Source organism: Carassius carassius, chromosome 9 (genome assembly GCF_963082965.1).
Source record: "Carassius carassius chromosome 9, fCarCar2.1, whole genome shotgun sequence".
NCBI classification, from domain to species: Eukaryota; Metazoa; Chordata; class Actinopteri; order Cypriniformes; family Cyprinidae; genus Carassius; species Carassius carassius.
The window spans coordinates 31138987-31211075 of NC_081763.1; the positions used below are offsets into that span (position 1 = coordinate 31138987).

Consider the following 72089-nt stretch of genomic DNA (forward strand, 5'->3'; position numbering starts at 1 on the left):
CACCAAGATATCACGAGTGTTGCTCTTGTCTGGTTCAAGAGAAAGAAAATCCATACAGACAAGCTGTAAGGGTCTTGTGGCTTGGATGTTTACCAAAGGTGCACTTTTTTGTGGCAAAGTTTTCCTGCGGACACAACGATTGCAGGTCTTAACTTTTTGCTCTACTTCAGCTCCCATCCTTGGCCAATAGAATCTGGAGCGGACCAGATCCAGCGTCCTTTCCATTCCCATATGACCCATTTGATCATGCAAACTGCTCATAGCAAAACTTCTGAGATCTTCTGGCAAAACCAATTGATGACTGACAGAGTCCCCATCTCGTCGCCGCCTATACAGAACTCCGTCCATCAACTCAAGACGGTCCCATTCTCGTAAGTAAAAGGGAAAATCTGGATATTCCTTTCTTAATGCAGGTGGAGGTTTTTCACCTGATTCCAGACACATTATCACCTCATGAATGATTGGATCAGATCTCTGCTTTTCTATTAATTCTCCCTTCGTCAAATCAGGTAAAGCAGGTAACCCACTTAAGTTATTTTCTTGCTCAAAACACTCAGGCACTGCTTCAGGATGAAACGCAAGGGACTCAACCAAGGTAACACCAGAATCATCAGCCTGTTGGATAAAATGTTTATCGCAGATGGCTCTGATTGCATCATTATCAGTACTCTGTAAGGTTTCAGCACCCGTTGTATGGTACTGCACAAACTTCTGGATCCTCTCATACTCTTTTGACGACAATTGATCCTCTGACTGCTCTTTGTGTGGTCGCCTTGACAAGCTGTCTGCATCAATGTTTTGTTTACCAGCCCGGTACTGCAGCTTAAATGAGAATGTGGAAAGTGCAGCGAGCCACCGGTAGCTAGTAGCATCAAGCTTAGCGGTTGTCAGAAGATAAGTCAATGGGTTACTATCTGTTACGGCAGTAAATGTGCTGCCATAAAGATAGTCATGAAACTTCTCCGTTACAGCCCATTTAAGGGCAAGAAACTCAAGTTTATGAGCTGGGTAACGGGACTCGCTTCGCGATAAACCTCTGCTGGCAAATGAAATCACACGTTGTTTCCCATCCTGCTCTTGGTACAGTGCAGCCCCCAGTCCTGTGGTGCTGGCATCTGTATGAACAACATAAGGAAGTTTGGGGTCCGCAAAACCCAAGACAGGAGCGGTGGAAAGCTTTTCAATGAGGGTCTTGAATGCTTCTTGGCAAGCAGTCGTCCAACGACCACCAAAAGGCTCTTTGGGATCGTAATACTGACGTTCTTTATCAGCCTTCTTACAACTTTTCCTCAGTGGTGGATAACCAGAAGTCAGGTCATTCAGGGGTTTTACTATTTGTGAGTAGGCTTTAATAAACCTACGATAGTAGCCTGAAAAACCAAGAAACGACCTTAACTCCTTAAGGTTTCTTGGACATGGCCAGGTTTTTATAGCCTCAATCTTTTCAGGATCCGTTTCCACCCCACGCTCGGATACCACATGCCCTAAGTATCTGACAGAAGTCTGGAAAAAACGGCACTTCTCTGGCGAAAGTTTGAGCCCGTATTCCTTCAGGCGAGCTAAGACTTGCAGCAGCCGCCTCTCTTGTTCCTCTAGGGTTTTGGAGAACACAATCAAGTCATCCAAAAACACAAGCACTTCTTTTAGATTGATGTCTCCCATACACTTTTCCATCAGCCTTTGGAAAGTGCTTGGTGCATTGGTTACCCCCTGTGGCATCCGATTAAATTCCCAAAACCCCAACGGACACACAAAAGCAGTTTTGGGCTTGTCCACTTCTGCAACTTCAATCTGGTAATACCCAGATTTCAAGTCTAAAACAGTAAACCACTTCGAACCATTTAAAGCTGAAAATGTTTCTTCAAGGTTCGGTAAGGCATAAGCGTCCTTGACTGTTTGAAGATTTAACTTCCGATAATCTATACAGAGTCGTACATCGCCATTTTTCTTCCTGACCACCACTATTGGCGATGAGAAAGGGGATTCTGACTCACGTATGACTCCGCTTGACAAAAGCTCCTGAAGGTGTTTTCTTACTGCTCCAAGGTCTCGTGGATGGATTGGTCTAGCGCGATGTTTAAACGGGGTCTCATCATGTAATTTGATGGAATGTTTCACTTTCTGTGTATGTCCAAAGTCCAGATTGTGTTGAGCAAAGACTTCTGGCATCTCACATAGCTTTTTGGTGATTCGGTCCTTCCACTCCTGTAATAGTGGAGAATCACCAAAATTCAAAGTGAACATTTCCTCTTTGACCGCCGTGTGCTCATTACTTTGAGAAGCTAACTTAGACACAGCACTGTCAGAAGAAAGTACCGACTCCAACGCATGGATTTCTGCAATAACACACCTCTGCGGGATAGTGATGTCATGATCGGTTTCATTTGTAAGAACTACAGGAAGATGGCAGGATTTCTTAGAAGGAAGGGTAAGTAAGCAGTTTTTTACAACAACTCCTCCAGGTAGGGAAGATATGGAGGGGTGTTCCACTACAACCCACTTATCAGTTGAAACTCCACTCACATGGGCAATCCCTTCTAAAACGACAGTTTGGCCAGCAGCCATGACTTCAGGCACCCTACCCCTCAACCCAACATGACCGAGAACACCAGTTGTGCCATATTCATGCCGCAATCTGAGGGTATTCAGAACAGACCTGTAGCCAAACAATGAAGGTTGGAATGTGGTAGAACTCACTTTCAAGTGTTCCTCATAAAGGGTGTCCAAAGTATTTGTCCCAATCAGGACTAAAGGCATGGTGTGGGACTTTGGATCTGGAACCACCAAAGCAACGGTGGGTACATCAACACTTGTACCAATGAAGTCTGCCGGGAAGGTCACAATCAATTCTATGTACCCAATGTAGGGTACAGAAAGACCATTCGCACCTTCAACCTCCAACAAATCAGAGAGGGAATTGATAGGATATTCTGAAAGACATTGCTCATAAAAAGACAAAGGAATAGTGGTAACTTGTGAGCCAGTGTCTATCAAACAATTGCATTCCTGCCCTGAAATAGTAACTTGTGCTATACATTTTTCGCCAATCAAACCCTTGGGCAATCTGGAAATGTTCATCTTGGAGCAATGGTTTTGTGTGGAGACTTTGGTTTGAAGGGGACAGTTCAATATTTCAGTCCCTGGTTGTCCCACAACAGGAACTGATTCTAGTTTAAAGTGCCTTTTGTGATGTTGTTTTGAATTTCCCACTGGGATTGTTTCTCCCTCAAAAGTTTCCGCTTTTCAGCCACCAGGGTTGGGTTGGACTCTGACTCACAGGAGGAGGCAATGTGGCCATCCTCCCCACATTTAAAGCAATACCACGGCCTGGGTTTGTCAGTTTGTTTATGATTCACAGGTATTGTGGCTACAGCACTCTGTTTGCTTGATCTTTTCTCTGTGGAAAAAGTTTTCCGATCCACTGCTTGCGATGAAGATTTCTTTGGGGCATCAGCTTTAGAGGTAAGTTTTGCTAGTTGGCTCTGGAGAGTCGCTATCTGTTTTCTTAGCTCTTTAGCTTCTGTAGCCAACGACAGCACATTGGTGGATGAAGTTGGGTCAGTTTCATCAGACACCCAGGTTCTTTGGGTATGCATCAGTGCGCGCTGCTTAGTACCACCTAGATGTTGTTTCATACGCATGGTTTTTGCAGCATGTTTATCTTCCTCAGTCCGTAGCATCAACAACAACTGTGCAAAGGGTGGAGGATCATCACGTTTTTGTGCCAGTCGCAGATCAGTAATCAAGCCATCATCCCAGCAGCCCCGGCAGAACTGCTTCAAGAGATGCCGGTCTGCTTCACTGGGTGAAACACCACCACGCTTAATTGTTACACCCAAGGCTGCCTGAAGCCTAGACAGGTAAGCTGAAGGTCTCTCCCCTGCATCCTGCAAGGTATTCATAAATCTAGCAAAGAGCTCGTCACCGTCTTCTACTGTGCCGAAAGCAGAATCCAGTAACTGCAGGTAAGCTGCTGGAGAAGAATCAGGGCTCAAGTGTTTAATAACATCAGCAGCTGGAGACAAAAGACTGTCCAGGATCTTTCTTGACGTATGAAGATCAGATATTGCAGGATCTTTCAGAACAAGATCAACACTAGAACGCCATGAGTCATAATCCGTTTCATTGGCAGGTCTAGGTTTTCTCCCAGAAAATAATCTGAGTCGCATAGGCGCGTGCACCTGAGTAATAGCTTCTCCATTCCTCACCACGTGTTCAACAACCAACCTCTGGACTTCAGGTGGGTTAAGTATTGTGGGAGAGGTAAGAACTGAGGTGTCAGCCACGTAAGAAGCAGCAGGTTGGGTCTGCTGGGTTCCTCCTTTGTAAGGCTGAGCGGTGAATGGAGTTGCTTTGCCTTCAAGCGGTTCTTGACCAGATAGTCTAATCGGGTCTTTGTCAGCAGCTTCAGATGTAGTGCTTGCTGGGAGAACCACAGAACTCATTTCTGTCAGCATTTCACTTAGCATCACTTCAAAATTTGCCCCACTGAGTTTTGCAATTTCTTTTAACCCTTTGAGGTAAGATCTAGTAGCACTACCCCCCAATTGTCGGGTGTAAACACTAGATAATGATCTGACTATGTAAGTGACATTTGGATCACTGGTTAGCTGGTAAGTAAATGGCAGCATGGGCTCTAACGACTGTAAAGCACTGCCACTGTCAAACTCAATAATTAAGTCATGATAAAACTCAGATTCAGGGTCCTGAATTTTCACTGACCTATCAATAGAACCATGTTCTTGCAGAAGTTTTATCAGTTCGTCATCCTCTGTTGTTCCAGTTACCCCACTAACTATTACAGCATTTGGGATTTTGATACCTTCTTGATCAATTACATCCATTTTGACAGTGAACTGGTTGATTTGTCTGAGCACTAAAATGGGTTTAAATTTCAGCTGCCTGTCCTCAGCAACACATGGCCATCTCCTGGCTGGCTCGCCAATGTTATGTAACGGGTTATTACTTATAAATTTGGACTTCACTTTATGAACCAATTAGGAGATCAGAAGATTGTTATGTTCGACTACGGAGATGGAGAGTTATTGCTGAGGGATGACAGGACACCACTGTTAAGGTAAGTATATAACTTTTATAAATGTTTGTTTGAACACACAGGCCTTTCCCCTTTTAAAGTAAACACAATAAAATAAAATAAATAAACAATTAGAAGTGAATCACTTAAATTCAATGAAAAGAAATAGAAGAATAGAAGAAGTCACTGAACAAATCACTGTCAGTTTTACACTAGAAATACATTAATAATGTACCCAACAGCAAATTGACAAAACCTGTTCAGACTCAACCACAATTTTGTAATATCACACTCACGTCGACGATAGGTTCAATTTCCAAATACTCAATCACTGATATCAGTCTTTTCTATTAGATATCTCAGTTCTCAGTCCCGTATGGAGAAGGAAAAAACAGTCTCTGTGCAGGAAAAGTTTTACCTTGAGCAGGGAAAAACAAAATATGAAATCAAGATACTCTCTTGGTCCTTTAAGATGAATTTTCTTCTTTTTTCGTCCAGTATCCGATTAGGTTGGCTCGCCATCCATGAGAATCAACTCCACTCAGAAAAAAAACCTGACCTGTTCAAAAGGCCAGAAATGCACCACCGCATTTAGTCAACAATGGCATCACATAAGGTAAGTATCTCATCATCAGAGTAAATTAACATTTAACCATACAAATAAAAGTAATCAGTGTTTTACAATATTGTACCTTTTACAATATTACATTGCTAATAAACATTTCTCTTTTCAGGCAAGCGCACGAGACATGCACGTGAAGCAATTTGACTCCAAGTGAAAATGACTGAACTCACTCAGCACAATGAAATTGTACAATAAATAAAAATACTCCAAAAATACAACATAAATCTTATGAACATAACAAATGAAATAAACTTCTGTTTTTCTCACAAAAGTAGTGTTGTGTTTCTTATTTAAACATTAAATTCAGCATACACACATAAATGAACTCACCACATCCAGATATTCACTTTCCAGCAATACGACGATGTAATTAACCCATCGATCGTCACAGGAGTAAAACAACTACAGAATCCACTCAATATCGTCCTCTTTTAACAATCCTGAAGAGATGTAAAGACTATTTTTATAGTTTTACTCAATTATTTCTCAATTTTCTTTATGACTAAACTAGACGAATTTCTCTCAGACTTCTCCACTCTCCGGTCTCGCGCATCTGCTCTGTGGGCGGATCACATCAACAGTATTCTGATTGGCTGAACCAATAACCCTAAATATTACAAATTATTTTTCCCACATAATTTATTCAACGAAAAAGGTTTGTTGACATCACCAATCTTTAATTATTTACGTTTTTGTGAACCCATTCATTTACAAAAATATATTTTATAATACTGAATTAGTCTGGGTTACAATAACTTGCAGCAGATTCATTCAGTCACACTGACAAACAAACAGAAATACAGAGAGGGAACTTTCACATGGTATTCACTTCACTTTCTGTTAACAGAAGCGATACAGATTCTAAGTCAAACACAAACAAGATGCTATGTAACTTACCTGAGTTGTGCATTGTTTAACCCTCTGGAGTCTAAGGGTCTTTTTGGGGCCTGGAGAAGTTTTGTCATGCCCTGACATTTGTGCTTTTTTCAGTTTCTTATAAATTTCTAAATGGGTAAAGTCTAATCTCACTGTAATCAGCACAAACTGGGCTATAATAATATGTGAAATGCATGTATGTACATGATTGTATTTTTGAGAAAAAAATATTAGATAGACAGGCAGAACCGTATATATATATATATATATATATATATATATATATATATATATATATATATATATATATATATATATATATATACAGTACAGACCAAAAGTTTGGAAACCTTACTATTTTTAATGTTTTTGAAAGAAGTTTCTTCTGCTCATCAAGCCTGCATTTATTTGATCAAAAATACAGAAAAAACTGTAATATTGTGAAATATTATTACAACTTAAAATAATAGTTTTCTTTTGGAATATACTTAAAAAAAAATAATTTATTCCTGTGATGCAAGCTGAATTTTCAGCATCATTACTCCAGCCTTCAGTATCACATGTAACATCCGGTCGATCACATGATCATTTAGAAATCATTCTAATATTCTGATTTATTATGAGTGTTGGATACAGTTCTGCTGTCTAATATATTTGATGAATAAAAGGTTAAAAAGAACTGCATTTATTTAAAATAAAAAACTATTTCTAATAATATATATTCTAATAATATATTTTCTTTACTATCACTTTTTATCAATTTAACACATCCTTGCTGAATAAAAGTATTGATTTTATTTAAAGAAAATAAAGAAAAAAATTACTAACCTCAAATTACTGACCAGTAGTGTATATTGTTATTACAAAATATTTATATTTTAAAAACATAGCTTCTTTTTTTTTTTTTTTTACTTTTTATTCATCAAAGTATCCTAAAAAAGTATCACATGTTCTCAAAAAATATTAAGCAGCAAAACTGTTTCCAACTTTGATAATGAATCATCATATTAGAATAATTTCTAAAGGATCATGTGATAATGATCCTAAAAATTCAGCTTTGCATCACAGAAATAAATGATAATTTAAAGTATAATAAATTAAAAACAATTATTTTAAATTGTAATAATATATCACAATATTATTATTTTTTCTTTATTTTTGATCAAATAAATGCAGGCTTGATGAGCAGAAGAAACTTCTTTCCAAACTTTCGGTCTGTACTGTATATATTTCATAGACATATATATGTATATAGATGTAGCTGGTAGGGTGGTTGAGACGGGAAGTGTACCTTTAAGGCCTGCTTATTGGCACTGATCATTTGAATCAGGTGGCGTAAGTGACGAGTGTCGTGACTCGTGAGACATGAACAGAAAAACATTAATGCGGTGTGAGTTGAAGAGTGAGCCTCTTGGTGTACCGTCTGTGTAAACAGGATAATGTGAGTTTTCTTTGAAGGTTAGTCGATTTAATATTGAACTTATTGAGAACCGCTTAACACGGCTCGCTTGTTTGTTTGCTTGTAGTTCGGCTTGGTGTCTGCGTGTATGGTAACCAGTAAATGGTGCCAGCAGTCACGAGTCTACAGACACTTGCTCGCATAATAGCGAGTAGTGATTCTACATGGGTTTGCAGTAACGAGTAACATCGAGGAGAGTGCACAGCTATTAGTCATTCATGCCGTTTAACTTTACTGTTATGGGGTATATAGCTTTTACTCATTTAGGCTGGTGTCAAAAGAAAAAAAATTAAGTTTCCTTTTTTTTTTGTTCTAATCCTTTCTTAGACTTAATGTTTTAAAATGTTACAATGTGATCATAAAATTTGTTTGTGATTTATAGGAGGATTGCCTTCGTCGGTCACTAGCCACTGTTTTTCCTAGGTTTTATCATCTTGTCTTACTTTGTATTTGTTGATGTGTGTGTCTTGGGGATCTGCTACCACTGTTCTTTGATGACCTGGACCTAGGTGGGCCTAGGAGGGAGTCCGGCTAGTGGTAGCTTGTTAATTTAGATGGGGTTTTTTTTTTTTTTTTTTTATGTTTGGCAATCGTCATTCAACCTTTGGCCTATGGGCATTGTGCAATATTTCCTTTAGAGATCGTGTCTATTTTGTGAAGTGTGAAATGCTATGTTAATGTACGCATGGCCAATTTGGTTTGAAGTGTTTCTTGCAGTGTTGGAGTGTGTGTGTATGTGAACCGTACCTATATATCTGACTTTATTCACTGTAGTCTAGGCATTGTTAGATTTTTATATCCTGTAAGTAATTTATTTTTTATTTTATTTTTTTTCTCTCACTGTGATTTTTAATTTATTGTAGAATTGTTCACTGTTACCTACGGGAAATATCTGTATTATCTGATTGCCAATCAGTGTATTGTCTAGTGTTTAATAAAATTGAGCACATCAGTCCCATTTTCATCCCTTCATTGGAGATAACCGGTCTAAATAGTTTAAAGGGGAGTGCTGTTTGGGGTTTTCTAGTTTAGATATACAAATTGTAAGACTGAGCGCGCCCCTAGGGGTCACATATATACATATTTTAATACAATTTTGCTCAATTATATGACTGGCACGGAAAAAAAGACCAAATTTGTTGTCACTCTATAGCACCACCAAAGGTAAAAAGAACACTTCAGTGTTTGAAATGTATGGAATAAATGGTCTAGAAAACACAAGTGTTGTTGAAAACATACTTGTTCAGACTTGTCCTAGAGCTTTCATCAGATCAACTCAAATTCAGGTGAAATGTTTTTCAGACAAAAGTCAAACATCTTTTGTGATAGTCAACCATTCCCATGTGACGCAATGAATAAATGGTGTGCGGACCTCAAAAGAAGTAACGTCAGATTTTTGATGTATTGACATGAAGCCCTAAAGTCCATAGTGATTTCAACCGACATTAAAAAATGTGTGTACTGGTGGAATGGTACTGTTTTTTTTTTGTTTTTTTTTATCTCTTTTCTCCTTTTTTTTTTTTTTTTTTTTACCAGAAGTGACACTGATTCAAAAGAAAACACAAAATAAATGCTATTTCACAAATTCATAGGGGTTTACAATCGTGCTACAATCAATCTTTTTGCAAGGCAAGTTTGATTAATTTAATTTGCATTAAATTAAATTAAAGACAGTGCTCCCCAAATTCCACCAGCATGTTTCCTGCCACACTAGAGGAGAAAAAACTTTGGATCATGTTTACACAAACATTGATGGAGCTTACAACGTGACCCCCTCCCCCACATCGGCCAGTCTGATCACCTTTTTTTGTTTCTCACCCCTAAGTATTCACCCCTCATCAACCGTGTGAAACCATCAGTGAGGACCATCAAAGTGTGGCCAACTGGAGCAGACTCTTTACTTCAGGACAGGTTTCAACACACTGACTGGAGTATGTTTGCTTCTCAGGCTGCCTGTGGCTCTCACACGGACATTGATATCTACACCACCTCTGTACTGGATCACATCAACACCACTATTGACAGTGTTAGAACAGAAAAACAGATAACAACATACCCTAATCAGAAGCCATGGATGAACAAGGAGGTGTGACTTCTGCTGAAAGCCAGCAACACTGCCTTCAGGTCAGATGACGCTCAGGCCTACAGTAAATCCAGGGCAAACCTGAAAAGGGGCATCAAAAAGGCCAAATACTGCTACAAGCTGAAGGTAGAGGAACATTTTTCTAACTCTGACCCCCAACGCATGTGGCAGGGCATCCAGGTCATCAATGACTACAAGTCAAGCAACTTGGCATTGAGCCGGATCAACGCACGCAAGGCTGCTGGCCCGGATGGCATTCCTGGACGTGTGCTTAGGGCATGTGCTGAGCAGCTTGCAGGGGTCTTCACAGACATTTTTTTTCATTCATTCATTGTTTGTTGACTTCAGTTCAGCATTTAACACCGTCATTCCCTCCAAGCTGACCACAAAACTTGGAGACCTGGACATTAACACCTCCTTCTGCAACTGGATTATGGACTCTGACCAACAGACCTCAGCATGTTAGGTCAGGCCACAACCACTCCACCACCATCACACTCAACATCGGCATACCACAGGGCTGTGTGCTGAGCCCATTCCTTTACTCCCTCTACACCCACGACTGCAAGCCTGTGCATGGCTCCAACTCCATCATTAAGTTTGCAGACGACACCACGGTGATTGGCCTCATCAGTAACAACGATGAAACTGCCTACAGGGAGGAGGTACAGCACCTGGCCACATGGTGCGCTGACAATAACCTGCTCCTTAACACCACTAAGACAAAGAAACTCATTGTGGACTTCAGGAAGAAAAAAGGTGGCACGCATGACCCCATCCACATTAACGGTATGGTTGTTGAACGTGTCTCCAGCTTCAAGTTCCTGGGAACCACTATCTCGGAGGAACTGTCCTGGACTACACACACCTCCAGCCTGGTCAAGAAGGCTCACCAGCGCCTCTTCTTCCTCAGGACACTGAAGAAGAACCAGCTGTCTTCAGCCATCCTGGTGAACTTCTACCGGTGTGCGATCGAGAGCATCCTGACCAGTTGCATCACAGTCTGGTATGGAAACTGCTCAGTGGCTGACCGCAAAGCACTGCAGAGGGTAGTGAAAACTGCCCAGCGCATCACAGGGACACCACTTCCTGCTATTGAGGACATCCAGAGGAAACGCTGTCTACGTCAAGCTCGCAGCATTCTTAAGGACTCCTCTCACCCTGACCATGGACTGTTTAACCACCTGCCCTCCGGGAGGCGCTTCAGGAGCCTCCGGATAAGGACCACAAGATTCAGGAACAGCTTTTTCCCTACAGCTGTCTCCTTGCTGAACTCTGCCCTCTGACACCACCCCCACACCACACACACAGACTCCTCCCCCACTTCACCACTGCATCTGACTGATTTATTTATTTACAACAAGCAAAAAAAAACAGTAAACTTGTTATTACTTGCACTATTGTCTGTTCATCCAGAAACACTGAGTAATCCATTTGCACACTGAAATATTTTCTATGCACTGTACTGTCCATTGCACTAGTGTAAATTGTTCATATGTACATAGTTCTGCCTATAGTGTACATACACTTTACATAATCCATCTGTATAGTATGTTCATAGTACACCTACCTGTATATCATGCTGATAGTATTTAAAATCTGTAAATTATGTCCATAATACTTATCTGTATAGTTATTGTACATATTATAGACCTTGTATATTCTGTACTTACTGCTTATTGCACTTCTGGTTAGATGCTAACTGCATTTCGTTGCCTTGTACCTTACATGTGCAGTGACAATAAAGTTGAATCTAATCTAATCTAATCTAATTAAATTGGTTTTATTTTCAGTTTACACGTCCTTAAGTTGAAACTGGAAAATATCAAATTTGCAAAACGTTCTCCTGACTGATGTTAAGAATTTGCCTGAACCGTTTTTGTTGTAGAAGGAAATTTTGCCAACAAAGACCATTTTGTTGAAATACCTGTTCAAATGTTGTTCCAACTGAATCCTACACAGAGCCATCTGGATGAACAATGACCTGTGATGCATCATTTATCTCACTCACAGACCCACACAGAACACATGGACACGGATGATCTGCAATATATAAAAGCCACTTTCCTCATCTCCTGGTTTGAAGAGTCGTTGTTGTCTCAACGTTGTTGTCTTACAATCTGACTACTAGAGAGAACAGTATTATTATTATACTTTTTTTTAGGTGCGTTTGGGTTTAGATTAAAAGTCTATGTAAATATCTCTTTCAATTTATGGTATATAGATATAGCATTTGTTAAACCCTGTTTTGTTTGACTTTCAGAATCTGTGCTTCACTAAATCTAGAGATTTGACTGAATCAAGATGCTGCTGATCATTGAAGCTCTTCTCATTTTAGCTGCTCTAGGACAGGTAAGCTTGTGTTCCAGTATGAATATTTCAGACATGAATACTGATGATTGATCATTATGATTCCTGTTGCTGCAGGATCACAGAGCAGCTGTTGAAGGACAGATATTTCCACTGGATATGGCACCGAATTCTGTTGATGACCAGTATGATGGCTGTACTATGGAAATGGAGAATCTGGTGGAGAAATTTCTAGAGAAGGAAAGATCTGGATCGGCTGAATTTAATAAGACTTGGCAAGAAGGTGAAGAGAATGCAAAGAAAGCAGAGGATAACTTGCAGCAGATTCATTCAGTCGCTATTCATGTTTACACTAACAAAGACTCTACAGTATATAGTAATTTCACTAGTTCCACTCGCGCTGGCAAACAGAAATACAGAGAGGGAACATTCACGTGGTATTCACTTCACTTTCTGTTAACAGAAGCGATAAAGATTCTGAAGAAAACACAAAAGATATGTTATGTCACTTATCGTGGTACAAATGTTAAATTTGATGTTAAGAGCAAAGAGGTTCGTTTGAGTTCATTTTCATCCTCCTCTCTTGATCGAACAGTAATACAGGGTTTTGGAAATAAATCTTGTTTTGAAATCTACACGTGTGAAGGTGCTAATTTGACAAAATACTCTAAGTATCCCAATGAGAAAGAGGTGCTGATTCCTCCATATGAGAAGTTTGTTGTCACTGCTGTCAAAAACAGGACAGATCAGCCTGATCTCTGGTGTGAAACTGTGTTTGTGTTAAACAGCACTGGAAAAAGTGACTTGAGTTGTATATTGTTTAACAGTGGCAACCATGCTGCCTTATTTAATTTTCTACTAATTTTGCTAATGTTATTTTGCAAAGTGTTTACCTGCTAACCGGTATATTTTACATTTCACATGGTTACTAAACTTTTAATTTCTTGTCATACTTAATCACATTTGATATTCCAGGAATAGTATAATACTATTTAGTACTGATTGGAGTAAAGAAGTTTTTTTTTCTAAAATTAAAATTTATTAAATATTTTTGATTTGTACAAATAAACTTTGGTTTAAAAGAGTTTTTTAAAAAATAAAATAATTTAGCATTACATTTCGACACTTGGTACGATAATGTGGTCTTGCTTCATGAACTCATTATATCCTCTAGGCGAACATACAGAGTATAAAGCTTATGGCATGTTATAACAAGTTTGTGTGAATGTTTAAATCTTAATCTGAATTTATAATAAAGCAAGATAAACAAAAATATTGTTTCAAAATGTTATTTTTTTTTATTCACTTAAGTAGTAATAAAACTCACATGAGAATAAAGTAAAAAAAAAAACAATGCAGGACAACATACATAACAATTGCTGCTGCTGCACAAATAATATATGCAATAACCATCATTTATAACACGATTGGTTCAAGGCGCTGTCAATGCTTTGTTAAGCCTTTTTACCATGCCAGTAAAGCTACTGGAATCTCGTTGCTTATTACAATGCAGTTCTTTAAAAGTAGGATACACATCTCAACCACAGAACGTCTCTTATCATGGCTTTATGTCTTTAGTTTAACACTTTGCAGCGAACGGTTTATATATCAGTAAAATCCCTTTAAAATAATAAAAATATTAAAGAAAAAAAATTATTGAGCTAAAATCACAAAAGCACAAATATATATTCATTCTTACATAATGTTGTCTTCATTAGGTCTATGACTAAATACTGATACCTAGTGGTCAAAAGCAACAGCAAAAGTAATAGGTCGGTATTACTAAATTGCAAAGATTTTGGATAACTAGGTTGGCTTGTATGTTTGGTGCAGAATGTGTGCAGTAGAGGGCCTGACCTCATTTTCTTTCATAGGGCCCAAGATTGCTAGCAGCGGCCCTTTCTGACATGCGCTGTCTGCTCTGATTGAAAAGTGCATTGTGATTGCCTGAACAGTGCAAGCACTTGTCAGAAATGTAATCCCCCTTTCCTTAATCATGAGCTTCATCTTTCAAAATAAATGTAAAGACAGTTAATAATGTCCTTAGTTTTACTATTAGTTCAAACAAGAAAGAGGAACAGAGTGGAGTGGCAGACACAGTGATGAAGCTCATATGTGTTTGTAGTACACAAGCCACGGACGGTTAAGACAGCTGACTCTGTGATGTGTCCCTGTCTCTCTCTCACACAATATATATATATATATATATATATATATATATATTAACCATGCAGGAAAACCTTTTTAAATATTTTGATCATTTACTGAAAATAAATAAATGACTTTTTAAACCGTTTAACTGATTATTAATCGGTCAAATTCAGCTGATCTGAGTTTGCTGCACTCAGAAACCGGTGACTCAGCAGAGCTTGTAAGAGCTTTTGTCATCGTTAAATCTTTCTCAGATGCGCTAACCAATTTCGACATATGGAAACGTCTATCTGTGCATGATGATGTCCAATGACTCTGGCGAGCAGAGCTTCTCAAAGTTGGGAATAATCAAAGGAGAGCTGCGGTCCTCGGTTGGGCAGGAAAAGGCTAAGCATGCTGGCGCTTGAGTGTAGAGACCGCGCGGGATGGATTTTTCTGTCCCGCTCCCGCAAGATTTTCTCCCGCTCCCGCGCGCGAACCATCAAGTTTCGTCCCTCTACCGCCTGCAAAATCCTGCGGGTAAAGTATACGTTTTTTTTTTAAAAAATGCATTGCATATTCTGCCTGCTACTCTGTTATTTTTTCAATTGCTCCCCTGTTGAATATAAATTTAAAAGAGAAACAAATGTTTCATTTTATTTGCGTTTAATTAAATGGATGAAAGGAATGAACATGGAACTTAGAACATAGACAGGGCCGGCCCGCGGTATAGGCAAATGCTAAGATTGCCACTCATCCATAGGGGCGCCAGAACGAGTGAACGGGTGAATTTTTTTTTTTTTTTTTTACATATTTTTTTTTATAATAGGCTACTATTTAAAAACCATTAATTTGAAATACTACCAAATAAAGCAAAAAAAAAAAAATAATAAAGTCCGGCTCTTCAATCTTCCCCCACCCATCGAGTGCTTGAAGTGCGTCAGAAACAGAGGGCGCGCACGATCAGTTGTTGGTAATTTGTTGTGTAGCGTGCCCGACGCCGCATCCAATGTAGACAGCACTGCTTTTGTTAAAACACAGCTCGTAGAAACGGGCCTGGCAGCTCGCGCCAGTTCTAGACACGGTGAAAGTTTCCTGATTGTGACGGAAGGCTGAATTTACACGACACATTATAAATGAGCAGTGTTGGGGGTAATGCATTACAAGTAACGCGAGTTACGTAATCAGATTACTTTTTTCAAGTAACTAGTAAAGTAACGCATTACTTTTTAATTTACAAGAAAATATCTGAGTTACTTTTTCAAAAAAGTAACGCCAGTTACTTTGTATTGCCATTTTTTGACTGACAAGCCTCCTGTTCCCATATTGGGAGAAATCGGAAGTATGGAGGCGTTGTGTGCTGTGTGAACCATGATGTTACTGTAGTTCTAGACTAAATGTGAATGTGCATTAATTCATCCCACTCACAGAAAAACAAAAAAAACGATTTAGTATTCATCAAAATTAATCAAACCAGTGAAATGCAAACTCAGAATATGACGCAAACCTGCAATAACTAAATATATTAAATAACACAAATGTATCTATTCCCATTTTATTAACAGTGTCTTTGCTGCTGACCTTTAATGATCCAGTTCAACCATACTAATAATTAAAAAATGACTTTAGATAAACTAACAATTGTGCTTCATTGTTTTTTTTTATTGCTGAAGAGTGTTGAACCTTCTTCTCCTGTGTTCTACTGTACAGACGTAAATTTACTTTTCCTTCAGCCTGAGGTTTATTCATTACACTTTTTGGTGTGAAAGGGCTTTTACATTTGCTATAAGTAGAACTTCTTATTAAAAACAATCAAGCCCTGCTCATATTTAAAAAGTAAAGTGAAAGTAACGCAAAAGTAATGTAACACATTACTTTCCATAAAAAGTAACTAAGTAACGTATTTAGTAACTTTTTTAGGGAGTAACGCAAAATTGTAAGGCATTACTTTTAAAAGTAACTTTCCCCAACACTGTAAATGAGCATAGTCTGCAATAGATACAGTGCCAAAAAGAAGAGAAGAGGATAAAGACAGAGGAAAAGAGATGTAGTGAATTAACAATTTATTGCATAGGAGTAAGATACTATAATTTCATGGCAGTTATTTTTACCTTAAACTTAATGTTAGCAGTTGTTCTGAGTTCTGAGTCCCCAGACTGTGATGTACAATCATGTCAGTTTTAAGACGCATTTTTTATTATCACTTTTTTGTTAATGTTTTACTCTACAGTTGTGCAGTTTTGGGGGGATACAGTACAGGCCAAAAGTTTGGAAACATTACTATTTTTAATGTTTTTGAAAGAAGTTTCTTCTGCTCATCAAGCCTGCATTTATTTGATCAAAAATACAGAAAAAAATGTAATATTGTGATATATTATTACAATTTAAAATAATTTCTTTTCAATTTATTATACTTTAAATTATCATTTATTTCTGAGATGCAAAGCTGAATTTTCAGCATCATTACTCCATTCTTCAGTGTCACATGTGACATCCGGTCTATCACATGATCCTTTAGAAATCATTCTAATATGATGATTTATTATGAGTGTTGGAAACAGTTCTGCTGTAATGTGTGTGTGTGTGTGTGTGTATATATATATATATATATATATATATATATATATATATATATATATATATATGCTAAATCATGAACACAATGACAGGGTGAAATGGGCTGCGATGCATGGGGCGCCAGGTAAAATCTTGCCTAGGGCAGCAAATTGGTCAGGGCCGGCCCTGAACATAGAAATACAGTAAAAAAGTAAGAAATGTAAATAAAAAATATACCTATTAGGCTATAGTATAGCCTAATGAATTATATAATAATAATAAACCTGGATTTATTTCATGTTCAAAGGAAAATTAGCCTATAGCTACTGCTTAAAGGAGTCATGACCTGTAATTTTCACTTTTCCACGAGAATCAATGTATGTTATTATTGCCTAACGATTATACACTGGCCGGGATGCCGATATTTAAAAGTGAAGCGTTTGTTCACCCCTGGGTTCGTAAACCAGCCCACGTGCACGCGCACTCAAATACGAGATTTTAATTTCTGCCCCGACTTGACGTCAAGAAGGATATACCATATATGGACACCGCAGACCTATGCTGCAGGAAGCCCGCCCTGCCCCTCTCCCCCTCATATTCAGTCGTGAAAGATGCAGAAACGTAGTGCACACGTCAGTTGCTCTGTTGTTGACTGCCAGAATCAACATGTAACTTAAAAGTGTTTTCTCTCCCAAGAACGAAGCAAGCTGTCAGGGACCAGTGGATTAAATTCATTTTTAATGACGCGGTTCCTACAACCCTTCCCACTGGCTTAACGTTAGGTGTCTGTGCTAATCATTTTACGCCGGAATCGTTCACAAATTTGAATGTCTAAAAAACCACAACGTGAAACAAGGCAAAAACACCACATGATAGCAAACGTTGATCTCAATAACCACTGTAAGCTGATAAAAAAAAGTAGACTACATCTCCGTCAATGTAATCTACCTTAAATAAAAGGTATAATGTATGTCTCAGTCAAAAGGATTGTCTTTACCATTCAGAGACATCTTGATGTAGACGTCCTTCCATCGACTCTACATCTTCCCTTTCCAGCTCAGGTTCAGAGTCTGGCTCATGCATATACGGTTCAATTCCGTAGGTCTCGGCCAGGTCGGGTTCATTCACCATGCGCCATGATGTCATTTTGGAATGATATGCTGAAGTTACCTGCGGTGTCAACCCCCCTCCTTCCTACCACCAATCTACGCGCCCCTCATTTGCATTATTAAAATGACCATCCACGACAGCCAAAATATCGCATCAGATCTCGCGAGACAATAATGCCTTCAGAAATAAGGGTCAGAGGAGCTCTGTGTTTATTTTTTTTTCCACTTTTCTTTTTTAGAAGGGCCTGAAAGACTATAATAGAGCGTGGGTATCTAAAGTAATACTAGGTTATGACTCCTTTAAGAATGGCTTCTTTTCCTCAAACATTAAACAAACAAAAAAAATGTTTTCCTCAATAACAAAATAGACCAATTTTAAATATTTAGCAAAATAAATAAATAATTACAAATAAACGGAATTAAAAATTGTAGACTACGACTACTAATGTAGTCCGTGCGGGAATAGCATGTCGTTCATTGATGAGGGCTTCAGATTAAACCGTCTCTGCCCACTTATGCGACCGCTTTCTATTACTGAAAGCTCTCTCCAATGGTGCGCTGGGAGCTGGAATGAAAAGTAGCCTACATGGCGTGTTACTTTGCTTAATCTTGGAAACTCTTGATATCGCCTTTTCCACCACTGGATCTCTCGCTATTTCGGAATGGAATTACACATTGCTGTCCATGGTTTCATCAGCATCCTCCCATTCCGCAAAGTCTATTTTATTTAAGTCTATTAGAAATAAAGGTTTATCTGTTTTTAGTCATTTTATTTTGCTAGATATTTCCACTTTGCGGGAGTCCCGCAAATAACTTTATTTTCCCGCAACCCGCACACAATAATATCTTGGCGCCCGCGTCTGCATTCACCAATCAAATATTGTCCCGCGACGCACTCGGTTGCGCTGGGTCCCGCAGTACCCCCGCGGGAATGCAGGTCTCTACTTGAGTGTAGTATGCACATGCACCAACGCCTAGAAAAAATAGGCCCTTTTTGAGCTGCGTCATCAGGCCCACTTTGGTCTTAATCCGGCCCTGAAGGTGGTGCATTCCAATTGAGCCTTGACTGAGTTCACAGCTGAGCGGACATTTCACTCGCTGGCTTCAGAGTCACATTTGCGTATGTTGTAGGCTACTGCTGGAATTCTGATTGGTTGACAGCAAATTTCCAATATTAAACGGAACGATAAAATAACGTTATTAACCAGTTAATGTCCATTTCAAATTTTCGATTCTGTTCGGAACAAAAAAAATCATTTCGTTTCTGTTTCTGTTTTTGGTTCTGTTCCTGTCAAAATATCGTTCGTTTCGGGTTTTCGTTCCTTGAATCGGTTCAGAGCCCTGCCGGCAATACGGCTTCCCACTGCTCTGGGGTTTGTTCACTGCCGTGTGTGTACACTTGGATGGATTAAATGCAGAGCACAAATTCTGAGTATTGGTCAACATACTTGGCCTCATGTCACTTCACTTTCACTTACTGGTCAAAATGTGTGAATCATTTACCGAAATCGGTTAAAGTTTTAGAAACCTGTAGTCATCATTCATCCCTTGTATAAAATACCTTTCTGCAACTTCAGACTTCACATAACCTTTTTTTTTTCTTTTACATTTTTTCTCTGATGAAGCGTCAAACTGGTTTTCACAAACAGCCCACTGTAAGTGTACACCGTCACATTTCACTGAGGATATCACACTAGTTTCCACATAATACATAATGTTACATTACCAAAACCACTTGGAGGCGTTATTTCTTTTCTCCTTTTCATGTAACAATGATGGGTTAAATAGGGCACTATTTGAGGGGACAGACATTTTTTGTGGTGTCGGGAACCTCGGTGAAAGGTACCAGCCTGATCTCGCAATCAAAACGTACATATTTAGATGTAAATTAAAACTGTCCAATACGTATGTGCCTTTACGTATTTACAGTGTCGTTTACGTATTATCTGGACGTAATAACAGGTTCCATACGTATCTAAATTTACGTAAAAGTATTTGTACGTTTTACTGCTCTAAATACATGTACGTTTTTATGTGCTTGAAAACATAAGTAAATGTACGCGTGGTAGAACCACATTTAACGTAAAAATACACACGTATTCTCATGAGATCACGTTGAAGGTACCCATACCCATAATGCCCTGTGAAAGTCTTGCGCCTAATGAATTGCTACGTCTCACCAGAAGATGGCACCTGTCAAACCTGTTTTCTGGTAGGCTACTGACATGACAGGAATTGTCCTGTGTCAAACCGAATAGTGATGGAAAGTTCAGTTAATTTACTGACTCAGATCTTTGAATCTCATTCAGCAAAATGAAGGAATCCTTTTTCAAGGCATTTCGTTCATTTCAGCAGAATATAATTAAAATGTTAGGCTACATGTTAATATCCAAATTCCCCAACACATTTATTTACTCAAACATTGTAGATTATTATTATTTTTTTTTTTTTTTGCTTAGCTGGCTGTGGAGTCTGTTAGTTTTCGGGTCGTTATTTAAAAATAATAATAATAATAATTGCCACAGCACATCCTCGTAAGGTAAAGTTATGTAGTCTTTACAGGAAAGAGAAATTAGAGTCTTCAGGATCATGTTGCTCATTCTTCTAAGAATTGGCTCTGCTCTCGCTCAGATATTACATGTAGGCTACGCTCAAACATTGTCCTCACATCACTGACCAGGGTAGCTTTTTTTTCTAATTAAGGTGAAGAGGAGGCTTTTCTCACTAAATGGAAGCAAGCTGATTATAGTCAGCCTTCTTTAGTTATTTATTTTATTAGTACGTAGTTTAGTTAAGTGCTTAAATTGTAAATATGCATTTATTACATTATTTTTAGTGCATTTGTATTTAGTTGTTTTTGTATATAGTTATAATATAAAAGTGTATCAACCAGGTTCCAGAATAATCACTGAGGGTGATTCTGAAATTAATGAGGGTGCTCTAGTCTTAATGCACATTTTCACATATTTTGTTCCATCTATTGCTATGGTTATCACCATGTCAAACACTGCTACTTCGAGAGAGAATCCTGCCTAAATATGCAGATGTGATTCCTGAAACTTAGCAACGTGTGTGTGGCTGAAAATAAAGTTCTACATTTTAAATGGATTATTGCCTAGAAAACTCGTATAACAGCATTCACAACCACTAGAAAGCTGTCACTCTTTGTTCATCGTGATTTCACAAAGTTCTGTTACCATAAATCTCACACTGCAATAAATCATTAACATTATGTATACACTACAACAACCCATCGTGGCCTAATGGTTAGAGAGTCGGACTCCCAATCGAAAGGTTGTGAGTTCGAGTCCTGGGCCGGCAGGAATTGTGGGTGGGGGGAGTGCATGTACAGTTCTCTCTCCACCTTCAATACCACGTGGAGGTGCCCTTAAGCAAGGCATCGAAACTTTTGCCCGGGCGCCGCAGCATAAATGGCTGCCCACTGCCCCGGGTGTGTGCTCACAGTGTGTGTGTGTGTGTTCACTGCTCTGTGTGTGTGCATTTCGGATGGGTTAAATGCAGAGCACAAATTCTGAGTATGGGTCACCATACTTGGCTGAATGTCACTTCACTTTCACTTTCACTTTCTTTCCGTTCACATGATTTTAAATCTGTTTCACTGAGGTTCCAAATAATGGCTCAGTGGCTTACATATACAGGTGCATCTCAATAAAATAGAATGTTGTGGAAAAGTTAATTTATTTCGGTAATTCAACTCAAATTGTGAAACTTGTGTATTAAATAAATTAAATGCACACAGACTGAAGTAGTTTAAGTCTTTTGTTCTTTTAATTGTTGTGTTGCATGTGTGTGTGTGTGTGTGTGTGTGTGTGTGTGTGTGTGTATGTATCTGAATGTGAAAAATTTGCTTTGAGGTACCGAAGATCTGAAAATAAGAATCTGAACTCAGAAGTTCATTTTGGCTAATTTGCATAATCTTATCTTGATCGTAACAGAGTAAAATATTTTCGAACTACAACTTGTAATCTACACTTGTGATTCTGATGTGACAAATTTTCTAGGCTTCATTATGAGAAAGAGGTGCTGATTCCTCCATACGAGACGTTTAAAGTCACTGCTGTCAAGAAAAGAGGTCAGAAAGATCTCTGATGTGAAACTGTATTCGATTTGAAAAGCTCTGGTAAGAGAAGTGACCTGAACTCTGCTCTGTTCAAGAAACCACCCAAGACTATAACAACATACTAATACTGACAATGAAAGTACTGAACAAAGTGTGTTCAATCTAAGATAGAAAGTTCACCAATTCCAACATATGTTCCTCTTTAAAGGGGCCATGTGATGCGATTTAAATTTTTCCTTTTTCTCTTTGGATTGTTACAAGTTCTTGGTGCATGAAGAAGATCTGTAAAGTTGCAAAGACTAAAGTCTCAAATCCAAAGAGGTACTCTTTATAAAAATTAAGAGTCAACCACGGCCTCCTAAAATGGCTCATTCCAACTGTTACAGCCCCAGTCTAGGTCAGAACCGCAACATAAATGACACAACAATGATTAGCTGTTTAAGTACTCTTTTATTCTCTTAGTTGATTTTTGGATCAATCTGATGCAGTAGCAATTTATTAGAGTACAATCACAAAATAAATAAACAAAGAAGAAACTGAAGCAAATGATCAGGGGTGAGCAAATGCCAAAACAATAAACAAAACAGTTCTAACTTCCCATTAAGAAACTAACTTCCCTGTGCATACAAAATAAAGAAACCAAAATACAACAATCTCACCTCACTCTTTACCTATCCAAAAACAGGAGAAAAGGGTAATGGCCGAATGGCCTACAAAAACAAAGAAGGCACTCAACAAACAAACACTGAACTGTTGGGGTTCAAGTCATAAAGCTCTCCAAAAAAAGCATGTGATTAACAGCACTCTGTTAATTACTTAAGACCTAACAGCAATTTCACTACCACTAAACACACAGGAGTCAGCATGTCCAAACAAAGAGATACACACATCACATTGCTCATGGCTGACAACAACAAAGGTGAGAGCAAAAAGGGAGAGCGCCCTCCAGCGAGATCCAGGGGAATTTAAAGTACAGGTCCCGTCTCTGGTCCAACCAGTGGCAGTCCCTTATTAAGCCTTGGGCCAATCCTGTTAGAGAGGAGACAACAAGGAACACATCCACAGCATGAGATACGTCCTGGACATAACACGACACACCCACACAAATCTACATCACTAAGTGGGAAGATTTGCGTAACGCCGCCCAAATGTTAACGCAAAGAAAGAAGGCATAACATTAATTCTCGCTGTTGCTGCCGTCACCATGTTGTGGAGACGCTGTGTGTTTGGTTGTGAAAGCAAAACTACTTTGTTTGTTCTTCCAAAAGAGGACAAAACTATAAATCAGTGGTTAAGTAATATTTACAACACTGTTCCAGAACAGTTCAACAAAAATATTCAGATGTGTGTAACGCATTTTACAGAGGATGAGGAATGTTTCCTGTACCAGTAGCCTACAATACGTCTGTAGCACAAAGGCTGTTTCTATAATGTGAAATGATAAGTGACATTTTATTTCCACACTGTTTTGTTGATGTCATTTCACAGTTGAAAAATATAAATGAGCAATTACGTGAGGCATGAGATGTTCAGACAGGTTTATTCGCATTAAAAGTAGTAGTACAGAGGAAGTGAAATGATCACGACACTCACGACTCAGACAATAGAGCTGTTCGCGGCGCTGGAGTCAGTGCTTGCGTTGGGTTTATACACCAACACGTTTCTGAAGCGTCCAAGGCTTTTATGGAGCGATCTGTCCTGCCACATTTTTGTTGGATTAAGTGTTTTAATACTAACTTACTTAATACGTTTCATCTTAGTCATGTTGGAGATTGAGAAGAGATTCTGTGATGTTGGAGTTTTTGTGGTTTTCATTGTTCAAAAGGGTGTAGCTTGTGGTTTTGCTGTTGGTGGATTCATAAACACTTTAAATGAGCAATAACTGCTAAGATTGATGATGCAATGATGAGTCTCTTCTTAAATGTTTATCTCATTACACTCAGAAATAATGTTGCTAGCAAGCAGAAAAAAAAAAAAAAAAAAGATTATTCCCATTAGTAACTAATTGAGAAATTATTTTCGGACTTGTAACCCGAAGGTCATGGGCAGGGACGGACTGGGACTAAAAATCGGTCCTGGACTTTGACTAGGCCCGGCCCAAAGCAATTGGTGCGCGGAACTTGACAACAACAACAATAACGCCTGACATGAGTGTCACAAGACTTTAACTGTGGCTCATGATACTATACCATCCAAATTATAGCAATAGCACTGATGTTGACTAGATGTTGTGTTAAAATGAAAAAAAAACAAAAAACCCTAGGCTGTGACTATCTGACTTGGGGCGCTTAAAGTAATTTAAAGTTGAGCTGGTCTTCCTCTGCTCTTGGTCTAAGCTCAACCAGAATAAACAAATGATGAAATGGATTTAAAGAAAAAAAAAAAAACAGGTTTTATTCCAAGATAGCATGGAATAGATTATAAAATACGATGTTATAACAGCATATTATACAATCTATTCCATGCTGTCTTAAAATGAATTTATTACTTAATCTTAATTAATTTATACAGTAATTAATCTTAGTGCACAAATAATAATGTCACATCTAAATGAAAATACACCATTACAAATGTAACTTCTGTATTTAAATCTTAAAAGTTTGTAAGCATTAACTGTAACGTTACCAACATTTTTAAAAGTAAAAGCACAACATATTTCTTAATATTAGCTACTGCATGTGGCATTTTATAGCTAAAATGTTGAAGTTTATCTGTTTTAACTACTGTAATCATTAAAAATGTAGCAACCTGAATATCACTTCCTAACATCATCTCTAGCAAGTAACTCTTTCTCCTCTAATGTTCCATACTTGGATCTGGATCTGCCTGTGGAACCAGCTCATCTTTCTTTCCCTCATCATCATCACTGGTGGCATGTTGCTGCATAACTGTCTGGCTCACTTCTTCACTGCTGCTAACATTTAACTGCGATGTGCTGCTGCTGACTATGCTGCAATATTTCAGAATCCAAATTCCGCAGTTTTTTTTCTCTCGCGATCGCCTTCTCAGCCCCACCCTTTTCTCTCCGTTTTTTACCCGCGGCCGCGTTATGCATATTGTTTGTTTATTTCTATGCTCCTTCAATCTAACGTCTTTGCTGATGGTTTCTTCCTACTCTTCCACTTCTTCTTCTCCTTACTTGGCGGCCACGGCCTGTGCCGCCATAGACCGTAAAAGAAAGAGGGCAGCTGGCATCCAACAGTACTGGAGTGTGAAACAGATTAGTGGGGGAAAAAAACCAACAGCTGATGACTGCGTGCGTGGTGGGCCAGCCCGTCGGCCGCCCTGGAGTACCGGTCATTCTGTGATTCTCCAGATCACACAGATGGCCAGTCCGCCCCTGGTCATGGGTTCCATGGGCCGGCCCGCGGCATAGTTGGTATCATAGACATATAAATACCTAGACGCCTCATTGGCCGCTCGACCGCACGTCAACGTCGCCGCCATATTGGAGCGGGCAACTCTCATAACTCTCACATAAGGATAGAAGAAAACATACCTGACTCATCGACAGATTGGACACCTACAAACAGTCATACGATAATAAAAACAGATCTCGGGGTGTTATCTTTCACAGGTAAGACTCAGCTGTTCTTTCTCGATGTTTTTTGGTCATTTTTAACATTATGTTGACAGCTTAATTAACCACTAGTGTCAGACTATTAATAGCGATATCGCTAACATAGTTAGCAGTAAAAGCGGAGACTTTATAAAAATTTAAATTAATTCTTATTTACGTTTATATCATAAACTAAATGGTTTTATGAGCATAAAATGTACAGTGTGCAATTTGACTGTCTAGATTAGTGATGGAGCTAAAGCATCACTACTGTTACTTATTTACAAAGATTAAGTGGTAACACTTTAGAATCATGGTCCATTAATGTTAGTTAATCCATTAATTAACATGAACAAACAATGAACAATACATTTATTACTGTATTTATTCATCTTTGTTAATGTTAGTTAATGAAAATACAGTTATTCATTGTTAGTTCATGCTAATTCACAGTGCATTAACTAATGTTAACAAGCGCAACTTATGATTTAAATAATGCATTAGTAAATGTGGAAAACTAAGATTAATAAATGCTGTAGAAGTATTGTTCTTGCTTAGATCATGTTAACTAAAGTAGTTAACTAACATTAACTAATGGACCATTATTCTAAAGTTGTACCGATTAAGTTTATCATCACTTAATTTTAAGGATTTCATAGCTTTTCATAAAACTGTGAACTGATTCTACAACCCGAATTCCGGAAAAGTTGGGACGTTTTTTAAATTTTAATAAAATGAAAACTAAAGGAATTTCAAATCACATGAGCCAATATTTTATTCACAATAGAACATAGATAACATAGCAAATGTTTAAACTGAGAAATTTTACACTTTTATCCACTTAATTAGCTCATTTAAAATTTAATGCCTGCTACAGGTCTCAAAAAAGTTGACACGGGGGCAACAAATGGCTAAAAAAGCAAGCAGTTTTGAAAAGATTCAGCTGGGAGAACATCTAGTGATTAATTAAGTTAATTGATATCAGGTCTGTAACATGATTAGCTATAAAAGCTTTGTCTTAGAGAAGCAGAGTCTCTCAGAAGTAAAGATGGTCAGAGGCTCTCCAATCTGTGAAAGACTGCGTAAAAAAATTGTGGAAAACTTTAAAAACAATGTTCCTCAACGTCAAATTGCAAAGGCTTTGCAAATCTCATCATCTACAGTGCATAACATCATCAAAAGATTCAGAGAAACTGGAGAAATCTCTGTGCGTAAGGGACAAGGCCGGAGACCTTTATTGGATGCCCGTGGTCTTCGGGCTCTCAGACGACACTGCATCACTCATCGGCATGATTGTGTCAATGACATTACTAAATGGGCCCAGGAATACTTTCAGAAACCACTGTCGGTAAACACAATCCGCCGTGCCATCAGCAGATGCCAACTAAAGCTCTATCATGCAAAAAGGAAGCCATTTGTGAACATGGTCCAGAAGCGCCGTCGTGTCCTGTGGGCCAAGGCTCATTTAAAATGGACTATTTCAAAGTGGAATAGTGTTTTATGGTCAGACGAGTCCAAATTTGACATTCTTGTTGGAAATCACGGACGCCGTGTCCTCCGGGCTAAAGAGGAGGGAGACCTTCCAGCATGTTATCAGCGTTCAGTTCAAAAGCCAGCATCTCTGATGGTATGGGGGTGCATAAGTGCATACGGTATGGGCAGCTTGCATGTTTTGGAAGGCTCTGTGAATGCTGAAAGGTATATAAAGGTTTTAGAGCAACATATGCTTCCCTCCAAACAACGTCTATTTCAGGGAAGGCCTTGTTTATTTCAGCAGGACAATGCAAAACCACATACTGCAGCTATAACAACAGCATGGCTTCGTCGTAGAAGAGTCCGGGTGCTAACCTGGCCTGCCTGCAGTCCAGATCTTTCACCTATAGAGAACATTTGGCGCATCATTAAACGAAAAATACGTCAAAGACGACCTCGAACTCTTCAGCAGCTGGAAATCTATATAAGGCAAGAATGGGACCAAATTCCAACAGCAAAACTCCAGCAACTCATAGCCTCAATGCCCAGACGTCTTCAAACTGTTTTGAAAAGAAAAGGAGATGCTACACCATGGTAAACATGCCCCGTCCCAACTATTTTGAGACTTGTAGCAGAAATCAAAATTGAAATGAGCTCATTTTGTGCATAAAATTGTAAACTTTCTCAGTTTAAACATTTGCTATGTTATCTATGTTCTATTGTGAATAAAATATTGGCTCATGTGATTTGAAAGTCTTTTAGTTTTCATTTTATTAAAATTTAAAAAACGTCCCAACTTTTCCGGAATTCGGGTTGTATGTATTTTATTATTATTTTTTCTTCCCTTTTAGCCAGTTGCAAACAGGACAAGGTAATCTGAGGAAAGCTGTTCTCTGCATTTCCAAGAGACAAGACTATACCTCCACAGATTAGTGTTGTGTTTGTACTAAACCCAGAGCAGAATATCCCCCCCCCCTCTGTGCCTCTGTGTCTCTCTGTAAAGATTATTTTTACAACAATATAATTTAATATAAATAATATAATTACCTTATTAAATGTTTCTGTAGTTTTTGTCAAATATTTGGAGGTGGATGTGCACACTGGTGGTGTTTGAGGAGATTCATCCTTCTATGTAAAGTGCTTTGAGTGCCCAGAAAAGCGCTATATAAATGTAAAGAATTATTAGTTATTAATAATTAAATATAACCAGTTTCTTCAGTCGATCACAATACTATAGACTGCATTTAAAAAGCTTTGCACAGGCTGTTTAATGCTGATCATGCACTGCGTGTGTCTTTACACAAAAACTACATGATGTAAATAGCCTAGAAATGAAAAACACAGGAACTCTTAATGAGTCCAGCAGCAATATCATGATGAAATGATTGTGAGGTTGTTATAATGATTATTAATTAGGATTAATATAAAGTTTTTTGAGGGGAGCATCTCATATTCTGGTCTGTGATAAACATAACTATACTTTGAGATTTTGTTGTGCAAGGTAAACCTCACACACTCACACCCAAACATTCATATGTGTTAACATACATGGAAAAATAAACCACTGTTTCAAAATGTGTGTTTTCTGCATGAGTGTGTGTAATGTGCATTATAGAACAAAATGTCAAGCATCGTCAAGTCTTTTACATTATTTGACTTCTTGAGGGAAGCGGTGGAGAATTAATCTTTATTTGTCAGGTTTTGTCTTCACAACTAAACCACTCTATTCACAGAGAAAGATGGAACTGAAAACTGAAATAAAATGTGTTTCTTGAGGATTTCTCAGAGGATTTTTATTATATATATATATATATATATATATATATATATATATATATATATGTGTGTGTGTGTGTGTGTGTCTACATGTATATATTATACTTAAGGAGCTCATTAATTAAACACAGTTTGGAACTCGTGTCTACAATTTTTTTGTGTTCTGTCATTAGTTGTGTCTTAATTTGGTTAATAATTATTACACAAATAGTATTTTAAAATTACATTTCACAATTATTTATTTTACTCTATAATTAACTATTAATTTATTCTTCATTTTGTCTATTCTGTATTATCCCTTACGAAAAATAACCATGGTTTTATTATAGTAAAACTGTAGTAACCCATGGTTTTTTGGCGTGTTGACTACCATTTGTATAACCACAGATTTACTACAAATACCATGGTTAAACTATGGTTAATTTAGCAAAACCATGGTTAATTTGTGGTTACCATGGTTTAACTATAGTAACCATGTTTTTTTGGTTTTATTTGTAGTAAAACCATGGTTAATTTTCATAAGGGATTCCACCCTTGATATTACATATTCTTCTTGCTATTATTAATCTATTGTTGTTCTGTTATTTATTATGGTATTATTCATATTATACATATAATTTGTGCTATTATAAATCTATTATATAACGTATGTTATTGTTCTCGCTTTTCATATTATTCATTTTACTTCAAGTTGTACTACATATATTTTTTAATATAACATATCACTTTTACTATATTTTACTGTGCACTGTATCAATGCATAATATTTTAATTTTCACTTGATCCATGAAGGCTCATCAGTTAAGTGTGTTATTATTTGTTGTGGAGTTTATTTGTAGGCTATAGAGTGCTATCAAATGAAAAGCAGACTACAAGTGTAACACTCTTTGATTTGTATGTACATGTTTTATTCTATTTTCTCAGTAATAGCAAATTGTTCGTGTTTAAAGATGTATTATTTAGATTTTTCCCAGTATTTCAAAGGGAACGAGCTGTGTTTTGACCTGAGACACAAGAAAGAGAGAAACTGTTGGGATGGAACACAGAGAAAGCAATAAAACAAATACATTTCATTGAATGAACATTCAAGTTACATTACATGCATATGTCACAGTTATACTAAATTAACATTAGAACTGTAAACCGAAAATAATCAACGAAATCAACAAGTGAGACAAATGTGAGCTTTCACAATTCCTTACGAAAATTAATAATTTTCCAAGCCTAACTAAATAACTGGAGGCAAAGGTATTTTTTAACTACACGTAGATCACAAACCGGAAATCGGTTGATAAATGTGAACATTATCGTGTTTTTATTCAGAAAAAACCGCAGCTCCCCGTTTACTTCCATGTATGTTTAAGGCAGTCTTGCCCTCACTAACATGGCGGACGCGTTGACGTATCGCAGCAACGGCTCAGAGCGGCCAATGAGGCGTCTAGTTATTTATATGTCTATGGTTGGTATAGGCAAATGCTAAGGGCGCCACTCATCCATAGGGGCGCCAGAATGAGTTAACGAGTGAATTATTATTTTTCTTTTTTCTTTTTACATATTTTTTTAATAATAGGCTACTATTTAAAAACCATTAATTCGAAATACTACCAAATAAAGCAAAAAAAAAAAAAAGTCAGGCTCTTCAATCTTTTTTTTTTTTTTTTTGCAGCGCTTTTTTTTTATTGAATTGCTAAGAACATACAAAATCAATGCCAGTGGTAAATAAATTTGCGAGTACAGCTACAAATTATATATTTAGGAGAATATTATGCAAGTGACACAATGAGACAGTTTTAAGGGCTTTGGAATTGCTGGATGTACTGAGAGTGTCCAGGTAGGATTTAAGTTCCTTATAGAAAATAAAAAAGTAGGGCTTAGCATCCTGAAATTTACATTTGTGTAAAAAGAATTTTGCTAGAAAAATAAATAGGTTTCTCAAAAAATATTGGTCCTTTATATCTTTATCAAAGTTGTGCTGACCAAATAAAACATCTTTGTATAACAAAGAGAAGCTCTGTGATGAAAATGTGCGAACAAAGATACAAAAATCCTTCCAGAACAGACTTGTATATGTGCATTCCCAGAAAAGATGAGAAATGGATTCGTGTTCAGCACCACAAAAAGAACATAAAGTGTCAATATCAGGAACCATCTTTTTTAAGTAGCCTAAAGCTTCACAGGATAAAAAAGATGAAGTAATTTGTAAGACACATCCTTAACCTTATTGGTTATTAAATATTTAGATGACAAAGTCCACACTTTCTTCCATGGAATATTGACAAATTGGCCATTCCAGTACGACACAATGTATGGGAGAGAAACAATCTCATTTTGAAATAGCTGTCTAATTTTTTTGTTCCGGCTACAAGAGTTAGATAAAAAACAAATATTTCCAATCGTTGTATCAAAAGGATGAGCAACTGATATAGAAATCTGGGATCTAGCTGAATCTCTGAGAAGAGTTATTGCTCCATTAGGGATGGCATCCATTACAATAGCAAACTCTCGTGGAGTGACAGGTACATTGTACTTGTTCAGAAACTCTGAATATGAATACAGGTATCCATCAGAATTGATTAATTGAGAAACCAAAATAAAATAGTTTTTAACCCAGTTTGGGAAAAATAACGACTTATTTTTATAGATAATATCACAATTATTCCAAATAAAGTACCAATGAAGACTAAAATTGTGTTTATAAATTAGGTGCCAGGCCAAAAGCGCTTGTTTGTGAAAATTTGACAATTTTAGGGGCAATTTGGTGATATTGTAATTACATAACAATAGGAAAGGCGGACCACCCACCTTAGAGAAAACAAGATTAGGAAGAGTATTCCAGAATGAATCAGGGTTAGTTAAATACTGTTTTAACCAATTTATCTTGAAAGTATTATTTAAAGAAGTAAAATCTAGAAAGTTTAGACCACCACATTCATAATTATTAATAACCACAGACTTTTTAATATAATGCCTCTTATGCTTCCAAAGAAAATCAAATAGCATTCTATCAATATCTGCACATGCCGCTTTATCCACATTTAAGGAGAGAGCAGGGTAAGTCATTCTTGAGATACCCTCAGCTTTAGCAATAAGAGTTCGTCCCCTTAGAGATAAATCTCTCTGTAACCATGAATTGAATTTCCTTCTAGCTTTCTCAACAACTGGGTCAAAGTTCAGTCTGCATCTGACTTTGTCATCCTTACATATGGATACACCCAGAAAGGTCACCTGTGACTTAACTGGAATACCATAAAGAGAAAGAGAAGGACAGGTTTTAATAGCTAACAACTCAGCCTGATCTCACAATCAAAACGTACATATTTAGACGTAAATTAAAACTGTCCAATACGTATGTGCCTTTACGTATTTACAGTGTCATTTACGTATTATCTGGACGTAATTACAGGTTCGATACGTATCGAAATTTACGTAAAAACAACCTCAAATACGTACAGATAGAACGTGTTTTCTGACCAGTCAGTTATCCATAGAAATTTGCTCATGAAGCTGCTTTTCAATGCGTATCGGATTAATTTTTTTAATATTTATGTATATTTTCCCTTTTTACAATTTTTTTGTGATAAATGTAAGATTCCTATACCTCACCCGAACCTAAAACTACCCATTTTATACAGAATGTTAAAAGAATAAAACATAATAAAACACAAGTTTTGTAAAAATATAACATTAAAACGTTATTTTGAGCCACTTAATCTTACACCTAAACCTACCCATAACCATTTCTAAAAACTACATAACGTTACTGTTATAAATAAACAAATAACAGACAAACAAACATAATGTTAATCATTTATTTTTTGCAAAAAAATATCAAAAGTGGTACCAAAAGTAGTTCAAATGATAATGAGTTCCAGTCGCAGTCCTCTCTGGAGGTAATAGTTTTTATAGGGTACAGAGCAGAATTTAATTTAATTTATTAATCCGTGAAATTATGAATCTGTCTTCTCTCCGGCGCACTGGCGCAGTAGTGATGTGTCGTTCTTGAATGATTCGTTCATTTTGAACGAATCTTTAATGTGACTCGGGAAGAACGAGTCGTCTCGGGGAGTGACTCGTTCAGTCGCGCATGCGCATTATTCTATAGGTTCTGTTCTAGTAGTAGTGATTCACCTGTCAGTCAATGCAGTCTTGAGCCGGAAAGAGAATTGATTAGTTCATAGTTCGGGTCTATCGGGTTTTTGACTCGTTCCTTAATCACGTGACAGCCACATACGCTAAACCCAATTGCAGTCTGAGCCGGAAAGAGAATTGATTAGTTCATCTCATGAGTCTTCGGGTCGAGTCATTCCTTAATCACGTGACAGACCCATACGCTAAAACCATAGACAGTAAAGTAATGCAGTATTGAGCCGGAAAGAGAATTGATTAGTTCATCTTTCGGTTCTTCTGGTTGTTTGTTCTTTTGTCCCGTGATGTGACAACATTGGCTAGAGTAATTATTAAATCAGATTGTCTGTATAAACCATACTTTTGTAACATATGACACTTTATAAACATTAAAAAACACCGTGTACATACTTTTGAATTGTTGTTTATTGTTTATTTTTGTGCCAGAAAAGCTTTGTAACAAAGAGGACAACTATTCCAAAATAAATCAAAATAATAAAAAAGTAAATAATTAAAAATAAAATTAAAATGAAAAGATAATAAAGCCACAGGGTCTAATAACCTTAACAAATGAACTTTAAAAGTACAATATAAAAAAAGAAAAAAAAAAAAGAAAAACTAAATATTGCACAACAAGCTTTGCTTTTTTATATAATAATTTAAAATGAATACGTTTTAAAATAAATAACACTTTTGTGCCAAAATAAAAACTTTATATCAAAGAGGATAACTATTCCCCAAATAATTTTAAACCATTTAAATAAAAGTAAATGAAAATTAAGAGATACTAAAGCTACGGAGCCTTATAAAAATAACAAATTACCTTTAAAATCACAACAACAACAAAAATATTGCACAACAAGCTAGTCTTTTTCTAAATAAATAAAAATAAATAAGCTTTAAAATAAATAACACACTGTGGCTATATATTTAGGACTTGCTTTAAGGCATGTTTGCATTTAAAAAAAAAACAAGCTCCCTGACCTTGGATGGGCTGAGTCTGTTTCTTCTATCTGAAATAATCTGCCCAGTTTTAGAAAAAAATATTTCAGATGGCACAGATGTGGCCACAATGCAAAGTCTTGTCTTTGTGACTTCAGAAAGGCTTTTGTATACTGGTGAACATCTCCTCCACCAGGCCAGAGGGTCTGATGTGCGGGGTAAGAGTGGCTCTGCAAGGTAGGCCTGCACCTTTATAGCATCTGATGTCTTAGAAGAGGTAGCAGAAGGCCTCAAGCTTGCTACCCTCTCGTCAAAGTCTTCCCAAAACATGGCCCCTGCACTGGCAGTCGCACCGGGATCTGAACTATCCTCCTCACTCTTAGCACCCGGACTCTTCTACGACGAAGCCATGCTGTTGTTATAGCTGCAGTATGTGGTTTTGCATTGTCCTGCTGAAATAAACAAGGCCTTCCCTGAAATAGACGTTGTTTGGAGGGAAGCATATGTTGCTCTAAAACCTTTATATACCTTTCAGCATTCACAGAGCCTTCCAAAACATGCAAGCTGCCCATACCGTATGCACTTATGCACCCCCATACCATCAGAGATGCTGGCTTTTGAACTGAACGCTGATAACATGCTGGAAGGTCTCCCTCCTCTTTAGCCCGGAGGATACGGCGTCTGTGATTTCCAACAAGAATGTCAAATTTGGACTCGTCTGACCATAAAACACTATTCCACTTTGAAATAGTCCATTTTAAATGAGCCTTGGCCCACAGGACACGACAGCGCTTCTGGACCATGTTCACATATGGCTTCCTTTTTGCATGATAGAGCTTTAGTTGGCATCTGCTGATGGCACGGCGGATTGTGTTTACCGACAGTGGTTTCTGAAAGTATTCCTGGGCCCATTTAGTAATGTCATTGACACAATCATGCCGATGAGTGATGCAGTGTCGTCTGAGAGCCCGAAGACAACGGGCATCCAATAAAGGTCTCTGGCCTTGTCCCTTACGCACAGAGATTTCTCCAGTTTCTCTGAATCTTTTGATGATGTTATGCACTGTAGATGATGAGATTTGCAAAGCCTTTGCAATTTGACGTTGAGGAACATTGTTTTTAAAGTTTTCCACAATTTTTTTACGCAGTCTTTCACAGATTGGAGAGCCTCTGCCCATCTTTACTTCTGAGAGACTCTGATTCTCTAAGACAAAGCTTTTATAGCTAATCATGTTACAGACCTGATATCAATTAACTTAATTAATCACTAGATGTTCTCCCAGCTGAATCTTTTCAAAACTGCTTGCTTTTTTAGCCATTTGTTGCCCCCGTGCCAACTTTTTTGAGACCTGTAGCAGGCATTAAATTTTAAATGAGCTAATTAAGTGGATAAAAGTGTAAAATTTCTCAGTTTAAACATTTGCTACGTTATCTATGTTCTATTTTGAATAAAATATTGGCTCATGTGATTTGAAAGTCTTTTAGTTTTCATTTTATTAAAATTTAAAAAACGTCCCAACTTTTCCGGAATTCGGGTTGTAGATGTGTTGGGGAAGTAACACGTAACATTTTCATTACAGTTTGCTAAAATGAACGAAATGAACGAAATGACTCGAAAAAAGATTCGTTCATTTTGCTGAACGAGACTCAAAAGTCCGAGTCGGTAAAATGATCCGAACTTCCCATCACTATGGCACAGTAGCAGGACTGATTTCAAATGTCTATCAACTGAAACACGACATGTCGCAATCTGTGACGAATTATGTGAGAACCAATGAGAGTTCGATATTAGTGCCGTAAACCATGTCGTAACGTTCCAGTGGCGCACTGGCGCTATTTTCAAATTCGAATTAGTGATGGGAAGTTCGGATCATTTTACCGACTCAGACTTTTGAGTCTCGTTCAGCAAAATGAACGAATCTTTTTTCGAGTCATTTCGTTCATTTTAGCAAAATGTAATGAAAATGTTACGTGTTACTTCCCCAACACATCTAGTACTTACGCAAACGTTGATCACACTACAAACAATACAAAACTAAAATGCTATAAGCTATATATAATAAATGCTATATATCTTTACCTGGGTCTTTAGTCTGTGATTAGCTCACCTCACCTCTTATCTGACAAGAAGTCCTCGGGTTTAAGTCATTCCTTAATCACGTGACAGACCCATACGCAAAACTAACGCAGTCTTGAGCTGGAAAGAGAATTGATTAGTTCATCTCATGAGTCTTTCGGGTCTCGGGTCGAGTTTGACTCGTTCCTTAATCATGTGACAGACCCATACGCAAAACTAACGCAGTCTTGAGCCGGAAAGAGAATTGATTAGTTCATCTCATGAGTCTTTCGGGTCTCGGGTCGAGTTTGACTCGTTCCTTAATCACGTGACAGACCCATACGCTATTTCTGACATTTTCTGTCACTGTGTTTTTGTTACTGTTTGTTGAGGATCTGTGGTTTGTTATTATTTTATAAATAAATAAAACCCTGTTATAAATAAAATATTGATTAATTTGTCTTTTTGACTGTCTATCGGTAAATAAACACTAGGCTATATAATAATATAATAATCCAAGCTTACAATAAAAAGTTTTTATAGACTAGTTTGTTCATTTTTACTCCAATTTTGAGTTTGCTGGTATAATAATTGCTTTTCCTAGGCAGACTTGACATATTGGTGTAATATATAAGAAGATTGCTCAAAAAAGGACATAATGACATATACATTAAAAGCAAATAAAATTTTGAATTTGAATTAATAATGTTAGTTTAAAACATTAAGGTTATGATAACTTCAGCTTTAACAGTTTTAACCCAGCTCAAAGTGAGGAGGATACTTCAGATCCTGGTGCTACTGCCAGTGCAGGGGCCATGTTTTGGGAAGACTTTGACGAGAGGGTAGCAAGCTTGAGGCCTTCTGCTACCTCTTCTAAGACATCAGATGCTATAAAGGTGCAGGCCTACCTTGCAGAGCCACTCTTACCCCGCACATCAGACCCTCTGGCCTGGAGGAGGAGATGTTCACCATTATACAAAAGCCTTTCTGAAGTCACAAAGACAAGACTTTGCATTGTGGCCACATCTGTGCCATCTGAAATATTTTTTTCTAAAACTGGGCAGATTATTTCAGATAGAAGAAACAGACTCAGCCCATCCAAGGTCAGGGAGCTTGTTTTTTTTAAAAATGCAAACATGCCTTAAAGCAAGTCCTAAATATATAGCCACAGTGTGTTATTTATTTTAAAGCTTATTTATTTTTATTTATTTAGAAAAAGACTAGCTTGTTGTGCAATATTTTTGTTGTTGTTGTGATTTTAAAGGTAATTTGTTATTGTTATAAGGCTCCGTAGCTTTAGTATCGGAGTATTTTATTTTAGTAAAATATTTTCATTTATTTTTATTTAAATGGTTTAAAATTATTTGGGGAATAGTTATCCTCTTTGATATAAAGTTTTTATTTTGGCACAAAAGTGTTATTTATTTTAAAACGTATTCATTTTAAATTATTATATAAAGAAAAAAGCAAAGCTTGTTGTGCAATATTTAGTTTTTCTTTTTTTTTTCTTTTTTTATATTGTACTTTTAAAGTTCATTTGTTAAGGTTATTAGACCCTGTGGCTTTATTATCTTTTAATTTGAATTTTATTTTTAATTATTTACTTTTTTATTATTTTGATTTATTTTGGAATAGTTGTCCTCTTTGTTACAAAGCTTTTATGGCACAAAAATAAACAATAAACAACAATTCAAAAGTATGTACACAGTGTTTTTTAATGATTATAAAGTGTCATATGTTACAAAAGTATGGTTTATACAGACAATCTGATTTAATAATTACTCTAGCCAATGTTGTCACATCACGGGACAAAAGAACAAACAACCCGAACCGTCTATGGTTTTAGCGTATGGGTCTGTCATGTGATTTAGGAACGAGTCAAAAACCCGATAGACCCGAACTATGAATTAATCAATTCTCTTTCCGGCTCAAGACTGCATTGACTGACAGGTGAATCACTACTACTAGAACAGAACCTATAGAATAATGCGCATGCGCGACTGAACGAATCACTCCCCGAGACGACTCGTTCTTCCCGAGTCACATTAAAGATTCGTTCAAAATGAACGAATCGTTCAAGAACGACACATCACTAATTCAAATCATAAGGCCGGGTTCACACCGCAAGCTGCAGCAGAGCAGAAGCAGCGCGTTAGCAGCAGGTAGGAGGCAGCGCGCTAGCAGCAGGTAGGAGGCAGCGCGCTAGCAGCAGGTAGGAGGCAGCGCGCAACTGAACAGCGGATTTTGGTCAGAGTACTCTATAATTATGGGAGGCCGTTTGAGGCGAAACCCTTTGAAAACTTGCGATACACACTGAAACACTTGCGTTACTCACTGAAACACTTGCGATACACACTGAAACACTTGCGATACTCACTGAAACACTTGCGATACACACTGAAACACTTGCGATACTCACTGAAACACTTGCGATACACACTGAAACACTTGTGCGTATAAGTGAAACACTATATATCTGTGCAAATATATAAAAACTTGTTATATAAAATATTAAATATATAAGAAACATTCTCACGTGTGAGAGAGCATTAACATTTTCAGTGTGTCCGGAAGTCGTTTCATTGCAACAGGAAGTTATAGCTCAAATATTCTCCACATATATGGCTCCTTCCAAACTTGTTTAAAAAATTAGGTATTTGTTGTTATTCTTTACACTAGGCTTTTTCGTATGTGATCACTCGTGTGTTATTGCCAATTCTGATTTTTTTTTTTTTTTTGTTACATTTTCTTTCCCGTGTCCTTCGGTTCATTTAGTCTGAATATATGAGGAGAATATTTGAGCTATAACTTCCGGTTAGTGGGTTTAATTGTATTTATGTAAAAAAAAATATATATATATATATATATATATATATATATATATTTTTTATATATTATTATTACTTTTTTTCTCACGTTTTGAAAGGGTAAACTCTGCTTCACACTCCAATAAAGTAGGTGGCGATAATGCACCTAACTTTGGTGCTACCCGCCATAATAGCGAAGAAGAAGAAGTAGTATAACTTCCGGTTGCAATGAAACGACTTCCTGACACACTGAAAATGTTAATGCTCTCTCACACGCGAGAATGTTTCTTATATATTTAATATTTTATATAACAAGTTTTTATATATTTGCACAGATATATAGTGTTTCACTTATACGCACAAGTGTTTCAGTGTGTATCGCAAGTGTTCCAGTGAGTATCGCAAGTGTTTCAGTGAGTATCGCAAGTGTTTCAGTGAGTAACGCAAGTGTTTCAGTGTGTATCGCAAGTGTTTCAGTGTGTATCGCAAGTGTTTCAGTGTGTATCACAAGTGTTTCAGTGTGTATCACAAGTGTTTCAGTGTGTATCACAAGTTTTCAAAGGGTTTCGCCTCAAACGGCCTCCCATATATAATGGGTACGTTCGCATTGCTTTATTTCCATTTAAAATACATTTAAATAAAAAGACTTGGCAAGAAGCTTTTTTAATTAATAATTTCATTGTTACTTTTGTTGAATCTTTGTTTTGCTGTCTTTGTTTTCCGTGCAGTACGTGTTATTGATAGAAGAAAGGCCATCGCGCTATATTTGTTATTAAGGAGACTATGAAAAAGACGCATACTTTGGGTTCATCCCATTAACCGACGTAGGAGAGAACATGGTGCATATTACCATCTTGTTACTGGGTTTGTTTGCAATCAAATTTACCAAAGGACACCCTGAAAACCAATTTAATAAACGGTTTTAAATTATGTTTATATTGTAAATAGTTCACAGCCTTGACTTCCTGCTCATCTTGAAATCAGCATTTACTTGTTTATTACATATGCATGTATCACCTGCTTTTGTTATTTGTGTGCTTATGTGTAATTTAGAAATTGTAAATAAATGGTTCCAATTGAATCAATTTTGAATCAAATAGCCTATTGAGTTGTTTGCTCGATCGTGTGCCAGCAAAAGCGTCAAAAACACTATAAAATTACCATCTGCAATAAGAGCCGCTGCAGCTTCATCCCATGCTGTTTCCTTCTCCTGCAAGTCTTTGTAAAGTACATTGTGTGGATCATAAAGAACTTGATATTTCTCAACTTCAACGATGAGATGAGTGTCGTCCATTATTGTCTTTCCAGGTGCACTCTGAAGACCACCGCCTGTGACACCACGTGCTGTTGTCGTTTTAATCATACACTAGATCTAATTATATCGCATGGAATCGATCTTACTGCTATAGATATTGTACCCCAATGTGATGATATTACAGACCATTTCCTTGTATCGTGCATGCTGCGTATAACTGATATTAACTATATGTCTCAGCGTTACCGTCTGGGCAGAACTATTGTTCCAGCCACCAAAGACAGATTCGCAAATAACCTGCCTGATCTATCTCAACTGCTATTTGTACCCAAAAATACACATGAATTAGACGAAATTACTGACAACATGGGCACTATTTTCTCTAATACATTAGAAGCTGTTGCCCCCATCAAATTGAAAAAGGTTAGAGAAAAACGTACTGTGCCATGGTATAACAGTAATACTCACTCTCTCAAGAAAGTAACTCGTAGTCTTGAACGCAAATGGAGAAAAACTAACTTGGAAGTTTTTAAAATTGCATGGAAAAACAGTATGTCCAGCTATAGACAGGCTCTAAAAACTGCTAGGGCAGAGCATATCCACAAACTCATTGAAAATAACCAAAACAATCCAAGGTTTTTATTTAGCACAGTGGCTAAATTAACAAATTACCAGACGCCACCTGATTCAAATATTCCACCAACGTTAAATAGTAATGACTTTATGAATTTCTTCACTGATAAAATAGATAACATTAGAAATACAATAGCGAATGTAGATTCTACAGCGTCTAACACTTCAGTTTCATCCATCGCACCCAAAGATAAACTGCAGTGCTTTACAAATATAGGACAGGAAGAGCTAAATAAACTTATCACTGTATCTAAACCAACAACATGTTTATTAGATCCTGTACCCACTAAATTACTAAAAGAGCTGTTACCTGTAGCCGAAGAACTGCTTCTCAATATCATTAACTCGTCGTTATCTTTAGGTCACGTCCCAAAACCATTCAAGCTGGCGGTTATCAAGCCTCTTATTAAGAAACCAAAACTAGATCCTAGTGTACTGGCAAATTATAGGCCTATTTCAAATCTTCCATTTATGTCTAAAATTTTAGAAAAAGTTGTGTCTGCTCAATTGAGCACCTTCCTGCATAAAAATGATCTGTATGAAGAATTTCAGTCAGGTTTTAGGCCCCACCATAGCACAGAAACTGCACTTGTTAAAATTACAAATGACCTGCTTCTTGCGTCAGATCAAGGCTGCATCTCATTTCTAGTCTTACTTGATCTTAGTGCTGCGTTCGACACCATAGATCATGACATACTCATAGATCGATTACAAAACTATACAGGTATTCAAGGGCAGGCTCTAAGATGGTTTAGATCCTACCTGTCCGATCGCTACCATTTTGTTTACTTAAATGGGGTGTCATCTCATTTATCATCAGTAAAATATGGAGTGCCACAAGGATCCGTCCTAGGTCCCCTTCTATTTTCAATATACATGTTGCCCCTTGGTAATATTATTAGAAAATACGGAATAAGCTTCCACTGTTATGCTGATGATACTCAGCTATATATTTCAACGAGACCAGATGAAACTTCCCAATTATCTAAGCTAACAGAGTGTGTTAAAAATGTAAAAGATTGGATGACAAATAATTTTCTCCAATTAAATTCAGATAAGACAGAGATATTAATTATTGGACCAAAAAACACCACACAGAATCTTGTAGATTACAATCTGCAACTAGACGGATGTACTGTTACTTCCTCTACAGTCAGAAATCTGGGTGTTATATTAGACAGCAATTTGTCTTTTGAAAATCATATTTCCAATGTTACAAAAACTGCATTCTTCCATCTTAGAAACATTGCCAAGCTACGAAACATGTTATCTGTTTCTGATGCAGAAAAGCTAGTTCATGCATTCATGACCTCTAGACTGGACTATTGTAATGCACTTCTAGGTGGTTGTCCTGCTTCGTCAATAAACAAGCTACAGGTAGTCCAAAATGCAGCAGCTAGAGTCCTTACCAGGTCAAGAAAATATGATCATATTACCCCAATTTTACAGTCTCTGCACTGGCTACCTATTAAGTTCCGTATCTGTTACAAATTATCATTACTTACCTATAAGGCCCTAAATGGTTTAGCTCCTGCGTACCTAACTAGCCTTCTACCACGCTACAACCCATCACGCACCCTAAGGTCACAAAACGCTGGACTTTTGGTAGTTCCTAGGATAGCAAAGTCCACTAAAGGAGGTAGAGCTTTTTCACATTTGGCTCCCAAACTCTGGAATAGCCTTCCTGATAATGTTCGGGGTTCAGACACACTCTCTCTGTTTAAATCTAGATTAAAAACGCATCTCTTTCGCCAAGCATTCGAATAATGTATCTCTTAAATTGTGAGTGTAGTTGCATCTGCATTTTTATTCTTTAGCTTGGGTTAAACTAATTTTACTTTGTTGGATCAGCAGCTATGCTAATGATGTCTCTATCTTGTTTCTATGTTTTGCCACGGGATTTACATCCCGTGGTAACTAGGATTTACACAAGCTCCAGTCTGGATCCAGAACACCTGAGAAGAGATGATGCTGACCCTCAGAGGACCCCAGATGATGCTAACCTTGAATCAACAAACAGAACTAACAATTATTGCTACATGTGTGACTGCATCATATAATTACTATTAATTAATAATATTGATAGTTCATCATCTAGCTGACTACGTCTTGTATTATTATTATTATTTTTAATTTTCTGTAAAGTTGCTTTGTAACGATTTGTATTGTAAAAAGCGCTATACAAATAAACTTGAATTGAATTGAATTGAATTGAACTGTTGTTTATGATTGTCAGCACGACATCCGTTCGGCCTAGTTATAATAATACGACTACTAATAATAAATAAATCTCCAAGGCTAAACTAGCAATATAAATTATTTAAAGTTGTTTTTGTATTTCGGCAAAAAAAGTTTATTTTTGGATAGAACTGTAAATACTTTAACAGATTTTGTAAAAAAAAAAAAAATTATAAAATAATAATAAAAAAATTATAATAAAAAAAATAGAAAAAATGTGATTTTAAATATCATACATTATGTAATTTGCCAAGAACACAGTAGATATCATTAATGCAAATTTTGGGCAAAATTCCTTTTTCGTTTCAGTACATGTGTATTTTGGCCCTGATCATTGTCACTTTATCTTCTATACATATTTTTTTATATTAATTTTCTTTCCTAACATCCAGTTCTTGTTAAAACACTCTATATGTGCTTTTTTGTGCATTTAGAGCACTTTTTGTGTGAAATCATATTTATTCTGTCCACCAAATGTGTACTTTCACTTTAACTGAGCGTCAGCAGCGCAGCAAAAATAGACCCAGCGCCGAAATGATCGCGGCACTGCTGCTTCTGCTCAGGGGCGCAACTATCCAGTGTTAGAGGGGTATGCAGCAAAACATTTTGGCGCCCCCACCCCCACTTCTAAATAAATAATTGTCGGACATCATCATGTATCGGCTTGAAATAATAAATGTTTATTTTAAAGTATATCAGACAGCCACTGTAAACCTACCATAATTATATGGTATATGTACACATATATACCATATTTTTTAGGGAGGTCTAGCATTAGTTTTTAGGTACAGAAATTGAATAAAGTAATCAAATGTAAAACAGCATTGCATATTTGACTGTATAAATTAAAGATTGTTCTTTATTAAAGTTACAAAAGCTTTTTAATCAAGAGCAGGGAGTGATTTCTCTGTTGTTGCTGCTCGATTAATATAAAGACTGTCACTTTAAGAGAATGCACTGATACAGTGGCCTACGTTCAGCCGGCTATGTCTGCTATAGGATACTTACCAAGACGGGCATTTTGACCATTTTTGTGTGCATTTGTCCATTTAAATACAATACTTCAGAGAGAGCTTATACAACCCGAATTCCGGAAAAGTTGGGACGTTTTTTAAATTTTAATAAAATGAAAAACTAAAAGACTTTCAAATCACATGAGCCAATATTTTATTCACAATAGAACATAGATAACATAGCAAATGTTTAAACTGAGAAAGTTTACAATTTTATGCACAAAATGAGCTCATTTCAATTTTGATTTCTGCTACAGGTCTCAAAATAGTTGGGACGGGGCATGTTTACCATGGCGTAGCATCTCCTTTTCTTTTCAAAACAGTTTGAAGACGTCTGGGCATTGAGGCTATGAGTTGCTGGAGTTTTGCTGTTGGAATTTGGTCCCATTCTTGCCTTATATAGATTTCCAGCTGCTGAAGAGTTCGTGGTCGTCTTTGACGTATTTTTCGTTTAATGATGCGCCAAATGTTCTCTATAGGTGAAAGATCTGGACTGCAGGCAGGCCAGGTTAGCACCCGGACTCTTCTATGACGAAGCCATGCTGTTGTTATAGCTGCAGTATGTGGTTTTGCATTGTCCTGCTGAAATAAACAAGGCCTTCCCTGAAATAGACGTTGTTTGGAGGGAAGCATATGTTGCTCTAAAACCTTTATATACCTTTCAGCATTCACAGAGCCTTCCAAAACATGCAAGCTGCCCATACCGTATGCACTTATGCACCCCCATACCATCAGAGATGCTGGCTTTTGAACTGAACGCTGATAACATGCTGGAAGGTCTCCCTCCTCTTTAGCCCGGAGGACACGGCGTCCGTGATTTCCAACAAGAATGTCAAATTTGGACTCGTCTGACCATAAAACACTATTCCACTTTGAAATAGTCCATTTTAAATGAGCCTTGGCCCACAGGACACGACAGCGCTTCTGGACCATGTTCACATATGGCTTCCTTTTTGCATGATAGAGCTTTAGTTGGCATCTGCTGATGGCACGGCGGATTGTGTTTACCGACAGTGGTTTCTGAAAGTATTCCTGGGCCCATTTAGTAATGTCATTGACACAATCATGCCGATGAGTGATGCAGTGTCGTCTGAGAGCCCGAAGACCACGGGCATCCAATAAAGGTCTCCGGCCTTGTCCCTTACGCACAGAGATTTCTCCAGTTTCTCTGAATCTTTTGATGATGTTATGCACTGTAGATGATGAGATTTGCAAAGCCTTTGCAATTTGACGTTGAGGAACATTGTTTTTAAAGTTTTCCACAATTTTTTTACGCAGTGTTTCACAGATTGGAGAGCCTCTGCCCATCTTTACTTCTGAGAGACTCTGCTTCTCTAAGACAAAACTTTTATAGCTAATCATGTTACAGACCTGATATCAATTAACTTAATTAATCACTAGATGTTCTCCCAGCTGAATCTTTTCAAAACTGCTTGCTTTTTTAGCCATTTGTTGCCCCCGTGCCAACTTTTTTAAGAGCTGTAACAGGCATTAAATTTTAAAGGAGCTAATTAAGTGGATAAAAGTGTAAAATTTCTCAGTTTAAACATTTGCTACGTTATCTATGTTCTATTGTGAATAAAATATTGGCTCATGTGATTGGAAATTCCTTTAGTTATCATTTTATTAAAATTTAAAAAACGTCCCAACTTTTCCGGAATTCGGGTTGTATTTGCGCGCATGCCGAGGTGCGGGTTTGCGCTTCGGATGAGCGCATGCACAAATCTTCACACTGCGTGCGTGAGCTCGCGTCCTCTGGCTCTTAAATGTTTAAACTGACAAAGCTTAAATGAGTTTAGTTTAAACACAGATATCAGCGTGTGCTGATCAGGTCTCATCTCTGCGCGCGCGCTATCAGCACCTGGGTGATTACAGAATAAATGACTGCTCATATTCCAGCATAAGGCATTCACATTGAGCCATCGCTATCATTTATTGTGCATGCTACCTTATATTTACCAGCTGTTATTTTAGTTTAATAAAATTGAGATATGTCATGCATGGAATTGGTACCATAGGGTTTAACCAAAATCTAAATGTAGATATCAGCAACATTATTTTGCAGAAAGTTAGTAAACACTTGCCAGTCAACATTAATATATGCAAGCCTCGAAGTTTGGTAGCAAATCTACATATCATTCCACGGTAAACCAGAGATATTAAAGTTGTTTTCCAGATGCTACCTTTCAGTTTTCAGCTCAGCAACCTCGGTTTTGCATATTCTAAGATATCTACATATTCTGTCCGCTACATTCCCAGTGTTAGCAAATGTACATGTACATCGTGCAGCTGCTGAATCAAGGAAATGTGACCGTGTTAACTTGTGGCCTGTGTTTACCTATTATGAAAATAAACAATAGCAGAACACTGACTACATTTTATGGTTCATGATGTTAAAGAACATTTCATAACGTCTCAGACAACTGTACATTTGTGGCTACTGTGGCTTAATTATAAACACTATCGTTAACTCATATTTACCCTAGTAAAAACATGGTACATTTTAGTACGATCGTCACTTCCAAATGCAAACACGCCCAATAAAATGGCCCCACCCCTGTCACTTGATTGACAGGTTTCAGTGTAGACGTTGGAAATTTAAATGCAAAAGGTATTGCGATTCCATTTGAGTTTTGGCAGTTTACATGCACAGTGCAGAGAGAGTGAAAAGGCAATGATGGTAATTAATATTGCTATTTAAATATGACAGGCTCATAGCTCGTAAGATATGGGAAACACAATTGCAAACAGACTTTGCATTTCCATTTTAAATTTGGCAGACACTGTGCATTCACTTAATCGAAAATGAAAACGGTAATGCGCGATTTGCATTTGCGTTTGGATTATGTCACATTTTATGCGTCCACAAATTGAAAACGCAATTGCAAATACAATTTGCAATGCCTTTTGAATAATGTCCGCAATATCATTCCATAGTTAAATCCTACCGTTTGCCTTTCACCATCCACTTATTTAGCTTTTGTCGCATCCCTTGACATGCCATCTCCTTTTCCCTCTTTCTTTTTCTATTTTTAGCCCCCGATAGCTTTTTGTTTTATCCATATTTTTCGTGTTTCAACGACGACAACGCACTAACGTTACAGCTGCTCACTCAGCGCTCACTGCGCCCCGCCCACTCGTGATATTACCCTTCTATGTCTAAATTCTATGATGGAATATTATGAGGGCATCTGCGCCTGTTAGTCCTCTAAAATGTATATATATATTTTTATATATACATTTTAATATAAATATATATAACTTTTCTTATAAAAAAAAAAAATAATAAATTAATTAACCATCACTTTGGCGCCCCCCATAGTGCGGCGCCCCTATGCACCGCATATAGCGCATACCCACTTTTTGCGCCACTGCTTCTGCTCTGCTTCTGCTGCGCTCTGCCGCGCAGCTTCTGCGTGCGGTGTGAACGCTCTCATCTGTTAACATTGGCACCGAAAAAAATACGCGCTGCTTCTGCTCTGCTGCAGCTTGCGGTGTGAACCCGGCGTAACGAGCGCGGGCTTTGACTGTGACGGACGCTGTTGCTGAGAATGAAGATGAAGATCGATTGATATGGTTATGTTCCTTGCAAACATCTGGATTCTAAAGATGGAGTACAGCAAACAAATAAAATGGATGTGATTTGTAATTGTATGCTGTGCTTTTGTGTATCTATGTGTTGCAGCATGCACAGAAATGTTATTTCCTATGAAGTAGATGAGTAAACTGCTTTCAATAAATTCAATAAAAACATTTATTGATATGACAATTAAATACAACAGATTTAAATTATTAAAGCCACGATTTTAATATTAATACATGGGAATTCATATAAATTCACACTTTACGTTAGATTATTTACGTTTTTGTAGCTGCTAACACGTAAGTATTTGTACGTTTTACTGCTATAAATACGTCTAAGTTGTACGTTTTTATGTGCATGAAAACGTAAGTAAATGTACGTGTGGTAGTACCACATTAAACGTAAAAATACACACGTATTCTCATGAGATCACGTTGAACAACTCACATTTATTAAGATTTAAGTTTAAACGCTTTGGAGAAAAATTGAATGTGTTGGATTGCCGTCGGAATCTGTAATTCGTCTTTTAAGAACAGGGTAGTGTCGTCAGCTAGCTGACTAATAAGAATATGTTTGTTGGCAATAGTAATACCTGGCAGATGAGTACTCAGAAGAAAGGAAGAAAGAAGTTGTGCAGCTATGAGAAATAAATAAGGGGATACAGGGCAGCCCTGACGAACTCCTCTTGACAATTAAAATCTAGGCGAGGTACCTGATTTAAGGTTGATGGAACAGTTGGCATTATTATAAAGAGTTCTTATAAACTTGCAGAATGGATCACCAAACCCAAGCTTTTGGAGAGCTAAAATAAACTTGTGTTCAAGAGAGTCAAAAGCTTTGTAAAAATCTACAAAAAGAATAAGACTGTCATCATCAACTAATTCGCTATAGTCTAATAAATCTAGAACAAGTCGGATATTGTTTGCTATGTCTTTTTTGGCATAAATCCTGATTGAGTCTCATCAATAACTGAACTCCAAAGCCCAAGCTAATATTTTATAATCATTATTAAGAAGACAGATGGGTCGCCAATTATCTATCAACGTTGTATCTTTTTTAGGTTTAGGTTCTAAAAAAATAAGCAGAGCTCTGTTAACCTTGTTTTTGCCAATTTCTCCTTGAACGAACATAAGAGCCTTCAGCTTTATATTTATAAATATTGTCTAATTTAGATTGGAGCTCTGCAAGTTCTGATAAATCAGTTTCGGATAAGCTTACTTGAATTTTGCTCTGAAGTGTTATGATCTTTATATGACCTTCTCTTCTTCATACCTTCTCTGTTTTGCCAAATTGCTGCTAAAATGTCTAATACATATTCCTACTTCATATTTTAACAAATCCCAATTTAAGCTAAATTTATTTTCAGAAGAAGCTTTCACCCAGTAATATCGAATCAGAAAGGAAATTCTTTTTTTCAAATTATCATGCTTAAGTACAGATGAATTCATTTTCCAATAAGAGGTTCTAGAATTTACATTTGAGTATCCTGTGGATAGAGGAGTAGAAAGAAGAATAGTGTGGTGATCCGTTAAGGGAGAGGGAAGAATACTAACCAAAACATTATAATCTTTGAAAGAGTATGGTACAAGCCAATAATCTAGACGAGAAAGTCTTGAGCAATTCTTGTTACCCCATGTATAAGATTTAGTATTTGGAAACTTCTCCCTCCAAATATCAACTAAATCCAACTTCTCCATGAACATTTTCAATTTTAAATTAGGAGAAGTAGACTGCCTAGGAGGAAATCTATCAAGATTATTATCAGGAGTGATATTAAAATCTCCCCCAATACAAATTACAGCATCAGGAAATTTATTAGACCATAATAAAATTTTGTCTCCTATCTCATCAAGTAACAAGTAATTTTCTCTAGAGGTATTATACCCATAAATGTTTACCAATAAAACAAATATATTATTAATACAAATTACCAAAATAAGAAAGTGTCCCATAGGATCTATATAGCTCTGTAACACTGAACCTGCAAAATGGTTTTTCACTATCATAACACCAGCAGAATGTTCTGAACCATGACTCATCCAAACCTCGTTGCCCCATTGGCTTTTCCAAAATGAAATGTCATTGGAAACAGAGTGAGACTCCTGGAAAAAACAAAAGTCAGTTTTAAAAGATTTAGCATACAAAAACAATGCTTTGCGCTTTACATTGTCACGCATCCCCCTGGCATTGAGAGAAACTATTGAAATAGACATTCAAAAGAACAGAACAAGAGAAATAACAAAAATACCCAGTAGTAGAACCCTCAAGGAAAAAAAAGTGCATCAGTAGCTGACTAATAGTGTCGGGTAAATCTTCGGCATGAACTCAGTCAATCAAGTTAGTGAGCTTTCTTAAAATAAAATCTGTTAGCACTACACCCACTAAGAATAAACTGGTTAACCATACTTAAGGTGGATGAATTTCAGATCCATCAACAAAGGCGCGACCTCCAATGAAGTGAGCTTTCTTTCCCTCCTTTCGAGCCTTATCTAGAGCAGGCCAAAGCAGCGGTCTTCTTTCTCGATCAGTCGCGATGAGATCCTCAGTGAAGCGAAGTTGATTGGCAAGAAGAAACTCCGACGTCCTCGCTGCCTTCCACACACAGTCTCTGGTAACTCGCGAAGAAAATTGAATGATGACCGATCGCGGTCGTGAGCTATTCTGGAGCCTCCTTCCAATGCGGTGAACTGTGTCGATTTTGTCTGCTAGGCTGCATCTTCCCTCAGGGAAAGTGGCTTCACAGATAGGGATGGATTCCGCTCTTACATCCTCGCTTTCCTTCTCAGTAACACCTTGTAGGCGTAGATTCCAGCGACGGGAGTATCTTTCCAAGTCAGTGAGACGTTGTTCACAGAACCCCATCTTCTTCTCTTCAGTGTTCAATCTTTTCTCAACTTGACTGACTTGGCCTTTGATGTCGTTTAGTTCAGCACATACGAAGTCCACTGTTTTTTTTAAACCTTCAATTTTAAGGGCATTTTCACTCACCATTTTCTCTAAGGTGTCAGAGCGAGTGTTAATCAAGGTGGAGAGCGTCGAAACAACAGAGGAGATATCATCATCTGTTTTGCCCTTCTTGGATGGAGGTTTGGCTGGGCTGTCTGGAAGTGGTGTTTTGGCCCCAGGCAAAGTTTCTTCCACAGATACATAGTTGTGAAAGTCCATCTTGTCAGATTGTCGCGAAACACGCGACATATCTTTCCTTTTGTCAGCGGATGACTTCATATTTCGAATGTCAGAGAAAGCAGAAATATAGATGTGGGTGATTTTGCGTAAAAATAACTTTAAGGAGTGATATTTATGCCGTTATTAAAGATTGTCAGCAGAGCTCGGCAAAAGTTATGTTAGCAGGATGCCATCTTGGACTCCTCCCCCGGCTCTTCAATCTTCCCCCGCTCATCGAGTGCTTGAAGTTCGTCAGAAACAGAGCGCGCGATCAATTGTTGGTAATTTGTTGTGTAGCGTGCCCGACGCCGCATCCAATGTAGACAGCACTGCTTTTGTTAACACCTTTTTACAGTCTATGGTTAACACGCAGCTCGTAGAAACGGGCCTGGCAGCTCGCGCCAGTTCTAGACACGGTGAAAGTTTCCTGATTGTGACTGAAGGCCAAATTTACATGACACATTATAAATGAGCATAGTCTGCGATAGATACAGTGCCAAAAAGAAGAAAAGAGGATAAAGACAGAGATAAAGAGATGTAGTGAAAGAACAATTTATTGCATAGGAGTAAGATACTATAATTTCATGGCAGTTATTTTTACCTTAAACTTAATGTTAGCAGTTGTTCTGAGTTCTGAGTCCCCAGACTGTGATTTTGTACAATCATGTCAGTTTTAAGACGCATTTTTTATCATCACTTTTTTATTAATGTTTTACTCTACAGTTGTGCAGTTTTGGGGGGATACAGTACAGGCCAAAAGTTTGGAAACATTACTATTTTTAATGTTTTTAAAGAAGTTTCTTCTGCTCATCAAGCCTGCATTTATTTGATCAAAAATACAGTAAAAAAATTAATATTGTGATATATTATTACAATTTAAAATAATTTGTTTTCAATTTATTATAATTTAAATTATCATTTATTTCTTTGATGCAAAGCTGAATTTTTTATGAGTTTATTATGAGTGTTGGAAACAGTTCTGCTGTAATGTGTGTGTGTGTGTGTGTGTGTGTGTGTGTGTATATATATATATATATATATGCTAAATCATGAACACAATGACAGGGTTAAATGGGCTGTGATGCATGGGCTACTCTGTGTATGTGTGTGTGTGTGTGTTTGTGTGTGTGCTTGTTTTTGTGACATATCAGACACAACTTTCTATAATGACATGACACAGGTATTAAAAGGAGAGGGTGACTTATGAGGACATAACCCATGTCCCCATTTTTCAAAATTTTTATAAATCATACAGAATTAGTTTTTTTGCGAAAGTAAAAAAACAAGTTTCCTGTGAGGGTTAGGGTTAGGTGTAGGGTTGGTGTAGGGCCATAGAATATACAGTTTCTGCAGTATAAATACCATTACGCCTATGGGATGAACCCACTTTTCATAAAAACAAGCATCCGAGTGTATGTGTGTGTGTGTGTGCGCAATTGGATGGGTTAAATGCTGAGCACAAATTCCGAGTATGGGTCCCCACATGTCACTTCACATCACTTGACTTAGTTCTTATATGAACTTTAATTATGTGTGAAAAACTTTTATTAATTAAGGTCATTCTTTTATATTTATCTTGAGGAACTGAGAGTTATTCCAACATGAAATCACAGGCCCTTACAAGTGTTGCATTATCAGATGAGTTTAATGCACCAAGACTAATTCAGATCTATACTGATCGCACAGTAAAATATATTTCTGAATGTGAAAATTAGCTTTGAAGTATCAGAAATCTTACATTCATCTTAGACAGATATGAACTCAAGAGTTTGTCCAGTATGAAACCGCACATAGACCAGATTTTCACAAGTGATAATCAGAGGAAACCATTTAGATGACCTAGATGCATCATAATCATGCTATTGATGTGGATGTTCATTGATATAAAAAGGCACCTTTCTCATCTCTTATTTTGAAGAGTCATTGTTGTCTGGCGATGAACTTCTGATCTTCTCATGCTGATGTTGCTCCTGAGCTGCTGAAAAACACTGAAAAGACAATGCAGAATCGGACAAAAAGAGACAACAGAATTTTCAGGTAAGTTTAGATATCGAATAAAAGGTTGCGTGAACATCACAGATTTAAGTGATTTTTTTATTCTCTCTCTCAAAAAACATCTGCTATCTGTCAGAAAAAAGTTATATTTATGAATTTAAACCTCTATTAAGATATTGGTAAACATTTTAATAAAACAAATCTAAGAACACATTTTTTTTTCCATTATATATTTTAGTATTTGTGGGAAATTTTGTATTTCTTGTCTTCCAGCATCTGATCTTCACTAGATCTACTAGATCATCTGAGGGATTCGACTGAATCAAGATGCTGCTGATCATTGAAGCTGTTCTTCTCATTTTAGCTGCTCTAGGACAGGTAAGCTTGTGTTCTAGTATGAATATTACAGACATGAATACTGATGATTGATCATTTTGAATCCTTTTGCTGCAGGATCACAGAGCAGCTGCTGGTGCAGAAGTGAAACTGGATATGGCACTGAATTCAGTTGATGACCAATATGAAAGCTGTACAAAGAAAATGGCGAATCTGGTGAAGACCAAATATCTAGAAGAAGAAATGCAATCTAATTTTGCAAAAGCTTGGAAACATGCTGAAAAGAATTACAAGAAACACGGAGATGTGACAAACTTGAAAAATGTTCATTTGATCGCTCTTTATATGTACACTAGTTCTATGTTTAACATATATGAGGATTTCAATAATGCTGTACGTAATGAAAAGAAAACCTACCAAAACAAGAAATTCAAATGGCATTCACTTCACTTTCTGTTAACAGATGCAATACAAATTCTGAAGAAAACACAAAATGGATGCTACGATACTTATCGCGGCACCAATGTTCATTTTAATGAGAGTGTTCTGAACAAAGAGGTTCGTTTTGGCTCATTTACTTCTTCCTCTTCTAGTCAAGCCAGAGCTAAACAATTTGGAAAGAAATCTTGTTTTGAAATCACCACTTGTGAAGATGCAGATTTGACAAAATATTCTAAGCTTCCTCATGAGAAAGAAGTGCTGATTCCTCCATATGACACATTTAAAGTCACTGCTGTTAAGAAAAAAGCTGATCAGCCTGATTTCTGGTGTGAAACTGTGTTTACTTTGGAAAGCTCTGGAACACAAAGTAACCAGAACTGTGCTCTATTCAAGAAACCAAACAAGACAAAAAAAAAAAAGTACTAAAACTCACAATAAAAGTAGGCCTACTGAACAAAGGGCTTTACATTTATGAATTTATAGTGCACCAGTTCCAACATTTGTCTGTCTTGGTTTAGCTCAACAAATCTTTGTCCTAAAAAAAAACCTTTGTTTGCATATTTTCAACAATGAAATAAAGCTATTTTCAAGTGGCCCAATTCAGTGCCTTCAGTGTGATTTTGTATGTGTTTGTAATTAACTCTTTATTTCTTTATTATCACATCACTGAGTATTTTTAGTGCATTTTTAGTGCATAACATTTGGAGTCTTATGTTTATTCAATGAACTCTGAAGTGATTTTTTTTTTTAATATAAATGTTACTTTTTTCCATCTTAGTCATGGTTGAGTTCGAGAAGAGTTTTTGTGGTTTTCATTTTGCAGAAGAATGAAGCTGGTTTTGTTTTGGGGGCGGCTCTATGAGCTCAGACCTGTGCAATGATGAGTCTCTTCAGAAGTGTTCATCTGTCAAGCAGATAAATGAAAAATATTCATCTCAATAGTAAAAACTGAGAAATCCAATGAATTAGGTTTGTTCAATAAGATATTTGTTTGAAAAAAAAGTGTTTCTAGGCGTCATATAACAAACTTAAATTTTATAGAAAAGCTTTTCTCTATTTAATGAAGTTAAATTAACGCTTTTGATTATATGCATGTAAAATATATCTAAGATTTTATACTTGAGCCTATTACTCATCTTAGACGGGAACGGAAAGATTGTTCTTCTTGAAACCACACAGACCCTGACCACACAGAAGTGTTGCATCAGCTTGATGGGGCGGCTATATGAGCTCAGACCTGTGCAATGATGAGTCTCTTCAGAAGTGTTCATCTCATTTCACTCAAAAATTTTACTATCTAGCAGATAAATGGAAAATATTCATTTCAGTAGTAAAAAACTGAGAAATCCAATGAATTAGGTTTGTTCAATAAGATATTTGTTTGAAAAAAAAAGTGTTTCTAGGTGTCATATAACAAAATTAAATTTTATAGAAAAGCTTTCCTCTATTTAATGAAGTTAAATTAACGCTTTTGATTATATGCATGTGAAATATATCTAAGATTTTATACTTGAGCCTATTACTCATCTTAGACGGGAACGGAAAGATTGTTCTTCTTGAAACCACACAGACCCTGACCACACAGAAGTGTTGCATCATCTTGATGCATCAGGATTACTTTAGCACTGTTTGATCTCACAGCATCTGTAATACATTTCTATTTTTGTAAAATTAGCTTGTGTTACCCCAAATCTGAAAGTATGAATCTGAACTAGAAAGATCAGTTGTAATTCTTCTCTCTCAATCATAAAGCAGAAATGGACACTAATGGCTAATAGTTAGAGTACACATCACTGTCAGCTAAATCAGCTCCTTGACCATTTATATATATATATATATATATATATATTATGTTAATATATACTGAATGGCCTTTCAGATATGGAGTAAAAGCCTTAGTTGTGTAAAGGAATTTTAGTGTCAATAAAAACACTGATATGTGTCTTAACTGTTTTGTCTGTGAACTTGTATGAAATATGACTTGGTTAATTCATAAATGTTCAATTTGTTATGTTTATTTCTTTTAAATGTACGGTTTAGGAGCTGGAGCAGAGATTGGACATCCTGCTAACATACACATACACATGTACCATTGTTGCACATTTTGAGGAGATCAGTTTGAATGTAATCGAGCATTCATGTTAGACAGACACTCAAGAGTTCGTCCGGTGTGAAACCACACAAACACCAGATCTTCACAAGTGATAATGATCTTAACCATTTAGATGAGCTAGATGCATTACAATAACACTATTATTTCTCAGCACGCACACACACACACACACACACACACACACACTATCAGGTATATAAAACGGATACTTTCCTCCTCTCCTGGTTTGAAGAGTCGTTGTCGTCTGGCTGTGAGTGACTGACTTTCTGATCTTCTCCTCTCACTGTTGCTTCTAAACTCCTGAAAAATAACAAAAAGAAAAACATAATCTTACAACAAAAGAGAAGAGTATCCTCAGGTAAGTTTAGTGTTCACATAAAAGGTCAATGTACATATTGTCACTGGTTTAGTGTTTGAGAAAAGGCTGTTGTTGTGTTTCTTGTCTTCCAGCATCTGCTCTTCTCTAGATCTATTAGAGAATTTGAGTGATTCAACTGAATCAAGATGCTGCTGATCATTGAAGCTCTTCTTCTCATTTTAGCTGCTCTAGGACAGGTAAGATTGTGTTCTAGTATGAATATTACAGACATGAATACTGATGATTGATCTTTATGATTTCTGTTGCTGCAGGATCACAGAGCAGCTGCTGGTGTTAAAAAGATATTTCGACTGGATTTGGCAAATAATTCAGTTGATGATCAATATGATGGCTGTGAACAGAAAATGGCACATCGGGTGGAGACAGAATATCTAAAGAAGGAAATTAATAACTCACCTGATTATAAAATTGCTTGGAAAAAAGGAGAAGACTTTGTCAAGGCCCAAAATAATAAACTAACAAAGAATAATTTAATCGCTCTTTATGTGTACAGTGATAGTCATGTATTTAAGCTTTTTAATCCTGACACTCGTTCTGGTAAAACAAAGTACATACAAATGAGATTCAAATGGTATTCACTTCACTTTCTGTTAACAGAAGCGATACAGATTCTGAAGAAACAACAAAATAAATGTTATTCAACTTTCCGTGGTACCAAAGCTAAATTTAATGAGAGTGTTCTGAACAAAGAGGTTCGTTTCGGCTCATTTGCTTCCTCATCTCTTGATCGTAAAAAAGCACGGGGTTTTGGAAATGTGTCTTGTTTTGAAATCTACACTTGTAAAGGTGCTGATGTGTCAAAATACTCTAAGCTTCCTCATGAGAAAGAAGTGCTGATTCCTCCATATGAGAAGTTTAAAGTCACTGCTGTCAAGAAAAGAAAACAGCAGAGCAATCTCTGGTGTGATACTGTGTTCACTTTAAACAACACTGGAACACAAAGTAACCTGAACTGTGCTCTATTCAAGAAACAAAACAAGACCAGAATGAAGAAATATTTTGTGCACTGAACAAAATGCTTTAATTCACATGACAAAATCATGTACATCAGTTCCATATACAAAGAATGTTTTTCTCTCAGTTAAGTTCAATAAGTCTTTATCAGAAAACACAATTTGTTTACAAAATTCTTAACATAAAGAAATAAAGTTATATTTCAAGTGACTCAATTGAGTGATTTTATGTCTAAAAATGTATTTATTTATACTTACACATTTTTGCTAAAATTTTTTAGTGCTTTTTATCTAGATAACTGTCAGCAATATCATAGCCACCAATACAGCTTGCAGCAAAAATAAAAATAATAATTATATATATATATATATATATATATATATATATATATATAGGTGCTGGTCATATAATTAGAATATCATCAAAAAGTTGATTTATTTCACTAATTCCATTCAACAAGTGAAACTTGTATATTATATTCATTCATTACACACAGACTGATATATATCAAATGTTTATTTCTTTAATTTTGATGATTATAACTAAGGAAAGTCCCAAATTCAGTATCTCAGAAAATTAGAATATAACTTAAGACCAATCCAAAGAAAGGAGTTTTAGAAATCTTGGCCAACTTCAAAGTATGAACATGAAAAGTAAGAGCATGTACAGCACTCAGTACTTAGTTGGTTAATTAATAATAATAATAATAATAATAATAATAATAATAATAATAATAATAATAATAATTCATTACATTTATATAGCGCTTTTCTAGGTACTCAAAGCGCTTTACATAGTCTGGGGGTATCTCCTCATCCACCACCAGTGTGCAGGATCCACCTGGATGCATTAATTACTGCAGTAATGCGGCGTAGCATGGAGTCGATCAGTCTGTGGCACTGCAGGTGTTATGAGAGCCCAGGTTGCTCTGATAGTGGCCTTCAGCTCTTCTGCATTGTTGAGTCTGGCATATAGCATCTTCCTCTTCACAATACTCCATAGATTTTCTATGGGGTGAAGGTCAGGCGAGTTTACTGGCCAATTAAGAACAGGGATACCATGGTCCCTAAACCAGGTACTGGTAGCTTTGGCACTGTGTGCAGGTGCCAAGTCTTGCTGGAAAATGAAATCTGCATCTCCATAAAGTTGGCCGGCAGCAGGAAGCATGAAGTGCTCTAAAACTTCCTGGTATATGGCTGCGTTGACCTTGGATCTCAGAAAACACAGCGGACCAACACCAGATGATGACATGGCACCCCAAACCATCACTGACTGTGGAAACTTTACACTGGACCTCAAGCAACCAGCAGCAGTCCAATCCTTTTTGTCTTTAGACGCTTCAAACGCTGTCTGTTGTTCAAGAGTGGCTTGCAGAGGTGGGTAGAGTACCCAAAAACTGTACTCAAGTAAACGTAAAAGTACTTCTAGAAATATTTACTCAAGTAAAAGTACTAGTCTTGAATAGTTACTTGAGTAAGAGTAAAAGAGTATCGGATAAAAAATCTACTCAAGTAGTTAGTTACTAGTTACTTTGGGTCATATATACTGTACTGAGCCTATTTTTATTTAGATATATAGATAAAATGTATGTAATGTATGTGTGCGTGTATAAATGTATATATTTCATCAGCCTTTACTCTAGGGCTGCAACTAACGATTATTTTGATAATAGATTAATCTGTCGATTATTTTTATGATTAATCGATTAATCAGTTTATGCCCTTATATTTTAGTTTTTCCATTTTTCCCCCAAGTAAATTATTAATAAAGGGTCTTTATCATTCAGCATAGATTTTTAAGAGATTTTAACCATTTTGCATTGTCATATCCTCATCAAAAATATACCTGGAGTTGTTTTATTATGTGTTAGTAATCCTTTTGTTGAACTCTTCTGCAATCAAAACACTGACCCATACTCTAGCAAATTTCACAAGGAGATTTCAAATAATGTTTTCACCATGGCAGTCCTTAAAGCTCCTAAAGTAGTTTAACATCCCGAACAAAGCTTATTAAGGAATCTTTCAGAACATATTTTCACGAAGAACAAGGATAAAACAGAATAAGATTGCAGTGCGTTGTATTTTATTATTTACTGGGAAACAGCTTTATAGCTTTTGCTGTGAAATTGTAAACAATCCTTCGAATAAAGTGCCAATGGCATGAAACCTGAATGGAACTCACAATTTAAAGTAAAATCCATCAGAAGGTTGTCCAGAAAAAAAAAAAAAAAAAAAAATCGGACACACAAAAAACCTGCTGTGTGAAAAAGAGCAGTGAATACTTAGAAAAAAAGTGCATTTCAAATACATTTACACATTTACCTCTCTCATTCAGTCATAATTAGGCTGCACGACTGAATTATGAACTGGTAAACGAAAAACTGATCACAGAACATGTTTGTAAAGCTTTAAATGTTAACTGTTAAAAAGCAATGTTATCAGCTTTTACGACTAAACATTTGCAAACAAAATTGTACTGGAGAATCTGCACAAATAAAAGTCTTAGGGGCCTTTCACATATCGCGCCTAAAAACGCGTGGAAAACGCTAGGCGCACCGCTTTCTTCTTTCCAAAGCGCTCGGGCAGTTGCACCCCTGAGGCGTCTGCCTTTGCTAAGCAACCATGACCTGCTCTCTCCTTGAAAACGCGGAAATTTCAGCAAAGGATAAATGGATTTCCAGCTCTAAAAATCGCTTGCCGTAGCTCTGCTACTAAATTTATTTCAAAATGGAAATCCATATACAGCTATGATCAGCTGTTCCTTCATCTTGGCTGAGCTTTAAACGTTGTTACGGGAAAGGATGAAGCTGATTATTTAGTTCTTGTCACATGACCCGCGGTGCGCTTGCCGCATTCTGAAAAGTTGAAATGTTTTTAACTCGATGCGGTGCGGACGCGCCTGGAAAAACGGGCGCGTCGTGACCGCGTCGCTGCCATTATGAGCGCCTACATTTGAAATAACGAACATGAGCGCGCAAAAGACGCGATATGTGAACGGCCCCTTAAACAGTTCAGTAGTGCAGAGTTTACAGGTTACTCTTCTTTTTTGAAGGCTCAAAGTAAAGTACTCCCACATCCCGCTGAATGCTGCAGAGACATAAAACGAGGCCAGCTATTGGCTATTCGCTACTTCTCCTGTTGTACTGGCTGAGTAAAACCTGCGATGGCTCATTACTGCCACACTTTGGTCACCGCAGATTTGAAATATGCACGAAATGAGCCGCTTACGGTAAATAAGTTATTTAGCAACGAATCGATGACTAAATTAGTTGACAACTATTTTAATAATCGATTTTAATCGCTTAAATCGATTCGTGGTTTCAGCTCTACTTTACTCCAATTTATGTAATTTATTATAAAACCCTGTCTGTTTACTTAAGTAACAGATATAGGTGTCATGCCATAACATATTTTTAATACGACTGACTTTATATTAAATGTGAATTTAACATTGAAAGTTAATGTGATATAAATATTGCTACTAATCTTTCATTGTTCAGAAAGAGAGCAAATAACATTTACATTATTAAAGATCATTTTCACTGACAGTCTAGATTTCAATCACTCTCAGAAACTCCCATTAAAATCACTGAAACTGTTAACACTGTGAAATCAATATCTTAGTTAAAGATTCGTACACACATCTGCACTTTGTTGTTTCTGACGAGAGAATTCGCCATTTCGCCAGAAAGAGGTATTCAGTCAGTGAGCGAGTGAAGGAAGCACCGGCATTTTAGCGATGACTCATCGGAACGCCTCTGATCGGCCAATGCTTTAATAAGCTCAAAAGAATCATGTGTGATTGGTTATAATGCGCAGCGCTGTATAAACGCATCTCTGGCTAGCGCCAGCAAGCAATCACAGATCTGAATTTAGCAGCTGATAATATGACTCGCTGAACGTACTTGCACAGGTGTGATTGTATTAAAATTAATAAAATCTTAATCGGCTATTTTTTGTCTTTTGGAAGCTGCATTCAACTTGACTCCCCTCTGTTATAAGCCACACACGTACAACAAACTAATGTCACAGTGGTATCGTGTACTGTAATCGAATGTAGCCCAAGTTATTACCTGTTAAACAGTAGACAGAACACGCGGTGTTCATCTAATAAGGATCTCCATCGCTAGCAAATAATAACCTTTGCAGATTTCAATTCAGTGCAGTTCCAGCCACGTTTTCAACGCTCTTTCTGTTCTTAAACGTTACAACTCCGAGTGAACCACTTCATATGCTCAGCGCGTGCGGCAGGGAACTGAACGACTCATTCAAACTGATTCATGAACCAATTCACTCGTTTGCCAATTGGTTTGATCAAGCCTTTGAACAGAATTGACTCAAAAGAATGAATCATTCGCGAATGGGCATCGCTCATTGCCCAGAGAAAAGTAGACGGCGCGTTTGGAATAAACTGAAGCATTATAACATTTATTGCATTAAGATAAAGTAACGAGAGGAGCGTAACACACAGTAACGAAGTAAAAGTACAGATTTTTCCCAAAAAATTTACTCAAGTAAGAGTATAAAGTACCCATCTTTAAATATACTCCGAAAAGTATTCGTTACCCCAAAAAATTACTCAAGTAAATGTAACGAAGTAAATGTAACTCGTTACTACCCACCTCTGGTGGCTTGACACAAGGAATGCGAAGCTGAAACCCATGTCTTGTATACGTCTGTGCGTAGTGGTTCTTGAAGCACTGACTCCAGCTGCAGTCCACTCTTTGTGAATCTCCCCCACATTTTTGAATGGGTTTTGTGTCACAATCCTCTCCAGGGTGCAGTTATCCCTGTTGCTTGTACACTTTTTTTCTACCACATCTTTTCCTTCCCTTCGCCTCTCTACTAATGTGCTTGGACCCAGAGCTCTGTGAACAGCCAGCCTTTTGCAATGACCTTTTGTGTCTTGCCCTCCTTGTGCAAGGTGTCAGTGGTCATCTTTTGGACAACTGTCAATTCAGCAGTCTTCCCCATGATTGTGTAGCCTAGACTGAGGAACCATTTAAAGGCCTTTGCAGGTGTTTTGAGTTAAATAGATGATTAGAGTGTGGCACCAGGTGTCTTCAATATTGAACCTTTCACAATATTATAATTTTCTGAGATACTGTATTTGGGATTTTCCTCAGTTGTCAGTTATAATCATCAAAATTAAAAGAAATAAACATTTGATATATATCATGCAGTCTGTGTATAAGGAATAAATATAATATACAAGTTTCACTCTTTGAATGGAATTAGTGAAATAAATCAACTTTTTGATGATATTCTAATTATATGACCAGCACCTGCATATGTAAAAAAAAAAAAAAAAAAAAAAATATATATATATATATATATATATATATATATATATATATATATATATATATATATATATATATATATATATATATATATATATATATATATATATATATATATATATATATATATATACACACATTTAAGTGTATTGAACTTCTCAATCTCAATTTAATTATGAGATTGAGGAGAGTTTCTGTCATGTTGGAGTTTTTGTGGTTTTCATTGTGCAGAAGAGCGCAGCTTGTGATTTTGTTGTGGGCAGCTTTACTCACACCCTGTTGCTTTACAAAATGAGCAATGATGAGTCTTCAGTTAAATGAAAAGGATTTATTTAAGTAGTATATTGAAAAATTCCAACTAATTAGGTTTTTTCTACAATACAATCCATTATTCAAGTCTTTTTACATGAACTTGAACTTTTTTACATGAATGCTTATCTCAATTTAATCACATTCACTAAACAAATATTAAGTGTAAGCACTTGAAAAATACTTAAGCATTTATAAATGAGTCCTACTCAAAATAGACAGACAGGAATTCAACAGTTTTTTTTCTACTTGAAACCACACAGGTCAGACTTTCACAAGTGCTGCATTCTCAGATGAGATGAGAGGATTCACTCTTTTTTAATCCAGAAGCATATCTGGTTCAAGAAATAGTGGGCGAGTATTTACTATTTATTAATAAACGTCGACGTTGGTTTAGTTAAAACTGCAGAACATAACGAGTTGTTATATTACTTTGGTCAGTGAGTAGTTTTCTGTACACACACGAAAGATAATTTAGGGAATTCACTCACTATATGAATGTGTGGACAGGTGAAGCTTTGTCATTGTCACGCTTTGATGTTCTGTAGAAACAGCACCACCTACTGGTCATTGTCTAAAATTAATTAAAAAATTATTATTATTTTTTTTTTTTATTACAACAGGCTATGTACATGATTCAGCCCTCTATATATTAATCAGCACTTAGCTACTTCTAAGTTTGGCTCAGATTATTAATGAGCTTGATCTCTTTTAGAGGTCTGATCTTGAACTCTTAAAATCCACAAGTGTGTGCAGTCAGTAGAGCTGAAAGACAAAACCAATCACTCTGAGGAGAGCTGATCAAAAATATAATTCAGTCCAAACATTTTCTGAAGACAATGTGAGTGGCATTTGTATGTGTATAGTGCTGGAGTTGATCAAAAGACAAGTTTTAGGAACTAAAGCAAATTACATTCATTTCAACATCTAGATTATCTGTTGGAATCAGATGAGTGATGATTAAAAGTTATAACTGACTTCTCAAAAAATTATCATTGACCTGCACTTTTCAAGGCTTCAATTCAAAAGAAGATACAAAATTTTTTTTAAAAGAAACCTTCTGAGAGACACATCACCAAACGACACTTTTCAAAACACATATTGTTTCAAAGCAGCTTTATGAAAATGCATGTGTCTGCCTCACAAAGCAGAAGTGAATGTGTCCAAGTAATGTTCATTTCACAAATTAACAGTTGAAGATAACAGAATCATACAGTAAGCTTACATTTGAAGGAATGGATGCCGAGTTGCCATATCCTTCATACTGATATTAATTATATTATTACATGGTTTCTTGTTTGACTATTAATCAAGTTATGGCAAGAGTGAAATGTGTAACCTTATGTGCGCTTATGAGATATTAAAGAATCCTGTTCTACCCTGTATTTCTTTTCCTCAAGATTAATGTCCACATATGATGTGTGTATCCAACCGTAATGATAAGACACTCGCCAGTGCTAGAAAGCCTTGAATTTTAGATAAGTTCTCTGTGTATGTGTGTTAGTATCTGTCTGTACAGGGTGAAGCTCAGACAGTCCCAGGACAAACGATCAACTGCCAGTGTCCAGCGTATCAGATATACGTCTTTGGAGAGTTTATCTAGGTTTTGGAACCAATCAGAATTTTGTTGACTTATGTATTGACGCAATTAGTATCCTCTGTCAGGGTATAACTGTGGTTGATTTTGAGTTGTACGGGGGCGGCCTACGAACTCCGTCAAGAGTTTTGAAGCTGACTTCTGCTGATGAAATTGCAAACTATTTTCTTCAAGTAAAATTATTATTATTAATTGAACTCATCTCTGACTCCTGGTCTTCATTGCGACATATCTGGTCCTTGGGTTTTAACTGTAAATTCCCCTACTATATATATAATTTGGCATATATAATGCATATTTTTTGCGGCACTTGCAAGAGAAACATTTGTACCTTTATGACTGAAACCAGCTGATCTTTTATTTTAGTGAAAAACTACAGTTTCTGTAAAAAACGTTTTAGTAATGTGTCTTATTACAAGAGGTTTGTACATTTGTGAAGTGAAAATGAGTTGAACAGTTTGAGAAGGGAACCTTCAACCAGGGACACTGTAAGGGGAGGGAAGATTAGGACAATTCAAAGGGTCCAGTGTTAGAGGGGGCACCCTGAGGGGAGGGGGAGGGGGGTTTCTAATGGAGAACACTAGCAATACAGTGTAGTAAAACAAGTAAAATCAAATTAAGTAAATTTTTATTAAACTAAGCAAAAAATAAACCTATCACAAAAGGTCAATGGACCAGAAGTGAATGTGCAGTGTAGCAGATGAACAATTTCTTACCAATATTTCAAGAATAAGCTGGATCCTTAATGACTCTACAGAAGGGGAAAGAAGAAATGGTTTACTGAAAAGTTCTTAAAAAGCAGGATTTCATTTTATACCATTTCTTTAAACCAGTGGTTCTCGAACTTTCTATACCAAGTACCACTTCAGAAAATATTTGTTATTAAATATTAAGTTCCACCATAATGGCCAACATTAAATTTCAGCAGCGTAGTAGGCATAAGTATTCAGCTACAGCTCTACAGTTAAAAAAAAATCAGGCAGTTTTATTCTAATTATAATATTTATTGTTGTCAGTCACTTGAACTTGAACACAAACAAACCAAAAAAAAAAAAAACGTACTCAAGGATTAAATTAAAACGTATTACCATTTATTTATATATAATTTAGTAATTCCCCTGCGTAACCACTAGATGGAGCCTGGCACTTTGAGAACCACTGCTTTAAACAATTCTAATTCATTTTTAAATTCATTTTTATGAATTCATTTAAATTGTACCGACATTTGCAATAATATGTTTCAGAAAACACTTTCAGACTATTATAAGAACAAAAACATATAACACACCTAATGCATGGGGTTCATATCGGGAAAATGTGGATAAAATCTCTAAAAGACAGACATTAACATTACTTACCAGCAACATAACATCAGATGAGCATATAACTTGAGCATCTGTGATAAAGCAGTACAAAAATACACACACAAGTATTTATTTATCTTCTGCAGGTTACATGCCCTTTAAGATACCCATTTGTAAACTTTGGTAAGGTTATACTTGACTATTTTAAAGATAATAAAGATAGCGATTTTCTTACCTCATTTTGCCAGTATGTCTGCAGGACCTCGCAGAAAACATCTTATCCTTCTTGTGTTCACAGTTCTCTTATGAGAGTTCTCTCGTACTGCGTCTTAGCTAAGACGCTACGTGAAAAGTCTCTTTTCACGAAATACTGAAGCAAATGAATGATTGTAAAGCGCATTTGCAGCAGCACACAGCCATAGGCGAGACGGCTCGCTCGCTCATTGGCTGCTCTGCGGCAACTGCACAAGCCTATCGAGTGCAGGCTTCGCGCCCTCCATGCCACTTCCCGCCGAAACGGGTGTGGCCCAGCCCTATAAAGGGAGCTCGAAAAGGCTGACTCACCTGATTTTTCATCTCGTGAGCTTCGAGAATTGGATCACGAGAAGAAGCAAGCGCCGTCAGATAGCATCTCAGCGGGACGAGCTATTCCTGAAGCCGCTGGCCAACGCCGCCTTCCACTGCCGTTCCTGCTGCGCGTTCCGGCGCCCATATCCTTTCAATTGTATTATATCCAATTGTTCTTTATGCGTGTGTGTGTGTTTGCCCTGCGACACACACTCGTAAAAGAGCTTGCGTCTTTTTTAAGATGCCTTCTTGCGGCTCGTGCAGAGCCCCACTCAGTGAGGGAGACCGGTACGTCATCTGTGTCTCCTGCCTGGGTGAAGATCATGCAGCGCTCGCGCTCGCGCTCGCTGATGGCAGGTGCCCTCACTGCCTGCATTCTCCGCTGCGCTAGGCGCTGTAAAAAGCGCCGCTTCCAGCGGATTCCGGAACCGTCTTCAGCTCAACCGAACTCGCCGGTTCGCCCTGCTTCACCGGCCTCCCCTGCATCGCTTCCCGATGGGCAGCGCCCGCTGTCTGCCGCCGCGTCTTCCGAGGAAGTCGATCTCAGGGCCGCGTCGGGGGAAGAGGACACATGCTCTCTGCTAGCTTCGGGCAGTGAGGGGTGGGCGAGCTCCGGGGATCTCGCGCCTTCTGCTCAGAAGCCCAGCAAACCAGCTGACATCGAGAAGGAGCCGATGCGAGTGATAACGCTTGCCGCGAAGAGCCTCGGCCTCGAGTGGTCTGCACCAGGCCCCCCCCCCTCTCGTTCCCAGCTGGATGGTAGTTTCCTTTTGGATGAGCGTACTTCTCCGAATTCAAAGCCCGCTTCACTTCTTCCTGAGCTTCACGAAGAGGTGGCAAAGGCTTGGAACGTTCAATATTCAGCGCGAACTCGTTCGTCTGTCTCACTAGCATTCTCCACACAGGATGATGCTAAAAACAGGAACTACCAGTCACTTCCGCCGGTGGAACAGGCGATAGCGGCGCACCTTTGCCCGCCCTCTGCTGGACGGCGGACGAAAGCGGTGTTGCCATTTAAAGCATGCCGCATGACATCATCTCTGCTTGCGCGAATCTTTTCAGCTGCTGGGCAGGCTGCGTCTGCACTACACACGATGGCTCAGACATGGCAAGCACTCCGGTTCTGCAGCGAGTCGTGCTAGACCGGCCCCGCAAAGCTCTCAGCCACCCACCGCCTCCTGCTGCTTCATCGAAGCGCCGGTGAACGAGTTCCGCTGTGGCCGAGCTCTCACCCAAGTGCGCCGCTGTTTCAGTTCCAGGAATTGTGACTGTCTCAGCGTTTTCTGCAACGTTCAAGCCTGCACAGTTGCCCGCTTGCCTGCACACAAAAGCCGTTATCACAACAGCGCCAGCAACGCAGCTCGAGACCCCGTTCTCGCTCTACTGCCCGTCGCCCCGCGCTGCGGGGACCACGGCAGAGGATTACAGTGAGGCCGGAAGCCCCAAAGCCATCCTAGCATTCCTAGGAAAGCGCCGGTGTACGAGTCGCCGCGGCCGAACTGTCACCCAAGCGCGCTGCTGTTTCAGTTCCAGGGATTGTGACTGTCTCAGCGTCTTTTGCAATGCGCAAGCCTGTACGGTTGCCCGCTTGCCTGCACACACAAAAAAAAAAAAAAAAATTTGTTATCACGGCTATCCAGATATTTCCAGAAAAAGGTGTAATTTCTGGTGTCCCGGCCACGGCCGATGGTGCTATAAATGTAGTGACGATGCCCACTGCTCAGTGCCCATCTCCACATATAAGCACAGCCCTTCACACAGGGCTCGCGCCCATAAAAGCGACTCAGGTCGATCGCGCGCACTACATAGTGAACGTGCCCACTCCTTAGTGCCCATAAACACTATGTCACACACGTCATGTGGTTTCTGTAAAAACGAAACCCATGCAAGTTCGTTCTGCCCAGGCAGACAGCAAGTCTAAAGCATTAAATGTCCACGCTTACAGCCCACAATTATTCACAGACAGCACAAATCCCACGGGACCCGCTCAGCCCTCCCTCACTCGGTTAAGCACCGTGGATGGGTCGAGGACGAGCGATTTGCCCGCTGTGATCTGCGCGCTCCCCGCCTCAAATGTCACAGGCTTAACGCCCATGTTAGAGCACATCGAAGCGCTGCCGTTGCCCAGCCAACAGAGCGCGCTTCGCATCCAACCCCTAGCCATTCATGCAGACGCATGGTCAGCGCTTCCAGGGGTTTCGGATTGGGTGCTAGACATTATAAAGGGAGGCTACTCGCTACAGTTTTTTCGATGCCCCCCGCGCCATTTAGCGCGCGTCGAAAACTACGGTCGAAACAGAAGTAGCACACCTACTTCGAGCCGAAATATCAAAACTGTTGAGCAGAGGGGCTGTGGAGCCTGTATCTCAAGCTCAAAGCGAAGGGGGGCTTTACAGCAAATACTTTCTAGTGCCCAAGAAAGACGGGTGTCTCAGACCCATACTGGATCTAAAACAGCTGAGCAAAGCATTGGCGAAACGCAGTTTCAAAATGCTTACAACCAGGAGACTCCTCGCGCATATTCGCAGAGGAGACTGGTTCATGTCAATAGATCTGAAGGACGCGTATTTTCAAATACAGATAGCGTCACGTCACAGGCGATACTTGAGATTCGCCTTCGAGGGCCAGACATACCAGTGTACAGTCCTGCCGTTCGGCTCGTCCATGGCTCCTTGTACGTTTACGAAGTGCATGGACGCAGCGCTCGCTCCTCTCAGACTCAGAGGCATGCGAGTGCTGAACTATTTGGACGACTGGCTGATTCTGGCTCAGTCACGATCAGAGCTCATGGAACACAGGGCCATTTTACTCGATCACCTCGAGAAACTTGGTCTCAGTGTCAACTGGACGAAGGGCTCGCTGAACCCCAGTCAGACGATACTGGTTTCGGATATAGCTCTGGGCTCACGCTCCATGACGGCGCGGCTGTCGCCAAAGCGCGCGTTGGGCATTCAGCGAGCAGCGAGCTCTCTCCGCTGCGGCGCGACCTTCTCACTCAGAGAATTTCAGAAGATGCGATGTCTCATGGCCTCAGCATCTCCAGTTCTTCGGTTGGGCCTGCTCCGCATGCGCCCCCTGCAGTTCTGGCTGAGAGCGCGAGTACCCACAGAGCATGGATATCCGGTCGGCTGCGTCTCAGGGTCAATCAGAGCTGTGTTACAGCCCTGAAACCCTGGACAGTGAACGACTGGTACCAATCAGGTGTAAGCCTGGGGACTTCCTCGAAAGTGAAGATGGTGTCGACAGACGCCTCCACTTCGGGATGGGGAGCGCTGCTCGAGGGCAGACCGTGCTTTGGCCTGTGGTCAGAACGGGAAAAGCTCCAATATATCAACTATCTGGAAATGCTGGCACCGGAGAACGCGCTGACGCGCTTTGTCCCCGAATCAAAGGCCACCACGTTCGAACAACATGTCTGTGGTGTCCTACATAAATCGCCAGGGCGGTCTCAGGGCCCGAAACCTGTACAGGTTGGCAGAACGCCTCCTGGTTTGGGCTCAGCGCAACTTGCGCTCGCTGAGAGCAGTTCATGTGCCTGGGCTACAGAATCTGGGTCCAGACAGGCTGTCCAGAAGCAACATTCCCACGGGCGAATGGTCTCTACACCCGCAGACAGTCCAGCTGTTGTGGGAGAGATTTGGCAGGGCGGAAGTGGACCTCTTCACGTCCCACGAAAACGTTCACTGCCCCGCGTTCTTTTCCAAGAACGAAAGCGCGCTGTCACGGAGGTGGCCGTGCTGCCCGCTCTATGCTTTCCCCCCCGTCTCCCTCCTTCCGCAGGTGATAGAACGGGTGAGGGAAACTAGATGCTCAGTACTGCTTGTAGCACCTTTTTGGAAGAACCAACCATGGTTTCCAGATTTGATGCAGTTAGCAGACACTGCCCTGTGGCCAGTGCTGTTGAGGAGGGATCTCCTCTCGCAGGCCAGGGGCTCGATTTGGCACCCTCAACCGGAGTTGTGGTCCCTCCATGTGTGGGCGCTCAACGGTTACCCGCTGATCTCTCAGTGGGAGTGCTAAATACCATCACTCAGGCTAGAGCTCCGTCGACACGACGGCTGTATGCCTCGAAGTGGTCGGTGTTCTCCAGCTGGTGCGCAGCTCGGGGATGTTCACCCCTTAGTTGTGAGGTGACGGAGGTTCTCTCCTTCCTACAGGAGCTGTTGGATAAGGGCAGAGCCCCCTCCATGCTCAAAGTTTACGTGGCGGCTATCGCAGCGTTTTCTGAGACAACGCTCGGTCAGTCAATAGGATGGAACGATTTGGTCATCCACTTCCTTAGAGGAGCTACGAGGCTGAATCCTCCCAGACCTCCGTCAGTCCCTGTATGGGACCTCTCGACGGTTTTTGGAGGCCATGAAAGGTTCCCCTTTCGAGCCTATCCGAACGATTAGCCTCAAGCATCTGTCGTTCAAGACAGTGTTCTTGTTGGCTCTCGCTTCAGTGAAGCGTGTGGGTGACCTGCACGCGCTTTCGGTGAGCCTGACGTGCTGGGAGTTTGGGCCTAATGACTCAAGGGTCATACTCAAACCTAGGCACGATTATGTGCCGAAATCCCTCAACACGCCGTTTCGGGCTCAGGTTATTGCCCTGTCTGCCCTGTCGGTGTCAGGAGAGGATGGAGACTCGAGTCTTCTTTGCCCCGTTAGGGCTTTTAGAGCTTATGTGTCTCGCTCCGCTGTCTTTAGACAGACTGAGCAGCTGTTTGTCTCGTTCAGTGGACATTACAAAGGAATGGCTGTTTCTGAAAAGGGAAAAGCTTGATTTGGAGGCTGAACTGGCTGCATCTACTGCTAAGCTGGCAGTGTTGGAGGCTTTTAAATGAAAAAGCTCTTCTCAAGGATCTGCAAGTGTCATGAATTCCCACTCAGTTTACAATAATGTAATTATATATAGGTAATGTTAGAAATGTATTAAAGTGTTAATTATTGTACCTAAATGTATTTTGAGTGTTCACTTGAAAAATATTAATGCCCCCCCCCCCCCTAAAAAACATAAAAGCCCACTCAAGTCAACCTAAAGCTTTTTTTAGCCTTTCAGTTTGTCCAGTGTGAAACCACACACATATCTTGCTATATTATGATGAGCTCAGTTGAGTCAAATGTGTCAAGTTCACAGTTCAGCTGCTATACCTCAGAAAACACATGCACAGACACACATTATTAGCAATATAAAAAGTAACTTCAACCTCCTCTGAGGGTGGAATGGGAGCTGATTTTAAACACACAGCTTATACCTGGGAAACAGCTTTATAGCTTATGCTGTGAAATTGTAAACATTCCTTCAAATAAAGTGCCAATAGACTTTTTTGAAGACTCAAAGTAAAGTGCTCCCACACTTTGGATGACTTCGTTCGATTAGTTTCATCTTCCGCTTTTTTCTTTTTATTTCTCGAGCATACTCCACTTCCGCCTGCCTCCGCCATCTCGCTGAATGATACGGAGACCAGAGCCCGTCTACGGAGAGCCTTCCAACTCCCTATGAAGTCCTATTGTACCGAATTTTGGTAGCAGTTCCACCAGAGTTCCACTGGGGGTGATCGCCATGAGTGCAAAATGAATGGGAGTCTATGGGGCTGTCACGGTTGGTAAACCGTGATCTCTGGGTTTTGCACTTTGTGGTGAAGTCTGTGTGTTTCGCGTCTGCACTGATTAGCTTGTGGGCGTCTCTGTTAATTGTCATCAGCAGCAGCTGTCACTCATCACTCTCTCCCTATATATTGGCTTGTTTCACGTCTTGGAAGAATGGAAGCAGCGAGCACGACCTCTTTATCTGACTTTATCCACCACAGCATCAACCGTATGGATCAGCAGCAGGAGAGCATCGCTAACACCGGACGCGCTATTCAAGCGCTGGTGGCACAGGTGTCCGAGCTCACCCAGCAGATCCCCCAGCTCACCTCT

The 72089-nt window shown here is 38.2% G+C and overlaps 3 protein-coding genes across 4 annotated transcripts; all 3 read left to right on the forward strand.

The window, feature by feature from the left end:
* Positions 1-7892: 7892 nt before the first annotated feature.
* LOC132149594 (ecto-ADP-ribosyltransferase 5-like) lies at positions 7893-13473 on the forward strand. The gene is made up of 3 exons (XM_059558975.1): positions 7893-7977; positions 12342-12430; positions 12506-13473. Exons 2-3 carry the CDS (start codon positions 12383-12385, stop codon positions 13286-13288), a joined length of 831 nt encoding a protein of 276 aa, XP_059414958.1. The 5' UTR covers positions 7893-7977; positions 12342-12382; the 3' UTR covers positions 13289-13473.
* Positions 7893-57296, forward strand: LOC132149595 (NAD(P)(+)--arginine ADP-ribosyltransferase 1-like). 2 transcript variants are annotated; one of them, XM_059558976.1, is made up of 4 exons: positions 7893-7977; positions 12342-12386; positions 56280-56329; positions 56405-57296. In XM_059558976.1, exons 2-4 carry the CDS (start codon positions 12383-12385, stop codon positions 57161-57163), a joined length of 813 nt encoding a protein of 270 aa, XP_059414959.1. In that variant the 5' UTR covers positions 7893-7977; positions 12342-12382; the 3' UTR covers positions 57164-57296. The 2 variants fall into 2 exon arrangements, with proteins under 2 accessions (XP_059414959.1, XP_059414960.1); XM_059558977.1 differs by lacking the exons at positions 7893-7977; positions 12342-12386 and adding an exon at positions 56038-56132 and having other exon boundaries at positions 56225-56329.
* On the forward strand, positions 52626-54283 carry LOC132149597 (ecto-ADP-ribosyltransferase 4-like). Its single transcript, XM_059558980.1, has 3 exons — positions 52626-52926; positions 53158-53262; positions 53338-54283. The coding sequence occupies exons 2-3, from the start codon at positions 53212-53214 to the stop codon at positions 54085-54087; spliced, it is 801 nt and encodes a 266-aa protein (XP_059414963.1). The 5' UTR covers positions 52626-52926; positions 53158-53211; the 3' UTR covers positions 54088-54283.
* Positions 57297-72089: the final 14793 nt, after the last annotated feature.

Excerpts from the sequence above, each read along its gene's own strand:
- LOC132149594 (XM_059558975.1), top strand. The coding sequence starts at position 12,383 with ATGCTGCTGATCATTGAAGCTCTTCTCATTTTAGCTGCTCTAGGACAG. Across the intron at positions 12,431-12,505 it reads TTTTAGCTGCTCTAGGACAG|GATCACAGAGCAGCTGTTGA; the intron begins GTAAGCTTGTGT and ends CTGTTGCTGCAG.
- LOC132149595 (XM_059558976.1), top strand. Across the intron at positions 56,330-56,404 it reads TTTTAGCTGCTCTAGGACAG|GATCACAGAGCAGCTGCTGG; the intron begins GTAAGATTGTGT and ends CTGTTGCTGCAG.
- LOC132149597 (XM_059558980.1), top strand. The coding sequence starts at position 53,212 with ATGCTGCTGATCATTGAAGCTGTTCTTCTCATTTTAGCTGCTCTAGGA. Across the intron at positions 53,263-53,337 it reads TTTTAGCTGCTCTAGGACAG|GATCACAGAGCAGCTGCTGG; the intron begins GTAAGCTTGTGT and ends CTTTTGCTGCAG.